This window comes from Pseudophryne corroboree, unplaced genomic scaffold (assembly GCF_028390025.1).
Source record: "Pseudophryne corroboree isolate aPseCor3 unplaced genomic scaffold, aPseCor3.hap2 scaffold_860, whole genome shotgun sequence".
NCBI classification, from domain to species: Eukaryota; Metazoa; Chordata; class Amphibia; order Anura; family Myobatrachidae; genus Pseudophryne; species Pseudophryne corroboree.
Window position 1 is genome coordinate 43,198 of NW_026970439.1, and position 71,589 is coordinate 114,786.

General features: G+C 46.3%; 13 non-coding genes across 13 annotated transcripts; 5 read left to right on the forward strand and 8 right to left on the reverse strand.

The window, feature by feature from the left end:
* Nucleotides 1-42,257: 42,257 nt before the first annotated feature.
* Nucleotides 42,258-42,421, forward strand: LOC135043419 (U1 spliceosomal RNA). The gene has a single exon (XR_010236291.1). It is a non-coding gene; the product is annotated as a U1 spliceosomal RNA (small nuclear RNA).
* Nucleotides 42,422-42,573: 152 nt separating this feature from the next.
* Nucleotides 42,574-42,735, forward strand: LOC135043425 (U1 spliceosomal RNA). Its single transcript, XR_010236296.1, has one exon. It is a non-coding gene; the product is annotated as a U1 spliceosomal RNA (small nuclear RNA).
* A 670-nt stretch (nucleotides 42,736-43,405) lies between these two features.
* On the forward strand, nucleotides 43,406-43,569 carry LOC135043413 (U1 spliceosomal RNA). Its single transcript, XR_010236285.1, has one exon. It is a non-coding gene; the product is annotated as a U1 spliceosomal RNA (small nuclear RNA).
* Nucleotides 43,570-43,721: 152 nt separating this feature from the next.
* On the forward strand, nucleotides 43,722-43,884 carry LOC135043433 (U1 spliceosomal RNA). Its single transcript, XR_010236302.1, has one exon. It is a non-coding gene; the product is annotated as a U1 spliceosomal RNA (small nuclear RNA).
* Nucleotides 43,885-44,555: 671 nt separating this feature from the next.
* LOC135043414 (U1 spliceosomal RNA) lies at nucleotides 44,556-44,719 on the forward strand. Its single transcript, XR_010236286.1, has one exon. It is a non-coding gene; the product is annotated as a U1 spliceosomal RNA (small nuclear RNA).
* A 357-nt stretch (nucleotides 44,720-45,076) lies between these two features.
* Nucleotides 45,077-45,239, reverse strand: LOC135043430 (U1 spliceosomal RNA). Its single transcript, XR_010236300.1, has one exon. It is a non-coding gene; the product is annotated as a U1 spliceosomal RNA (small nuclear RNA).
* A 152-nt stretch (nucleotides 45,240-45,391) lies between these two features.
* LOC135043415 (U1 spliceosomal RNA) lies at nucleotides 45,392-45,555 on the reverse strand. The gene has a single exon (XR_010236287.1). It is a non-coding gene; the product is annotated as a U1 spliceosomal RNA (small nuclear RNA).
* Nucleotides 45,556-46,226: 671 nt separating this feature from the next.
* On the reverse strand, nucleotides 46,227-46,389 carry LOC135043432 (U1 spliceosomal RNA). Its single transcript, XR_010236301.1, has one exon. It is a non-coding gene; the product is annotated as a U1 spliceosomal RNA (small nuclear RNA).
* Nucleotides 46,390-46,541: 152 nt separating this feature from the next.
* On the reverse strand, nucleotides 46,542-46,705 carry LOC135043416 (U1 spliceosomal RNA). The gene has a single exon (XR_010236288.1). It is a non-coding gene; the product is annotated as a U1 spliceosomal RNA (small nuclear RNA).
* A 670-nt stretch (nucleotides 46,706-47,375) lies between these two features.
* LOC135043424 (U1 spliceosomal RNA) lies at nucleotides 47,376-47,538 on the reverse strand. The gene has a single exon (XR_010236295.1). It is a non-coding gene; the product is annotated as a U1 spliceosomal RNA (small nuclear RNA).
* Nucleotides 47,539-47,690: 152 nt separating this feature from the next.
* Nucleotides 47,691-47,854, reverse strand: LOC135043420 (U1 spliceosomal RNA). The gene has a single exon (XR_010236292.1). It is a non-coding gene; the product is annotated as a U1 spliceosomal RNA (small nuclear RNA).
* A 675-nt stretch (nucleotides 47,855-48,529) lies between these two features.
* LOC135043421 (U1 spliceosomal RNA) lies at nucleotides 48,530-48,692 on the reverse strand. The gene has a single exon (XR_010236293.1). It is a non-coding gene; the product is annotated as a U1 spliceosomal RNA (small nuclear RNA).
* Nucleotides 48,693-48,844: 152 nt separating this feature from the next.
* Nucleotides 48,845-49,008, reverse strand: LOC135043410 (U1 spliceosomal RNA). The gene has a single exon (XR_010236283.1). It is a non-coding gene; the product is annotated as a U1 spliceosomal RNA (small nuclear RNA).
* Between the last annotated feature and the right edge of the window lie 22,581 nt (nucleotides 49,009-71,589).

Here is a 71,589-nt window from a genome sequence, read left to right on the forward strand (position 1 = left end):
GTGAGCTGCTGGCCATGCCCCAGCCCCTCTGTCTCCCGTGAATAGACATTGAGGCTTATTCAGACCAGATCGCTTCAATTTATTTTCACCCAGCGGGCAATCAGGTCTGCACATGCGTATGCGCCACAATGCGTAAGTGCGACGGTCTGGAGATCACAAGAAGATTGACAAGAAGAGGGTGTTTGTGTGGGTGGCAACTGAATGTTTCTAGGGAGTGTCCGGAAAAACCCTGGAGGGACCGGGCGTTTTGTGGGAGGATTTGTGACGTCACCTCAATGGCTGAGTAAGTGCTGAGCTGTGCAGCTCTTGTGCACATGTGATCACACACCTGCACAGCAAATTTTCCCTTCCGCTGTAGGCGGCAACTACCTGATTACAGGGATGCAAAAAACACACCCTAGCGATCAGGTCTGAATTACCCACAATGTGCATATTTGCAGAGCAACAAGCTACAGGGAGCCATCCACACCCCCCCCCCCCCCCGTTCCCCATGACTATGGGACACTGCGGCCCCCACAGGGGGGGGGGTTGTTTGGGTTAGCTGGACATTCCCAAAAAAAGTGACTGTCCTGCAAAAATTGGTATAGTTGGGGGGTATGTTCAAATACATTTATTGTTTTGCATGCAGGGTAAATACTGGCTTCTTTGACATTTAGCCACAAATGCTGCACAGCTGAATTACAGTATTACACTGCAATTAACAGTTATGCTAGGACATTCCCCCTCCCAAATCTACCTCTCTCTGCATGTTACATCTGTCCCACAGTGGCGTGCGGTGAGGTCAGTGGCTAGTGAGGCACTACAGCCATAATTTCCGCCGAATCCTGCCGATGACCCTTAGCCAATGCCCGCTACTGCCTCTGAGCCGATACCCGCTGCCACCGCCAATGGCTTACAAACTCTCCCACAATCAACTGACCCAGCCCTCCACCACTAATTTCTATCTCAGTCCGATGCCGCCAATGCCCGCTGCCTGCCTGCTCATTGTTCTTGTTATATATTATACATTTTTAAAGAAAAAAAAAAATGAGTGTTTGGGACTGGGAAGGGTGAGGGAGGAGGACATGAATGTAATTTTGTTGTCCAGGGCTTCCATTAACTTAAAGGAGAAGGGTCTGAATGGGTTAAAAAAAATGCGTGAGGTCCCCCCTCCTTAGTATAACCAGCCTCTGGCTCTTTGAGCCGGTCCTGGTTATTTAAATACTGGGGGAAAAATTGGACAGGGGTTCCCCGTATTTAGACAACCAGCACCGGGCTCTTAGAACGGTCCAGGTTCCAAAAATACGTGGGACAAAAGATGTAGGGGTCCCCCATATTTTTAAAACCAGCACCGGGCTCCACTAGCCAGAGAGATAATGCCACAGCCGGGGGACACTTTTATGTAGGTCCCTGCGGCCCTGGCATTACCCCTCCAACTAGTCACCCCTGGCCGGGGTTCCCTGGAGGAGTGGGGACCCCTTAAATCAAGAGGTTCCTCCCCTCGAGGCACCCAAGGGCCAGAGGTAAAGCCCGAGGCTGTCCCCAGCACCCCTGGGTGGTGGGTGCCGGGCTGATAGCCATGTGTGTAAAAAAAGAATATTGTTTTTTGTTGTTGTGGAACTACAAGGCCCAGCAAGCCTCCCCCGCTTGCTGGTACTTGGAGAACCTCAAGTACCAGCAGGCGGGGAAATAACGGGCTTGCTGGTACCTGTAGTTCTACAACAACAAAAAATACCCAAATAAAAACACAAACACACACAGCGTGACAGTAAAATTATTGAGACAGGCTGTAGCATGTGGGTGCATGTAACCCTATAAAAGTGATGGATTGGGTGACTATTACAATACCCACTGTTGCTGTCTGAAAAATTATGGATTTGTAGATTGCTCTGCCGAGACATGTTTTTTTTCTAAAATGCACCACAGGTATGGATGGATAGTATACTTGACGACACAGAGGTAGGTAGAGCAGTGGCCTACTGTACCGTACTGCTATATATTATATTATTTATTATTATTATTATTATCCTTTATTTATATGGCGCCACAAGGGTTCCGCAGTGCCCAATTACAGAGTACATAAACAAATAATCAAACAGGAAAACAGCAACTTACAGTTGACGACAATATAGGACAAGTACAGGGTAAATAAACATAGCTACATCAGCAGATGACACTGGAATAAGTATCAGGAGGCAGAAGACTGCTGGATTTGGTGCAGCTGAAGATTATTAAAGTAAGAAAAGAGTAAGCACATGAGGGAAGAGGGCCCTGCTCGTGAGAGCTTACATTCTAAAAGGGAGGGGTAGACAGACAGGGGTGAGACAGATGGGGTACATAGAGAGCGGGGAACAGAGGTTTAGGATGAGATTTGTCTGGGTTTGGTGAAGAAGTGGGTTTTGAGAGCCCGTTTGAAGTTTTGTAGAGAGGTGGAGAGTCTGAGGGGGAGAGGTAGGGAATTCCAGAGAAGTGGTGCAGCACGTGAAAAATCTTGGAGGTAGGAGTGGGAGGAAGTAATCCGTAGGCAGGAGTCGGTGTGCATTAGCAGAGCGAAGAGGACGGGTGGGAGTGTAAAGCGAGATAAGATCAGAGATGTAGATGGGAGAGGAGTGGGTGAGGGCTTTGTAAGCAAGTGTGAGAAGCTTGAAATGGATTCTGAAAGGGAAGGGGAGCCAGTGAAGGACTAGTAAGAGAGGAGAGGTGGACGTAGTGCGTTTGGTGAGGAAAATGAGCCGGGAAGCAGCATTGAGGATAGATTGGAGTGGAGAGAGGTATTTGTCAGGAATGCCAGTCAGGAAGAGATTACAGCAGTCCAGTCTGGAGATGACCAGTGAGTGGATAAGAGTCTTACTTAGTAGCATCCTGGGTCAGAAAGGGTCTGATCCTGGAAATATTTTTTAGATGAAAACGGCAGGTTTGTGAGAGGTGCTGAATGTGTGGTTTGAAGGAGAGGGAGGAGTCAAGGATTACTCCAAGACAGCACACTTGGGGGGTAGAGGAGATAGTAGTGCCATCAATAGATAATGAGATTGTAGGAGGTGAGGTTATGCGGGAGGGAGGGAAGATGATCAGCTCGGTCTTAGACATGTTAAGTTTAAGAAAGAGCTGGGACATCCAGGAAGAGATAGCAGAGAGACACTTGGAGATACGAGTGAGGAGAGTAGGGGAGAGGTCTGGAGAGGAAAGATAGATTTGAGTGTCATCAGCATAGAGATGATATTGGAAACCAAAAGAACTAATGAGCTTACTTAGTGAGGACGTATAGAGAGAGAAGAGAAGAGGACCAAGGACAGAACCTTGGGGTACCCCTACAGTTAGTGGAAGTGAGGGGGAGGTGGAGTCATGAGAGGAGACAGAGAATGAACGGTCAGAAAGGTAGGACGACAACCAAGAGAGGGCTGTGTTACGCAGACCAATGGAGTGAAGGATTTGCAGTAGGAGAGGATGGTCCACAGTGTCAAAAGCAGCAGAGAGATCAAGTAGAATAAGTAGAGAGTAGTGTCCCTTAGATTTAGCAGCATGGAGGTCATTGCATACTTTTGTAAGGGCAGTTTCAGTGGAGTGGAGAGGACGGAAGCCAGACTGGAATGGGTCAAGCAGTGAGTGTGAGGAAAGAAAGGAAGTAAGGCGGTTGTAGACAATACGCTCAAGGAGTTTGGAGGCAAAAGGGAGGAGAGAGATGGGTCGGTAGTTGGAGAGAGTGTTTGGATCAAGGGTAGGTTTTTTAAGAATAGGAGAGATGAGAGCGTGCTTGAAGGCAGAGGGGACAGTGCCTGATGAGAGGGAGAGATTGAGAAGGTGGGAAAGATGGGAAAAAGCAGAAGAAGAGAGGTGGCAAAGGAGGCAGGAGGGGATTGGGTCAAGTGGGGAGGTGGTGAGGGGACAGGAACGAATGAGGGCCATGACTTCCTCTCCAGATGCATGGGAGAAAGATGACAGAGTTGGTGCGAGGGATGGGGAGGGTTCGTAAGGGTTGCGAGAAGGCTGGTTACTGATAGTCTGGTGTGATGTGATGTCCTGACGTATGGAGTCAATTTTGGATGTGAAGTAAGTGGCAAAGTCAAGAGCAGAGAGTGAGGAAGGGAGACGAGGTGGAGGTGGGCAGAGGAGTGAGTTGAGAGTGGCAAAGAGGCGCCGGGGGTTGGAAGACTGGGAGGAGATGAGGTTCTTTAAGTATGACTGTTTAGCAAGAGAAAGGGCAGCACTGAAGGATGAGAGCATAAGTTTGAAATGGAGGAAGTCTGCCTTAGAGCGTGATTTCCTCCAGTGTCGCTCAGCCGTACGTGAGCATTTTTGCAGATATCTGGTGCATTTGGTGTGCCAGGGTTGAGGTGTTAATTTGTGAGGGTGAATAGTGGTTGGTGGAGCAACAGAGTCAAGAGCAGAAGTAAGGGAAGCATTGTATGTGGAAGTGGCTTGTTCAGGGCATGAGAGAGAGAGAATAGGAGAGAGAAGTGAGTCAAACAGGGAGGAAAGGAATGTGGTGTCAATAGCTTCAATGTTACGCTTAGTGATGGTAGCCTTAGGAGGTTGAGATGGGGAAGTCGAGAGAGATAGGTTGAAGGAGAGCAGGTGGTGGTCAGAGAGGGGAAATGGGGAGTTGGAAAAATCAGAAATATCACAGCGGTGAGTGAAGACCAGATCCAGTGAGCTCCCATTCACATGGGAGGGTGAGGAGGTCCACTGGGAGAGACCAAGTGAAGAGGTGAGGTTAAGGAGTTTAGAGGCAGGGGATTGTGTGGGGATGTCAATAGGGATGTTGAAATCGCCTAGGATAATGGTGGGAATGTCAGAAGAGAGGAAGTGAGGAAGCCAGGAAGCAAAGTTGTCGATTAATTTGGAAGCAGTGCCAGGGGGGCGGTAAATGACAGCTACTCTAAGATGGACTGGTTGGAAGAGGCATATGGCGTGGACCTCAAATGTAGAGAATATAAGGGATGGTTCTGGTGGTATGAGTTGGTAGGAGTAACTAGAAGGTAAAAGGACCCCAACACCACCCCCATGGCGACCCCCAGGTCGGGGTGTGTGTGTGAATGTAAGGCCCCCAGCAGAGAGAGCAGCAGCAGAAGTAGTGTCAGAGGGCGTAATCCAAGTTTCAGTAATGGCTAGTAGGTGTAGGGAGTTGGAAATGAAAAGGTCATGAGTGGGGACCAGTTTGTTATAAACAGATCTGGCATTCCAGAGGGCACAGGATAGGGGGTATGAGTTTGTGGGAGAGATGTGAATTAGATTTTCAGGGTTGCTGTAGCGATGAGGTGGGATTAACTTTGAGGGCAGGGATGATGAGAGAGTAGTGTTGGTACGGGTGCCTGAGCTAGGAGGGGAAACTGCAGGAGGTGGGCAGGGAGGGAGGTCAGTGTGATGTGGATGGGGGTGTGGGGAGGTGACAGGGAAGGGAGAGAGGGAGCAGGGCTGAGTTGTGGGGTAGCAGGACCATGGGGCAGAGGTGAATGAAAGTGGGGTAACAGGAAAGGTGGGGGAAGAAAACAGAGGGATGGAGGGGAGACAGAGGAGGGGAGAGAGGAGGAGGTGGAGGAGACTAGGGGGGAAGGCTAAAGATACATTATTAGGTAGACACTGAGTGATGTGGGGAGTATAAGAAAACCTTGACATAGTGTTAAGTAGGTAAATAGGTTGAGGGAAAGTGGAAGTAGGAGAGGAGACTGTAAGGCAATCCGAGCAGAAGAATTGCAGAAATGCAGGTGAGAAAAGCAGTGTAGGCTCAAGGGGTGTAGATTTAGTATGAAATGAGTCAAAAGCGTAGATAAAGTGGGTGCAGAAAAGTATTTGGAGTGTAAGAAATGAAAGGATTGTGAGAGGTTTAAGAAGCAATGGTAATTATGTTAGATGTTTTAAGTGTTTGCAGGTAAAATTGCATTGGTGCAGCTGTGCTTAAAAAACAAAATTACAATAATACAGATACAGGCATTTGTAGGTGAAATGGATGGTTTATGAAATGTCCAAGTAAGGTAGTTCTGTGCTATGTAATCAGATGCAACAATCAGGAGGTGAGTGATCTGAGGAGTAAGTGACTCACATTTGTTATTAGTTCTTCAGTTTTCTTTGTTTTGTTAGATTGGTGTGCTTCTGTTTTCCTTCTTTTTCACTTCGATTGAACGCTGATTGAACACTGCTGTTATGTGTCAATTTTATCACGCTTTGATAAAAATGCACGCTTAGATCAATAAATGCACAGCCAAATGGCTTTGCACAGCCTACACCATTGGACTTAAGTAGAAGACTATCACAAGTGAAACCAATAATTGAAATCTGTAACCACACCCCACCCCCTCAAATGCCAGGCAATAAATTATCGTAAAAACAACAACCAGGCATTCCACAAAGATTAAACTGGGTCTATATCATTCAAAACTTTAAAAAAGTACTTCAAAATCACATACTATGCAATAATGTTTCAATTTGCATAACCCAGCAGAATTAGCTTTGCATATATAGATATAGTGCAGCAGAATATATTGGTGGTTGTAGTCAATTGTAATTACCTGTAGGTGACAAGAAGAGAAGAAACGTCAATTCACAATCAATATCAGCTGAAGATAAATTAACGCTGATTGAACGCTGCTGTTATGTGTCAATTTTATCACGCTTTGATAAAAATGCACGCTTAGATCAATAAATGCACAGCCTACACCATTGGACTTAAGTAGAAGACTATTACAAGTGAAACCAATAATTGAAATCTGTAACCACACCCCACCCCCTCAAATGCCAGGCAATAAATTACCTTAAAAACAACAACCAGGCATTCCACAAAGATTAAACTGGGTCTATATCATTCAAAACTTTAAAAAAGTACTTCAAAATCACATACTATGCAATAATGTTTCAATTTGCATTACCCAGCAGAATTAGCTTTGCATATATAGATATAGTGCAGCAGAATATATTGGTGGTTGTAGTCAATTGTAATTACCTGTAGGTGACAAGAAGAGAAGAAACGTCAATTCACAATCGATATCAGCTGAAGATAAATTAATGCTGATTGAACACTGCTGTTATGTGTCAATTTTATCACGCTTTGATAAAAATGCATGCTTAGATCAATAAATGCACAGCCAAATGGCTTTGCACAGCCTATACCATTGGACTTAAGTAGAAGACTATTACAAGTGAAACCAATAATTGAAATCTGTAACCACACCCCACCCCCTCAAATGCCAGGCAATAAATTACCTTAAAAACAACAACCAGGCATTCCACAAAGATTAAACTGGGTCTATATCATTCAAAACTTTAAAAAAGTACTTCAAAATCACATACTATGCAATAATGTTTCAATTTGCATTACCCAGCAGAATTAGCTTTGCATATATAGACATAGTGCAGCAGAATATATTGGTGGTTGTAGTCAATTGTAATTACTCAGCAGAATTAGCTTTGCATATATAGATATAGTGCAGCAGAATATATTGGTGGTTGTAGTCAATTGTAATTACCCAGCAGAATTAGCTTTGCAAATATAGATATAGTGCAGCAGAATAAATTGGTGGTTGTAGTCAGTTGTAATTACCCAGCAGAATTAGCTTTGCATATATATAGTGCAGCAGAATATATTGGTGGTTGTAGTCAATTGTAATTACCCAGCAGCAGCTCTACTGCACTCAACATCACCAGTGCTCACAATATATATAATGCTATATACTATGCCATAGTGGTGCTTACTATATAACACCTCCTACTGCGTTCCCCCTGGCAATGAGCATGACACCCAGAGAGTGAAACCCCTGGCAATGAGCATGACACCCAGCACGTGAAACTCTTGGCATTGAGCAGTTTTTGTAAAAGTAATTAGAAGCTTTACTGTAGGGCATAGTGTATCACAGATATTGTGGTGAGTGACATAATATGTTCCAAAGGGCATTAATGTGTGGGGCTTAACATGGTGGAAATTACTGTACTTTTTCCCCTGTGGTGGCCGAGGTCTGTTGGTGCAGGGTCAAGAACTGGGGTGTAAGGTAGTCTTTGCCTGCAAGGCTACGCCCATTTTATGGAGACCATACCCATTTTTGCGAGGTCACGCCCCCCCATCCCGTCCGGAGCGCTCACGCAAATATAGTTTTTTATATATATATATATATGGGGGAGGGGCACAATTTTTAATGCCAATGGTGGCGGGGGGCACGCATTTGAAGCCAAATTGTTTAGAAACACCCCTGCAAGAAAATATCTGCAAATCCAATGTTACCATAAGTGTGGCATATACCTGCGCTTGCTCGCGGGGTGAGAACATCTCCCTAATTGAATTCAGCGATATGAATAGAGGTTGTGCAGCAGCCACAGAAAGGGTTAATCTCTGCAGCTTGTCACGAAATTACATTGTTGCAATTTTAGCTGGGAGCTGCAATAATTACTCTAATACATAACACAGCCAACACTTCTATATTCACACAATATACTGCATGGTGAATATAGAAGTGGTGCTTACTAAACAGCACCTCCTACTGCATTCCACATCACCGCTGGTCACACTCATATCAGGCCCATAATGCTGTATACTATGCCATAGTGGTGCTTACTATATAACACCAGGTGCTGTGCAGTGGTCAAAACACACTAACTGGTCCCATGCTGTTGTTGAACTAAAGGCCTATACACACACGATGAGATTCGGTCTTTGCTAATAGGTTTAAAAAGGTTACATAAAAGCTACTTTATGTATTTATTCATTAAAGTTTTTAAGTTGTATTTTACAACCATACAATGATATGATATATAATGTATCGTATAATCATTACATAATGTTGATGGCATTGAATTGTCTCTGCCTTGACTAGTGGCAGCAGCTTCAGCACTAGGTGGAAGTGGATCTTGATCTTTCCCTATTTTCTCTGACGTCCTAAGTGGATGCTGGGGACTCCGTCAGGACCATGGGGAATAGCGGCTCCGCAGGAGACAGGGCACAAAAGTAAAAGCTTTAGGATCAGGTGGTGTGCACTGGCTCCTCCCCCTATGACCCTCCTCCAAGCCTCAGTTAGATTTTTGTGCCCGGCCGAGAAGGGTGCAATCTAGGTGGCTCTCCTAAAGAGCTGCTTAGAGTAAAAGTTTTGTTAGGTTTTTTTTATTTTCAGTGAGTCCTGCTGGCAACAGGCTCACTGCATCGAGGGACTTAGGGGAGAGAAGTGAACTCACCTGCATGCAGGATGGATTGGCTTCTTAGGCTACTGGACACCATTAGCTCCAGAGGGAGTCGGAACACAGGTATCACCCTGGGGTTCGTCCCGGAGCCGCGCCGCCGACCCCCTTGCAGATGCCGAAAAGTGAAGAGGTCCAGAAACCGGCGGCAGAAGACTTTTCAGTCTTCATAAGGTAGCGCACAGCACTGCAGCTGTGCGCCATTGTTGTCAGCACACTTCATAGCAGCGGTCACTGAGGGTGCAGGGCGCTGGGGGGGGCGCCCTGGGCAGCAATGATAGTACCTTATTCTGGCTAAAAATACATCACATATAGCCCCTGGGGGCTATATGGATGTATTTAACCCCTGCCAGGTCTCAGAAAAACGGGAGAAGAAGCCCGCCGAAAAGGGGGCGGGGCCTATTCTCCTCAGCACACAGCGCCATTTTCCCTCACAGAAATGCTGGTGGGAAGGCTCCCAGGCTCTCCCCTGCACTGCACTACAGAAACAGGGTTAAAACAGAGAGGGGGGGCACTTATTTGGCGATATGACTATATATATTAAAATGCTATAAGGGAAAAACACTTATATAAAGGTTGTCCCTGTATAATTATAGCGTTTTTGGTGTGTGCTGGCAAACTCTCCCTCTGTCTCCCCAAAGGGCTAGTGGGGTCCTGTCCTCTATCAGAGCATTCCCTGTGTGTGTGCTGTGTGTCGGTACGTGTGTGTCGACATGTATGAGGACGATGTTGGTGAGGAGGCGGAGCAATTGCCTGTAATGGTGATGTCACTCTCTAGGGAGTCGACACCGGAATGGATGGCTTATTTAAGGAATTACGTGATAATGTCAACACGCTGCAAGGTCGGTTGACGACATGAGACGGCCGGCAAACCAATTAGTACCTGTCCAGGCGTCTCAAACACCGTCAGGGGCGTTAAAACGTCCTTTTACCTCAGTCGGTCGACACAGACACAGACACGGACACTGACTCCAGTGTCGACGGTGAAGAAACAAACGTATTTTCCTTTAGGGCCACACGTTACTTGTTAAGGGCAATGAAGGAGATGTTACATATTTCTGATACTACAAGTACCACAAAAAAGGGTATTATGTGGAGTGTGAAAAAACTACATGTGGTTTTTCCTGAATCAGATAAATTAAATGAAGTGTGTGATGATGCGTGGGTTTCCCCCGATAGAAAATTATTGGCGGTATACCCTTTCCCGCCAGAAGTTATGGCGCGTTGGGAAACACCCCTTAAGGTGGATAAGGCGCTCACACGCTTATCAAAACAAGTGGCGTTACCGTCTCCAGATACGGCCGCCCTCAAGGAGCCAACTGATAGGAGGCTGGAAAATATCCTAAAAAGTATATACACACATACTGGTGTTATACTGCGACCAGCGATCGCCTCAGCCTGGATGGGCAGCGCTGGGGTGGCTTGGTCGGATTCCCTGACTGGAAATATTGATACCCTTGACAGGGACAGTATTTTATTGACTATAGAGCATTTAAAGGATGCATTTCTATATATGCGAGATGCACAGAGGGATAATTGCACTCTGGCATCAAGAGTAAGTGCGATGTCCATATCTGCCAGAAGATGTTTATGGACACGACAGTGGTCAGGTGATGCAGATTCCAAACGGCACATGGAAGTATTGCCGTATAAAGGGGAGGAGTTATTTGGGGTCGGTCCATCGGACCTGGTGGCCACGGCAACAGCTGGAAAATCCACCTTTTTTACCCCAAGTCACATCTCAGCAGAAAAAGACATCGTCTTTTCAGCCTCAGTCCTTTCGTCCCCATAAGGGCAAGCGGGCAAAAGGCCAGTCATATCTGCCCAGGGATAGAGGTAAGGGAAGAAGACTGCAGCAGGCAGCCCATTCCCAGGAACAGAAGCCTTCCACCGCTTCTGCCAAGTCCTCAGCATGACGCTGGGGCCGTACAAACAGGTGCGGTGGGGGGTCGTCTCAAGAGTTTCAACACGCAGTGGGCTCACTCGCAAGTGGACCCCTGGATCCTACAAGTAGTATCCCAGGGGTACAGATTGGAAATTCGAGACGTCTCCCCCTCGCAGGTTCCTGAAGTTTGCTTTACCAACGTCTCCCTCCGACAGGGAGGCAGTATTGGAAACAATTCACAAGCTGTATTCCCAGCAGGTGATAATCAAAGTACCCCTCCTACAACAAGGAAAGGGGTATTATTCCACACTATATTGTGGTACTGAAGCCAGACGGCTCGGTGAGACCTATTCTAAATCTGAAATATTTGAACGCTTACATACAAAGGTTCAAATCAAGATGGAGTCACTCAGAGCAGTGATAGCGAACCAGGAAGAAGGGGACTATATGGTGTCCCTGGACATCAAGGATGCTTACCTCCATGTCCCAATTTGCCCTTCTCACCAAGGGTACCTCAGGTTCGTGGTACAAAACTGTCACTATCAGTTTCAGACGCTGCCGTTTGGATTGTCCACGGCACCCCGGGTCTTTACCAAGGTAATGGCCGAAATGATGATTCTTCTTCAAAGAAAAGGCGTCTTAATTATCCCTTACTTGGACGATCTCCTGATAAGGGCAAGGTCCAGAGAACAGTTGGAGGTCGGAGTAGCACTATCTCAAGTAGTTCTACGACAGCACGGGTGGATTCTAAATATTCCAAAATCGCAGCTGTCTCCGACGACACGTCTGCTGTTCCTAGGGATGATTCTGGACACAGTCCAGAAAAAGGTGTTTCTCCCGGAGGAGAAAGCCAGGGAGTTATCCGAGCTAGTCAGGAACCTCCTAAAACCAGGAAAAGTGTCAGTGCATCATTGCACAAGGGTCCTGGGAAAAATGGTGGCTTCTTACGAAGCGATTCCATTCGGCAGATTTCACGCAAGAACTTTTCAGTGGGATCTGCTGGAAAAATGGTCCGGATCGCATCTTCAGATGCATCAACGGATAACCCTGTCTCCAAGGACAAGGGTGTCTCTTCTGTGGTGGCTGCAGAGTGCTCATCTACTAAAGGGCCACAGATTCGGCATTCAGGACTGGGTCCTGGTGACCACGGATGCCAGCCTGAAAGGCTGGGGAGCAGTCACACAAGGAAAAAATTTCCAGGGAGTGTGATCAAGTCTGGAGACTTCTCTCCACATAAATATACTGGAGCTAAGAGCAATTTACAATGCTCTAAGCATAGCAAGACCTCTGCTTCAAGGTCAGCCGGTATTGATCCAGTGGGACAACATCACGGCAGTCGCCCACGTAAACAGACAGGGCGGCACAAGAAGCAGGAGGACAATGGCAGAAACTGCAAGGATTCTTCGCTGGGCGGAAAATCATGTGATAGCACTGTCAGCAGTGTTCATTCCGGGAGTGGACAACTGGGAAGCAGATTTCCTCAGCACGACCTCCACCCGGGAGAGTGGGGACTTCATCGGGAAGTCTTCCACATGATTGTGAACCGTTGGGAAAGGCCAAAGGTGGACATGATGGCGTCCCGCCTGAACAAAAAACTGGACAGGTATTGCGCCAGGTCAAGAGACCCTCAGGCAATAGCTGTGGACGTTCTGGTAACACCGTGGGTGTACCAGTCGGTGTATGTGTTCCCTCCTCTGCTTCTCATACCTAAGGTACTGAGAATTATAAGACGTAGAGGAGTAAGAACTATACTCGTGGCTCCGGATTGGCCAAGAAGGACTTGGTACCCGGAACTTCAAGAGATGCTCACAGAGGACTCATGGCCTCTGCCGCTAAGAAGGGACTTGCTTCAGCAAGTACCATGTCTGTTCCAAGACTTAACGCGGCTGCGTTTGACGGCATGGCGGTTGAACGCCGGATCCTAAGGGAAAAAGGCATTCCGGAAGAGGTCATTCCTACCCTGGTCAAAGCCAGGAAGGAGGTGACCGCACAACATTATCACCACATGTGGCGAAAATATGTTGCGTGGTGTGAGGCCAGGAAGGCCCCACGAAGAAATTTCAACTCGGTCGATTCCTGCATTTCCTGCAAACAGGAGTGTCTATGGGCCTCAAATTGGGGTCCATTAAGGTTCAAATTTCGGCCCTGTCGATTTTCTTCCAGAAAGAATTGGCTTCAGTTCCTGAAGTCCAGAAGTTTGTCAAGGGAGTACTGCATATACAACCCCCTTTTGTGCCTCCAGTGGCACTGTGGGATCTCAACGTAGTTCTGGGATTCCTCAAATCACATTGGTTTAAACCGCTCAAATCTGTGGATTTGAAATATCTCACATGGAAAGTGACCATGATGTTGGCCCTGGCCTCGGCCAGGCGAGTGTCAGAATTGGCGGCTTTGTCTCACAAAAGCCCATATCTGATTGTCCATTCGGACAGGGCAGAGCTGCGGACTCGTCCCCAGTTTCTCCCTAAGGTGGTGTCAGCGTTTCACCTGAACCAGCTTATTGTGGTACCTGCGGCTACTAGGGACTTGGAGGACTCCAAGTTGCTAGATGTTGTCAGGGCCCTGAAAATATAGGTTTCCAGGACGGCTGGAGTCAGGAAAACTGACTTGCTGTTATCCTGTATGCACCCAACAAACTGGGTGCTCTTGCTTCTAAGCAGACGATTGCTAGTTGGATGTGTAGTACAATTCAGCTTGCACATTCTGTGGCAGGCCTGCCACAGCCAAAATATGTAAATGCCCATTCCACAAGGAAGGTGGGCTCATCTTGGGCGGCTGCCCGAGGGGTCTCGGCTTTACAACTTTGCCGAGCTGCTACTTGGTCAGGGGCACACCCTGGCTGAGGAGGACCTGGAGTTCTCTCACTCGGTGCTGCAGAGTCATCCGCACTCTCCCGCCCGTTTGGGAGCTTTGGTATAATCCCCATGGTCCTGACGGAGTCCCCAGCATCCACTTAGGACGTCAGAGAAAATAAGAATTTACTTACCGATAATTCTATTTCTCGTAGTCCGTAGTGGATGCTGGGCGCCCATCCCAAGTGCGGATTGTCTGCAATACTTGTACATAGTTATTGTTACAAAAATCGGGTTATTATTGTTGTGAGCCATCTTTTCAGAGGCTCCGCTGTTATCATGCTGTTAACTGGGTTCAGATCACAGGTTGTACAGTGTGATTGGTGTGGCTGGTATGAGTCTTACCCGGGATTCAAAATCCTTCCTTATTGTGTACGCTCGTCCGGGCACAGTATCCTAACTGAGGCTTGGAGGAGGGTCATAGGGGGAGGAGCCAGTGCACACCACCTGATCCTAAAGCTTTTACTTTTGTGCCCTGTCTCCTGCGGAGCCGCTATTCCCCATGGTCCTGACGGAGTCCCCAGCATCCACTACGGACTACGAGAAATAGAATTATCGGTAAGTAAATTCTTATTTTACCCTCCACCTTTTTGTTCTCCATTTTTTAATGTGTGGAATTATATGCCAGTAATATATCTGGAATTAGACGGTGGTAATGTCTGGAATTAGATACCACTAGATAGATACCAGATATCACTGCATACCCTCCAACATTTTACACACAAAAATCGGTACAAATTAGAAAAAGGGGCGTGGTCACAGGTAAAGGGGCGTGGTCACGCCCCTTTTCCTATACTTTCAATGGAAGTTTGGAGAGCCAAAAATAGGTACAGACCATGAAAAAAAGGTACTGTACCTATTAAAAAGATACAGTTGGAGGGTATGTCACTGTGACTGGAATGATGACATATGCACAGTGACAGGACACTACCACAGCACCCTACAGCAGCCATATGCGGCACAAGACACTGGAGTATTAGTAATGTACTGTAGTATACTGAGCACCACAAGACAATGAGCAGTGATACGGAGCACTGATGAGATTACTAGAACTGACACAGAGCAGCCAGATGCAGCACTGGACTATTAGTAATGTTCTGTAGTATACTGAGCACCACAATGCAGCACAAAACAATGAGCAGTGATACTGAGCACTGATGAGGATACTAGAACTGACACTGAGCAGCAAGATGCAGCACTGGACTATTAGTAATGTACTCTAGTATACTGAGCACCACAATGCAGCACAAGACAATGAGCAGTGATACTGAGCACTGATGAGGATACTACTGAGAACTGACACTGAGCAGGAGAGACACACTACAATTTCATCTTGCGCCTCTTTTTTTATTTATCTTTGCATCATGTGCTGTTTGGGGCTATTTTTTTAAGTGCCATCCTGTCTGACACTGCAGTGCCACTCCTAGATGGGCCAGGTGTTTGTGCTGCCCACTTGGGTCGCTTAGCTTAGTCATCCAGGGACCTTGGTGCAAATTTTAGGACTAAAAATAATATTGGGAGGTGTGAGGTGTTCAGAATAGACTGGAAAGGAGTAGAAATTGGTTATTGAGCTTAATACTATAGGATCAAAATTACCCCCAAATTCTATGATTTTAGCTGTTTGAGGTTTTAAAAAAAAATCACCCGAATCCAAAACCCGAAAGTGTGGTTTTGCCAAAACGCGTCCGTATCCAAAACACAACTGCGGATCCGAAACCAAAACCAAAACCAAAACATGAAACACGAAAAATGCCCGCTGCACATCTCTAGTTAGGGGAGAAGCATGTAGCCTTGTAGACTATGCACAGCTATATCTAGAAAAATATACGATCTAATCTTTAACCAACCAATGCAAGAAAGTATTTAATGTGAAAATACGAAACACTAGACTAATTGGAGGTGCGCCCTAAAGCAAATTACAATGTTAGGATTAGGGGGTTCGGAAAGACCTCTAGTGTATACACTACTATATACATTTTAAGATAGGAAGGTACAAATTACATATTCACATTGCATCTATGGGCTGGATTCAAATGTCCCTTTCCTCCCTCAATCGTGCCCGTCAGCAGCTATTCTAATGTTGCTGCCAACGGGTGCGACATGTTTATTTCAGCTCGCTACCCCCAGGGGAAACAAGCTGAAATGTGTGCAAAGAGACCCATTTGGGCAACCAAACGGTGTCTTTTCACGATCGCGCCCATTACTTTATTCAGGTTTAGGTGCTTTGTGCACCTAAACCAGAGTGTAATGGGCGCAATAATTGAGGGCATTTGAATTTCCCTTATATGTGTGTGTGTGATATACACATAGACACACATACTGTATTTCTTTATATAATGGACACCTCAGTTTCTATTCATTCATGTCCTGCCCCCTACTCTGTCAGACCCCTTCCCCTCTACTTTTCTGACCCCAAACGCCACTCATTCTTGTTGAGTGCTGGTGGGCCCATTCAGAATTTTGCTATGGGGCCCACAAAGGTCTTGTTACGCCACTGGGCAGGGTTATAGAGGAGGCGGTGCAAGGCATCCTGGGAACAGTCAAAGCTTTAGCCTGTTGGTGCCTTGGATCAACATCCAACTCTACACCCCGATGTTAGTGTAGTGCCTTTTGGGGTTAAGGTTTTACAGAAAGTTACAGGTTTTTTTAATTTAGTAAAATATGCCCCATTTTAAAGATAGGGCATTTAAATTTGTTGCACCTGTGCAGTACATAGCAGCCTGCAGGGCATGTACAGTGGCTTCATTTGGGTGCACATACATTGCCGGCTCCTGGTCGCAAACTGAAATGATTGTGTGTAAGTGGAATAGCGGTGTTTATGTCATACAGGGGGGTGGGGGAGGTTTGTGGTTGGCGGGGGGCACGCTGTGCGATTATTATCCTGCATCTATACATACATGCGCTAACACCTGGACATACACTGATGTACCCACACCTAATATCCATACATACACGCCCTGACACCTGGACATACACCAACATTCCCACACCTGCATCTATACATACACATGCTGACACCTGGACATACACCAACATACAAGCACCTGCATCTATATATACACGCGCTGACAAATGGACATACACCGACGTACCCACACTTGCATCTATACATATATGCACTGACATCTGGACATACAAGCACCTGCATCTATACATACACGCGCTGACACCTGAACCTACACTGACGTTCCCACACCTGCATCTATACATACACATTCTGACACCTGGACATACACAGACGTACCCACACCTGCATCTATACATACACGCGTTGACACCTGGACGTACACTGACGTACACACACCTACATCTATATATGCATGGATGCAAATGTGGGTACGTCTGTATACGTCCAGTTGTTAGCATGTGTATGTATAGATGTTAGGTGTGGGTACATCAGTGTATGTCCAGGTGTCAGCACATGTATGTATAGATTCACATGTGGGTACGTTGGTGTACGTTTAGGGGTCAGCGTGTTTATGTATAGATGTTGGTGTGTGTATGTCAGTGTACGTACAGATATAGGTGTGTGTATGTATGTATGTATGTATGTATATGTATAGAGGAAGGTGTGATACATACATATAACACATACATGATAGATACATACATATATCACACACACGATAGATAGATAGATAGAACACATACCTACAAGATAGATACATACATACATACATGATAGATACATATATACACACACATACGATAGATAGATAGATAGATAGATAGATAGATAGATAGATAGATAGATAGATACATATATATATATCAAAAAATAGGGGAGAGTTTATTGCGCCACTTGTGTACAACACCAAATAATCTAGAGTCCACGTAAGAATTAACGACACTCCCTAGGAATTAGCACAGGGCGTCAGCTGTCCCCCAGAAAACACAGGGATGGTAGTTCCCTGAAACAACGAGTAATGCACACAGGGGGGTGGGGGATATAGCGACCGTCGGTGTCTTAAAAATAGTTCAGAAATTGTGGAGTTAAAATCGTATCTAAAATGAGGAACCAGATCTAGAAATTATTTAAAAAAGGGGGGTGATGTTTATTTAAACACTAAAACAGACAAATTAATTACATACAATCTCTAAAATTTAAGCAGCAACAATTCTTAAAAAATGGGATAAAAACAATAAACACAATGCTATAAATACCAGTTAAAAGATATAAAACAATTTTAACTTAACTTGGTATGAGGTCACTGCCAGGTAGCGACCGGCCCAAAACAAGGGCCTTCCTCAGGAGGTACTGTATAAAGATCACCAATTCCACCAACCGTGAACAATGAATCCAGACATCCAGCAGCAACACTGGTTCTGCCTGACTGGCCCTAAATACCCCAATCACTTGAAAATAGCGCCAAAACCGAATATGATGTCATCAGAGAGCGACACAAGGTTTCTCCACTGTGTAATTACCCAACCCTATGAGGGAAAAAGATGCAACAAACTAAACTCACCCCCAACACAAGACACAGGTGAATAGGCTCATGTCCGCTTGGTCTGGAGCATCAAAGGATGCCACCATAGCACATCGTGCACCGCCGGGACTCTGGAGCGGCCACTTCCGGTCTGTGAAACGCACATGTCGCACGGCCGGAAGTGTGCCTATGGAACGCAAACAGGAAGTAAAGTTCCGTTTTATCGGACACCACTGAGCCACATCAGAATTTGATTCCAAATCAATCCACTGGGTATAATTAAAGTTATAGCGTCTATAAGTGATACAGTGCATATGACATGCACCCGTAGGGTACTAGAGCCAGGCAGTGCAGAATAGAGGATTCCTATTATAAAATCACATAACACATCAACAACAGACAGACAACATGCATATTTGTCCAGATCCTCAAGGTACAGTTTCTCCACTGTGTAATTTCCCTCATAGGGTTGGGTAATTACACAGTGGAGAAACCTTGTGTCGCTCTCTGATGACATCATATTCGGTTTTGGCGCTATTTTCAAGTGATTGGGGTATTTAGGGCCAGTCAGGCAGAACCAGTGTTGCTGCTGGATGTCTGGATTCATTGTTCACGGTTGGTGGAATTGGTGATCTTTATACAGTACCTCCTGAGGAAGGCCCTTGTTTTGGGCCGAAAGCGCTTGAGGAATTGCTGATCATGTAAAGTATTATCTTCAATAAATGAACATTTGGTAAAATATAAAGAAGTCTGGTGAGTGCCCCCTCTGAATTGCTTTCTCTATATTTGGATGCCTCGGTATCCGGGTTGACACCCCAGCGTATGCATAATTGGAAGATGTGAGTGCAATCATACATTGGATATATCTAAGGAAATGGCTTTTTAGAATAAGGACCGTCTCCTGATTAGTCACCCATCCGTTATTACACCTGAAACTACATCCTGGATAATTAGAGTCTTTGGACATCCAACACAGCAACTGCTGGTTTTTTGCAGTTGGTATTCCTTTTTGAATACCTTTATTTTTAACCAATTTTCTTGTTTTTGAGGTTTTTTTGCATCGGGCATGATAGGGCTAGTACCGTCCCATTGATTTTTATGTACTCTTTGTGATAGCAGCTTTTGTTTCATGATACATTGAATAGTGTCTATATTGTTTCTGTGGAGCTGAATGACTGCTATATGAAATGTCCCAGTCTGGCACGGTGGGTTTTGATGAGGGATTGTTATTTGCGGCAGAAAATCAGTTGGTATCACTAACTGACGATGATGCTGAGAAAGTATATTTCCATCACTTTGAGTTTACTAGCCTTCCAGCAGAAAAACCAATTGATCTCTTTCACAAGGTACTACGTTTAAAACGTAGAGAGGTGGAATTAACACTCCACGGCCAATTCTTATCCGAATACCACCGAACTAAACGCATACCACGTGGATTTCGAGTGAGCAACACCCCCACCATCGGTAGAACTAATGCAGCCTTCTGCAGTAAATGGTGTGGTGTTTTAAATAAATGCTCACTCGACTTAATCCTCTTGGTCATTGAAGAAGTGGGGATAGAATTGGTTAAAATCAGGGAGGAAATTGAGACCTTTGAGAAAAAATATCTACAAACCTTGAAGGCAGATAAAACGGAAACCTGGTGTGACAAATTGCAATCACAATTAGATACGTTCAAGGACCAGTTGGTGACTTTTAAAAGGAAAAAGTTACAAATTGTCACTCAGGATTACACTACCCATCAAGTCTATAGGTGGTTAACAGGTGGTACAGGGGTGACTAGACGCTTTAGACAGAATAGGCCCTATCACAATAGATTCCAACAGAATAGTGATTCCTCGACATCACAGTCAGCTTCAGATTCTGAAGCTAGAGGGACTCGCCCACCGAGTGGTTTTTTAGGCAGAGGTACGCGTCCACCTCCCTCAAGAGATCCAGCAGACCAAGAAGACCCCACCCAAGAAGAGGCAGCTTTAAAAAGAAGAGCGAGGAGAAAGAAGGATTGAACAGCATTTTCAATCTATCTGATCACGTTCTGACGAAAGGGGAGATTTCACTCCTGTCATTAGGTCTTTCTTTTGTACCCACCTCCAGACACGACGATTTCAACTTAGCGGTTGATCATTATAAATTTGGGCGTAAGCTGCGCTTACGCGAGTTCTTTGGGGACAAAATTATGAAAGAGGGTGTGGATTTAACTGACCCCAAAATACTTAAAAAACCCAGTCTGTTTGATCCCCCCTCATCCAGCCCAAGTATACGGACCTTTTTAAGGATGACCGAAAATGACTTTAGAAATGATACCTCTAGGGGATTCCCAAATTTGACACCTGACCAACGTACAGCTTTAAGATCTCTGAGAAATAATGATAAGATTATTATTCGGCCCGCTGACAAAGGCGGTGCCGTGGTGATTCAGAATCTTGATAGCTATGATGCTGAGGTCAGGCGGCAACTCGCGAATCCTGAAGTTTATTCTAAATGTACGCATAATCCCATGCCTCTGGTGAAAAGAAAGGTTGATACATTAATTGACAGATCGGTCAGCATGGGTTGGCTGACGGAACAGATGGCGACCTACTTAAAGGTAGATTTTCCTATCTGCCCGATGCTTTACACGCTTCCCAAGGTCCATAAGTCTTTGGTCAACCCCCCTGGCAGACCTATCATCTCTGCTAGGGGGTCGCTTCTACAACCTTTAGCCATATTCTTGGATGGTTTCCTTCAAGAATTAATACCATTTATACCAAGCTATCTTAAAGATACTGGTGACTTTCTGGACAGAATTGTGGACCTTGGGGACATTAAAGAGAATGTGTTACTTGCAACACTAGACGTATCGTCACTGTATACGATCATTCCCCATAGGCTAGGCCTAGAGGCAGTAAGGAATTTACTTGTATCTACTGACTTTGGTACCATTCCTATTGATTGTATTCTGGCATTCTTAGAGATGATATTAACTAACAATCATTTTATGTATCAAGGAGAGTACTATATGCAATGCTCAGGGACCGCCATGGGTTCAAACGTGGCGCCTGTTTATGCAGGTATATTTATGCATGAGTATGAAACGGTAAACATCATGCCGAAATATAGCACTAAGATTGTGTATTATAAGCGTTTCATAGATGATGTGTTTTTGCTATGGGACGGTACTGAACTTGAGTTTAATGAGATGTTAGAATATCTGAATAACCTGGATTCCACCGTGCGTCTTACGGGACATTCAGACATGAAGTCTGTCAATTTTTTGGACTTGACTATTTTTCGGGCCGGAACTAAATTGGGGACTACACTATTCAGAAAAGAGACGGACCGTAACACGATTCTGCACGCCACAAGTAACCATCCGCCAGCTTTAAGATCAAGCCTTCCAATCTCACAATTTATGCGAGTCTTGAGAAACAATACGAATCCAATGACTGCTGAAGAGCAGATTGAAGAGATGAAGGCTCGTTTTATTCAGAGGGGGTACAGCAATGACACCATCAGCAAATGTTTGGAAAGAGCACGATCACGCGTTGGTGAAGCTAAACCGACCAAAGAACAGCGGATGATATATGTCACACAATTTGACGCTAAGTCGCCAGCCATTAGATCATCACTAAGGAAGCACTGGCCTATCTTAAATTCAGATCCGAAATTTAAGAAAGTTTTGGAACATCCACCTATGCTAGCATTTAGACGTGGCCGAAACCTGAAACAGCTGTTGATGCACCCTACAAGACAGACTGGTGACTCGGCAAAGAATTGGTTACACAAAACAAGAAAAGGCTGCGTCAAATGTTTGGGTTGTGTGACATGTCGCTCAATGCTGGTCGGAGATAAGTTCCCACATCCGATGAGTGGAAAACCAATTACCATCCGTTACCGGTTACACTGTCGGATGGACCATGTTGTCTATATGTTACTATGCCCATGTGGACTGCCATATGTGGGAATGACCACCTGTTCATTCAGGGAGCGAATGGCTAACCACCGCAGCTCAATTCATCAAGCGCTACAAACAGGCAGTACCGACAAACCGGTGGCCTTACACTTCCTGAAGGAAGGACACCAAGTGGCATCTTTAAAGTGCAGAATCATAGATTGGGTCCCCATCCCCACTAGAGGGGGAGATCGCTCACTCCTCCTTAGAAAACTTGAAGCAAGATGGATACACAGACTTGGTTCCGTAACACCGAATGGTCTGAATGAGTCCAACCCGCTTAATATATTTTTACGTTAGATTCTATTCTTAGGCCTTTTTTGCCCGATGCATGCTTTTTTATTGCTTTTTCTTTTGTAAAAAAATTTTTTATATATATTTTTTGGTGTTATTATACACAGTGTCAGTATTATAATGAATATTCCCACAACAGGGACACTGTATTGTGCTTATATAGATATATAAAAAACACTAAAAAATCTGTTTGGTTTTAATCATGCATGTTTGATTTGATCCCCTTGGTACAGTTTGAAATCTAGAAGGGTGCATTATATTACGGATTAGTAGCCCAGGAACGGGTGTATAAATTAATTAATAATAGCGGTGTCCGTGTTTTTACTGTACCTTGAGGATCTGGACAAATATGCATGTTGTCTGTCTGTTGTTGATGTGTTATGTGATTTTATAATAGGAATCCTCTATTCTGCACTGCCTGGCTCTAGTACCCTACGGGTGCATGTCATATGCACTGTATCACTTATAGACGCTATAACTTTAATTATACCCAGTGGATTGATTTGGAATCAAATTCTGATGTGGCTCAGTGGTGTCCGATAAAACGGAACTTTACTTCCTGTTTGCGTTCCATAGGCACACTTCCGGCCGTGCGACATGTGCGTTTCACAGACCGGAAGTGGCCGCTCCAGAGTCCCGGCGGTGCACGATGTGCTATGGTGGCATCCTTTGATGCTCCAGACCAAGCGGACATGAGCCTATTCACCTGTGTCTTGTGTTGGGGGTGAGTTTAGTTTGTTGCATCTTTTTCCCTCATAGGGTTGGGTAATTACACAGTGGAGAAACCTTGTGTCGCTCTCTGATGACATCATATTCGGTTTTGGCGCTATTTTCAAGTGATTGGGGTATTTAGGGCCAGTCAGGCAGAACCAGTGTTGCTGCTGGATGTCTGGATTCATTGTTCACGGTTGGTGGAATTGGTGATCTTTATACAGTACCTCCTGAGGAAGGCCCTTGTTTTGGGCCGAAAGCGCTTGAGGAATTGCTGATCATGTAAAGTATTATCTTCAATAAATGAACATTTGGTAAAATATAAAGAAGTCTGGTGAGTGCCCCCTCTGAATTGCTTTCTCTATATTTGGATGCCTCGGTATCCGGGTTGACACCCCAGCGTATGCATAATTGGAAGATGTGAGTGCAATCATACATTGGATATATATATATATATATAGCAAATAAACAGGAAGCGGCACTCAGAGACGTGGTAAGTAGTGCAAAAATAAAGCAACCAAGCTTTAATATATCATCACATCATCAACGTTTCGGGGTTGTCCCCCTTCATCAGGATAACAACAAGTGATCACAAAACAAACTTTATACCTTACCCCCACCAATGGAAAATATTCAGTATTCCCGCCAGCGTCCGCGCAGACCTCCGCCACTCCCCCCTGCATACCCGGCTGTTTGCCGGAAGAGGAAGTGACGCGGACCACCGAACAGACTGCTGGGTGTGTTACCATGGAGACGCGGCACTGCTCGTATACCAGGAAGCCGCCAGCGTTGTCACGGAAACCCGTGCATCGTAAGCTGATTAAACTAAAGAATCCAAGTGCACATAGCAGCAAACCATGTTAGCCGCATCCCGTCTACCTGCAGTGTCAAATCATCCATCTTATAACCATAAATACATACATAAAAAAACAAACACAACAAAAAATTGTGACATTATTACAAACAAATAAAACCAATCTGCATCTCATAGAATCCGCTGCTACATTGTTATCAATTTTAGGTCAAATGACAAGAATAACATTCTCACATACTAAATTGTATATATCATGTGACACACAACTGGTACCTCAACAAGTACATAAAGGTCTAATGATAAACTCTATATACATTGTCTACACATGTATACACGGGTATAAATTTAAACTTGAATCATTTCTAAACAATTATATGTTACCCCTGTAAATGTTTTATACCGTGTCATCTTATGTCAAAACATGTATACCACACCAGCCTAATATGGACACATTCAAAGAAAACAATTGAGACCCATAGTCTCATTCAGGCCTTTAGGGGCCATGGTGTCCAGGCGGTAAATCCACCGGGCCTCCAGCTGTAGTAATCTTTTATGTCTATCACCACGTCGCAGTGATAGAGGTACATGATCGATAATTTTATAACGTATGGTGGCCACACCATGTCCCAATCGGGCAAAATGGCGTGCCACCGGTTGTTCACTATTCCCTATAGAAAGTGCGGCTCTAATGGCCGCCCTATGTTGTGCCATCCTCTCTTTGAATTGGCACACCGTTTTGCCTACATACTGGAGCCCGCACGGGCAGAACAGCACATAAATCACAAATTTAGAGGTACAACTAAGGGGCCATCCGATTTTAAATCTCTTACCCGTCTGGGCATGCACAACAGTGTCCCCTGTCTGGAGGTATCCACATGTCGTGCATCCCAGACAACGATAGCATCCGTTTTTTCTAGTTAGAAAATTTGATGTCTTGTTTTGACCTAACCCCGTGATGTCGGTCCGGACAATAATGTCCTTGATGTTCTTACTTCTAGAATGGCCTGCAAGTAAGCGAGTGCCATGCAGGCTTTTCAAGCCTGGATCAGATGTCACCAACGGCCACCATGATTTAACATATTTCTTTTTTGCCGTGCTTTGTGTATTAAATTCCGTGATCCACGGGATGGAGTTCTGTAAAGACTCTTTCTTACGCTTTGTGCTGGACTCTGACAAGAGGGTTTGGCGTGTGTGGCCTATTGCCCTGTTTTTGGCTTTTTCCAGCTCAAGGATAGGATAGCCCTTGTCTAGAAATTTTTTTGTCATAATTTCCAACTGCCTCACGGTATCCTCTGGGTCACTAGTGGTCCTACATACCCTCAAATATTGAGAATATGGCAGACCCCTAACAGTAGACCTTGGGTGGAAGCTGTTATACCTAAGCAGGCTGTTTCGGTCCGTAGGCTTCGTATACAATGTTGTTTGTATCCGTTGCTGGACAATCAAAATTTTTATATCTAGATAATGAATCTCTGTGGTGCTGGTGTTATATGTGAGTTTAATTGGACTAGAAGACTTATTGTGATTATCAATGTGTGTGAGTAAACATTGCAAGTCCCCGTCCCAGAACACCAGGAGATCGTCAATATACCTGTAGTACACAAACATGCCCTCCGCTATACTAGCATTCTCAAAAAATAATTCTCTTTCCACTTCCCACATAAATGAGTTGGCTAGTGACGGTGCCACTGCCGAACCCATAGCACAGCCGGTTTTCTGGCGGTAAAACCGGCCATCAAATAAAAAATAATTGTGCGTGAGGGTGAACATGAGAAGGCTCAAAAAGAATTCTATATCAGGACCCCTGTACAGTGAATTATTGACCAATAGATGTCTCACAGCCTCAACACCTGCCCGGTGAGGAATGCAGGTATAGAGGCTGGAGACGTCAAGTGTCACCATAGTGACAGTCGCAGGTACAATCTGTAACTCCTCCAAATGTCTGAGCAACATTGTAGAATCTTTGAGGTAGGAGAAGGTACTCTGGATGCATGGTTGTATGAACAAATCTAAGTATATGGATACTGGCTCACACAAAGACCCCCTGGCAGACACAATGGGCCTGCCAGGAGGTCTTAGTGGGTCCTTGTGGATTTTCGGTATCGTGTAAAATATTGGTACTTTTGGGAACCCAGTTTTTAATTTACCACATATACCACTTGAAACAACCCCATCAGTGACCGCCTTATCCAAAATACAATCCAATTCGCTCTTATATTGATCTGTTGGATCATGGTCAAGTAAACAATAGGTATCACTATCATTAAGCAACCGTATACATTCAGTACGATATTCATCTATACCCAACACAACAATTGAACCCCCCTTGTCAGCACCGCGTATTATTATGTCTTGCCTTTCTCCCAATGATTTAAGAGCTAAACGTTCTTGTTTAGTTAAATTGGGATGAATCTGACTAGGGCTAGGACATTGCATAGATTCCACCATGCGGCAGAACGTTTTGATGGAGGGGTTGGTTGTGATGGGTTCAAACTGCGATCTCGGTCCAAGTTTATGTAACTCTCGAGGTAGTACTTCGGATGGAGAAATATCCAATTTTTTATCATGGTATTCCCTAAGCTTGAGGGTGCGTTGTAGTTTAAAGTTCTCAATCTTGTCATAGAACATATCTGGCTGGTTTGTGGGCACGAAAGACAGCCCCTTACTCAAGACCCCAATTTCAGAAGGTGTTAGAATGCATGAGGAAAGATTAAAGATTAAGTCTTTTTCCCTTTTGGCGGCTTCTGTGCGTGCTTGCCGCCTTTGTTGCCCGCCCCTCCTTGTGCGTGACCTTTTCGGGTAGTATATCTTGCCCGGGTGTTCACGCCTAAAGGGGATTGTGATTTTCTTGATGTTGAGGCAGTAGAAGAACGTTCATCTGTCTCACTAGCCGAACTGGCGGTGTTCCTAGAGAAATTCCTACGTTTATAATATGATGTTTTCGCTGGGCCCCTCTGTTCATTGTTTGAAGAACCCAGCCAAGAGTATACCCGGTGTAACTCATAGTCCTGTTGGACTTTCAACAATTTCTGTTTTTTAAATTTAATTAATTCATTTTGGTAAGACTGTATTTGGGTCTCCAATTTCTCCACCCAATTAACGGTTTTATCTTTCTCTAATTTCTTTTTATTAGCAGTCTCAAACACCAGTAATTTTTCTTTGGTAGCAGCGCATTCCCTTGTGGATTCCTCGATTACCAATAAAATCAGGTCCATTGAACATTTATTTAAAATTGAAATCCACTTTTTGCAGAAAGGGATGCTGTTGCGACCAATGGTGGGCATGTTATGAATTCTAAAACCGCGGGGAATTAATTTAGAGCGGAAATAGTCAGATAAAGTGCGTCCGTGAAAGGTAAAGTCCAGATCACGCTTTCTAAGCTTATACCATTCCTGGAACAATTCCTCATGGGAATCAATAGTGACCACATTGAAAGCCGTTTCTTTGTGTAAGATGAGGAAGGCCCTTGTTTTGGGCCGAAAGCGCTTGAGGAATTGCTGATCATGTAAAGTATTATCTTCAATAAATGAACATTTGGTAAAATATAAAGAAGTCTGGTGAGTGCCCCCTCTGAATTGCTTTCTCTATATTTGGATGCCTCGGTATCCGGGTTGACACCCCAGCGTATGCATAATTGGAAGATGTGAGTGCAATCATACATTGGATATATATATATATATATATGTATCTATCACAAACATATATGATTCATACATATATCACACACACATACATGATACATACATGAGAAAGACCTGGGATGGTGATGAGGCCCGGGCCCCCTGCTGATGTTGCGTTGAGGAAGGCAGTGTTCCAGGGCGGATGCCAGTCGGGGAGAGCGCCGCGCAGCCCGGGAAAAATACTGCTGAGGAGCTACATCTGGAAGAGCCCCAGGGAGGGAGAGTGTCACATGCCCCATCCTGCGCGGCACACTCTGCAGGCCTGCACATGGGAAGGGAGGTCTCTGGCCACACATACTCACCCTGCTGCTGAAGCCCCGCTGCTGTCCCCATCAGCGCTCTCCAGCGGGGAGCGGGGCCAGGATGAACCTCAACCTGTGAGAACTATCTTCATGATCAAGAGATCTCATATGCAAGATAAGTATATGTTGGGAAAGGGCTGGGGAGGGCGGCTGCTCGGGCACACCCTCGTCAAGTTAAGGAGATTTAACTGAGGAAGCACAAGGGAACTCTCGTCTGGGGACAACAACTGCAGGGAGACCACATCTTTTCAGATGAACATGGGAGGGCGGAAGGCTGCCTAATACTGAAGCACCCTCAGACATTAAACCATATGCAACAACTATTGCAAGCATTCCTGGGGGAAGGTCTGCAGCAGACGGATTTGCATTCGGTGATGTCATCCAAGCAGTGGGCCAAAGTTGGCTGGAACCCTCATCTGTATATGAAAAGAGAAAAGGGGCATGCGGGGCATGGCGGTCTTTGCGGCGCTTGGATAACCCCAAGTTTGCATTAAACACCCCCACCCTCCTTCGGTGTGGGGCTCATGTTGGCCATGCCCAAGCCCCTGAAGCATTCAAGCTGATTTCTTGCAGCAGCTGGGCACTGTAACAGCTTCAGAGCTGCTCTACAAGACAAGTAAAAGGGTGTGGGCCCTGCAGCACCACCGGTAGTTTGCATACACACATATATAGGACAGCATCTCTTATATGCCTCAGGGTCAATAAAATAGTATCCTTGTCTAGGCTATCCATCCCCTCAGATAAGGCATTTGTCCATGCCGCTACAGCACTACACACCCTGGTCGACGCAATTGCCGGTCTGAGTAAGGTACCTGAATGTGTATAAATGGACTTCAGGGTAATCTCCTGTTTGCGGTCAGCACACTCTTTGAGGGTAGCCGTATCCTGGGACGGGAGGGCTACCTTCTTGGATAAGCGTGTTAATGCTTTGTCCACCCTAGGGGAGGATTCCCATCGTAACCTATCCGTTGATGGGAAAGGATACGCCATAAGAATCCTTTTGGAAATCTGCAGTCTTTTATCTGGAGATTTCCAAGCTTTTTCACATAACTCGTTCAGCTCGTGTGAGGGGGGAAAGGTTACCTCAGGCTTCTTTCCCTTGTACATATGTACCCTCTTGTCAGCGACAGGGGGTTACTCTGTGATGTGCAAAACCTTTTTTATTGCCATAATCATAAATCGAATGGATTTTGCCAATTTTGGCTGTAACTTTGCATCATCGTAATCGACACTGGAGTCAGAATCCGTGTCGGTATCTGTGTCAACAAACTGGGATAGTGGGCGCTTATGAGACCCTGACAGTCCCTGCAACATAGGATCAGGCATGGGTTGAGACCCTGACTGTCCCAAAGCTTCTGCCTTGTCTAATCTTTTGTGCAATGAGTTTACACTAGCATTTAAAACATTCCACATATCCATCCAATCAGCTGTCGGCGGAGACACCACATTCATTTGCTCCCGCTCCTCTCTAATATAGCCTTCTTCCTCAGACATGTCGACACACGTGTACCGACACACCACACACACAGGGAATGCTTTTTCTGAAGACAGTTTCCCCACAAGGCCCTTTGGAGAGACAGAGAGGGAGTATGCCAGCACACACCCCAGCGCTATATAACCCAGGAATAAAACAGTAACTTAATGTTTGCCCAGTAGTACTGCTGTATGTAATTTGCGAATTATGTGCCTCCCCCCCTCTTTTCAACCCTCTTGTCTAACGTGGTATAAGCAGGGTAGAGTCCGGGGAGCTTCCTCTCAGCGGTGCTGTGGAGAAAAAATGGCGCTGGTGAGTGCTGAGGGAGAAGCCCCGCCCCCTCGGAGGCGGGCTTCTGTCCCGCTTAAACTGTAAAATTGGTGGGGGCTCATACATATATACAGTGCCCAGCTGTATATATGTTATATTTTTGCGAAAGAGGTTTATATTGCTGCCCAGGGCGCCCCCCCTGCGCCCTGCACCCTTACAGTGACCGGAGTATGTGAGGTGTATGGGAGCAAAGGCACACAGCTGCAGTGCTGTGCGTTACCTCAGTGAAGATCATGAAGTCTTCTGCCGCTTCTGAAGTCTTCTTTTCTTCTCATACTCACCCGGCTTCTATCTTCCGGCTCTGCGAGGGGGACGGAGGCGCGGCTCTGGGACAGACGGCGAGGGTGAGATCCTGCGTACCAATCCCTCTGGAGCTAATGGTGTCCAGTAGCCTAAGAAGCAGGACCTTGCAACTCAGAGAGTAGGGCTGCTTCTCTCCCCTCAGTCCCTCGATGAGGGAGTCTGTTGCCAGCAGTGCTCCCTGAAAATTAAAAACCTAACAAAATACTTTCTGTCAGAAAGCTCAGGAGAGCTCATGAAAAGCACCCAGTCTCCACTGGGCACAGTATCAAACTGAGGTCTGGAGGAGGGGCATAGAGGGAGGAGCCAGTGCACACCCAGAACTAAAGTCTTTCTTAAAGTGCCCATGTCTCCTGCGGAGCCCGTCTATCCCCATGGTCCTTACGGAGTCCCCAGCATCCTCTAGGACTTTAGAGAAAATAGGATTTTAATACCTACTGGTAAATCCTTTTCTCTTAGTCCGTAGAGGATGCTGGGCACCCGTCCCAGTGCGTACTGTGTCTGCAGTTATTAAATGGCCCTTAACTCCAGAACATTTATGTGGAGACAACTTTCCTGACTTGACCATCTTCCTTGGATGTTTTCCCCCTGTGTGACCGCTCCCCAGCCTCGGAGGGTTGCATCCGTGGTCCCTAGGATCCCGTCCTGGATCTCAAACCATCGCCCCTCTAGGTGGTGAGAACTGTGCAGCCACCAATGGAGTGAGATTCTGGTCTTGGAAGACAGGATTATCCTCCGGTGCATGTGTAGGTGGGATCCGGACCACTTGTCCAACAGGTCCCACTGGAACACTCTGGCATGGAGCCTGCCAAACTGAATGGCCTCGTAGGCCGCAACCATCTTCCCCAGCAACCGAATGCATTGATGGATTAACACTCTTGCTGGTTTCAGAATTTGTTTGACCAGACTCTGGATCTCCAGAGCCATTCCACTAGAAGAAAACCTCTTCTGTGTCCAGTATCACTCCCAAAAACAACAACCGCGTCATTAGGACCAACTGCGATTTTGGCAAGTTTAGGAGCCAACCATGTTGTTAAAGAACTGTCAGGGAGAGTAGATGTTTTGCACCAACTGGTACCTGGATCTCACCTTTATCAGGAGATCATCCAAGTACGGGATAATTGTGACTCCTTGCTTGCGAAGGAGAACCATCATTTCCGCCATCACCCTGGTGAAAATCCTCGGAGCCGTGGACAGACCAAACGGCAACGTCTGAAATTGGTAATGACAATCCTGAATTGCAAACCTCAGGTAGCTTGATGCAGTGGCTAAATGGGAACATGTAAGTAGGCATCCTTTATGTCTACCAAAACCAGGAAATCTCCTTTATCCCCCGGACTGGAGATCACTACCCTGAGAGATTCCATCTTGAAATTGAATTTCTTTAGGTAGAAATTAAGGGATTTCAGATTTAAGATTGGTCTGACTGAGCCGTCCGGCTTCGGGACCACGAAGAGGCTTGAATAAAAACCTTCTCCCTGCTGACTAAGGCTGATTTGAACAATCGGTGAGGGGGAACTTCTTGAAACCCCAGTTTGTACCCTTGGGACACTATTTGTAAAACCCATGAGTCCAGGTCCGAATGAATCCAGAACTGACTGAAGAGTTTTAGACGTGCCCCCCAGTGGTGGAACTAGCGAGCAGTGGGCCCATGTGCGACAAAATGGCTTGGGCCCCCCCCCCCCATCCCTTCCCATCCAAGTCCACCCCCTCACCCCTGGAGAGGATCTGGTGAGGGGGGCCTGCTCAGGGAAGTGGATACCTAGCAACAGTGCCGTAACTAGACATTTTAGCAGTGTGTGCAAGAAACTGCATTGGAGCCCCACCCCTGCATGCAAAACAGGGGCAGTGCGCGCTGTAGGCGCGCGCAAAAAAACATAGTGGCGTGGCTTCGTGGTTAAGGGGTGTGGCCACAAAATAATACCAATTCATAAAACGGTGCACAGTAGTCTCCATTATTCAAATTACGCCGCACAGTAGCACCACTACACCAGGTAGAGACCCTTTTACACCTCACGGCGGACAGATTCCTCTTTTTACACATTACAGCAGACAGCGTCCTCTTTTTACACATTACAGCAGACAGCGTCCCCTTTTTACACATTACGGCAGACAGCATCCCCCTTTTTTACACAACGGCAGACAGCGTGCCCTTGTTACACATAGCGGCAGACAGCGTACATTTTTTTCACATAACGGCAGACAGCCTGCCCTTGTTAAACATAGCGGCAGACAGCGTACACTTTTTACACATAACGGCAGACAGCCTGCCCTTGTTAAACATAGCGGCAGACAGCGTACACTTTTTTCACATAACAGCAGTCAGCCTGCCCTTGTTACACATAATGGCAGACATCGTACACTTTTTACACATTACAGCAGACAGCTTGCCCTTGTTACACATTACAGCAGACAGCTTGCCCTTGTTACACATTATGGCAGACAGCGTGCCCTTGTTACACATTACGGCAGACAGCATCCCCCTTGTTACACATTACGGCAGGCAGATTCCCCCTTGTTACACATTGCGGCAAGCAGATTCCCCCTTTTTACACATTGCGGCAAGCAGCTTCCCCCTTTTTACACATTGCGGCAGGCAGATTCCCCCTTTTTACACATTGCGGCAGGCAGTCCCCCTTTTTACACATAGCTGCAGGCAGATTCCCCCTTTTTACACATAGCGGCAGGCAGATTCCCCCTTTTTACACATTGCGGCAGGCAGTCCCCCTTTTTTCACATAGCTGCAGGCAGATTCCCCCTTTTAACACATAGCTGCAGGCAGATTCCCCCCTTTTACACATAGCTGCAGGCAGATTCCCCCTTTTTACACATAGCGGCAGGCAGATTCCCCCTTTTTACACATAGCGGCAGGCAGATTCCCCCTTTTTACACATAGCGGCAGGCAGATTCCCCCTTTTTACACATAGCGGCAGGCAGTCCCAACAAAGAAAGAAAGAGTCGAAAGAAAGAAAGAAAGAAAGAAAGAAAGAAAGAAAGAAAGAAGAATTATACTTACCCTCTCCGCTGGCTCAGGCTTCTCGTGCAGCTTGACGATTCCCGGGCAGTAGAGAAGGAGGAGGAGGGAGGTGGAGGAGGGAGCCGCAGCAGCGCTGTCTTATTGGTGGAGGCGCTGCTGCTGCTGCCCCTCTGCTTCACTATAGGCTGTTCTCGGAAGACAGCCTATAGTGAAGCAGAGGGGCAGCAGCAGCAGCGCCTCCACCAGTAACAAAGCGCTGCTGCGGCTCCTTCCTTCACCTCCCTCCTCCTCCTCCTCCCCCCCGTGCCGCTGCTCCTCTCATCTCCAAGCGACCCTCCTCCCTCTTCGTGTGTTACAGAGGCGGCAGCGTGTCTGGTGCTGCGGCTGCTGCCCGTAGTGCCCTGGCCTGATCTGTTCGTTACGACGGGCGGGCGGCGGGAGTCGCAGGACGCATACCTGACGGGAGCGCTGGTGTGCGGCTGCGGCATGATACAATGAGTCATTGTGACTCATTGTAATGCCGGCGGGTGTGGGCCCTTGAGTGCGGCGGGGCCCCAGTGCAATGCACTGCCTGCCCTGCCAGTAGTTTCGCCCCTGGTGCCCCCCACTGGTGTGGGCTCCTGCAAGAGAGCCCCAGCGTCATGCAGTGGATTTGGCAGAAGCAGAGGACTCTGCTCCTGCAATCTTGAAGAGGCTTCTTGGAGTCAGCATCAGCATTCCCTTGGTGAATCCACAATGCCCTCCTATCCGAGACTGCCATGAAATTGGCCCGTGAGCACTTGTGCCCGGTGTAGGATTTTTAAATATGTGTAGTTTACTGTATGCAAGGGTTTAAAACCTTTTAGGAACTGAGATCTAAGGTGTATTACATGTAGTTTAAAAAAAACAAAAAAGGTTTATTTTATGGCAGTAGTTTCCAAACTGGGGTTCTTGCACTGGTAGCATAGTTTGGTGGTCCAGGACCAATTAAAATTATTTATACTTTATTAAATTGGCAAAACCATTCCCTCACAACATAACTGAACCTGAGGATGACATGCTATAAACACAATTTACTTGATTTTATATTTTTTTCTGAATTTCTCAATAAAAAAAACTTTGGCCTAGGGGTGCCGTGAAACAAATTTTGATACTATTTATTTATATAGTGCTCTTTCTCCAACAGGACTTGAGATATGGCTTCTGGAACTGAACACAGGATTCTAAATGTGGCTGTACCAAGGACCTATACAGTGGCATTACAGGTTGAGTATCCCTTATCCAAAATGCTTGGGACCAGAGGAATTTTGGATATCGGATTTTTCTGTATTTTGGAATAATTGCATACCATAACGAGATATTATGGTGATGGGACCTAAATCTAAGCACAGAATGCATTTATGTTTCATATATACCATATACACACAGCCTGAAGGTCATTTTAGCCAATATTTTTTATAACTTTGTGCATTAAACAAAGTGTGTGTACATTCACAGAATTCATTTATGTGTCATATACACCTTATACACACAGTCTGAAGTTCATTTAATACAATATTTTTAATAACTTTGAGTATTAAACAAAGTTTGTGTACACTGAGCCATCAAAAAACAAAGGTTTCACTATCTCAGTCTCACTCAAAAAAGTCCGTATTTCGGAATATTCCGTATTTCGGAATATTTGGATATGGGATACTCAACCTGTATTACTTTTTTCTGCTACTGGTTCTTTACCTATGCAAACAAGCATCTGACTTGCCTTTCCTATTGCTTTGTTACATTGCTCACCTGAAATAGTAATACTTAGATAGCTTTCCTCTTGCCATTATAATGCCCTTAATATTATAGTTAGCCTTTGTATTTTTGAGACGTGTATGATTTTGCATTTTTTGGCATTAAATGTTGCCATGTTCTTGACCATTCCTCTAGTCCAGGGGCGGAACTGCCAGAGACAACGGAGTCAGTTGCCGCCGGGCTCCAGCCCTAAAGGGGCTTCCTCCATTGCCCTCCGGCTGTTACGTGCCCTTCCTACTAAATAGACAAAGGCGCTACCAGCAGGGTCTCGCAGTTTGTACATTCCATGCCGTAACACCCTTCTTTCCACCTTTTTCAAGACCCAGCCCAGCAGCCTCGCCGCTGCCACCACCGCTAGCTGCAGCACTGCCAGCGGTGGGGTGCCCCTGCTTCTTCTCACACCACAGATAGCTGGGCAGCACTGCAACTGCCTGCCTGATTGCTCCGCCCCCTTCCGGCTCCCAAGCACCTCTGCTGCCCAGTGATCCAGGAGCCTGCTGCTAGGAAGAAGTGGCCGAGCTTCAGCAAGCGAGTCTGGACACTGGCGGAGGAAGCCATGATAACCAGATAATGGGGAGTGGAGAGCCAGTTCCAAGGTAATACTTTATACAGCTGGTTGAGATCCTGGTCGGTGGATATGGATTCCAAGAAAACCCTGGAGGTGCTTCCTTTCAAGGGAGACACTCTCTTTGGAGAAGACCTCAATAAGATTGTAGCTGATCTGGCTACTGCTAAAACAGCTTGCCTACCTAGTATGACTCCTACCACGCAGAAGGCTAAAAGTACTTTCCCTTGGCCCTTTCATCCTCAAGGTAAAGCGTACCCAAGGTCAGGCATACCCAAAGCAAGCTCATGCTTCCAGACCTGCCAAGCCCAGACTGAAGCAAGCCTGGGCTGCCCATCAGCCTGCTTCCAAAACGGACAAGCCTGCCGCATGACGGTGCAGGCCTCCCTCTGGGGGATCCCAGGGTGGGGGGCCCGACTTCTAGGTTTGGCATAATTCTAAGCTAGAGAATTCTGTTTGGAGCTCACCTTGTACTTTGTGAAGAAATAATCAGCATTGTGGCTGAGCAGATACATGTAGTGTGTGGCTGCAAACTGCATGGATCTCCTGCGTTGTAATGCTGATACTTTTTTTTTCAAAGTACCAATAGCTTCATATAATGTTCACAATTTTTATGCAGGATCAAATAGCTCAATAGGTAGGGTGTTTGATTAGAATTCAACAGGTTATAGGTTTGAATCCTGGGTATGGTAGTTTGAGATGTGTTATTTAATAAAGTATGTTGTTCTGACTGCCGGCATCCTATCACCTGGGATATCATACTAAATAAATGGAGTTGATCAATTTTTTTTTATTTTTTTTTTAAACCAGGGACAATTTCCAGATACTTTTCTTTATAACTGAGATTGCCCCCTGGAACTTCACATCAGTTGACAACTATGCATGAGTGAGCAGTGCTTGCTCTGGATCTGCCCACCCATTTATGTGCCGTCATAAAAGAAAGCACAACTGACAGTTATCCTGGGCGTACACTACACAATTATCTGTCAGGCTATCTATCCAGTCTGGATGGATGGAATGAAAATCTGGTAATGTATAGGAGCAAATGTCAATTAACCATTTGCTCCCAAACACTAGAAAAGTGGTCAAAAATGGTCATTACACAAATTGGTTAAACCCAAAATTTAACCAATTTGTTTAGGGGACCATTTTTGTCCATTTTCTAGTGTTTGAGAGTAAATCGTTGATGGTCATTTGCTCACATAGATAACCGGATTTCTATTCCAACCAGCCAGTGTTGGAGATATGGTCTGCCAGATTACATAATGCATACCAGAGCCATAACTAGACTTTTTGGTGCCCTGTGACAGATAATTATATGCCCCCCCCCCTCCCCATTTTTGCAATATGGACAAAAGGCGCATGCCTTGTGGGGAAGGGGCATAACAAGATTGGTCTCAGAGAAAGCACATGAGATATGAAGATATATCTAGTATACTTGACACTCAATGGTTTGTGGTATTGCCGGGGTGCCCTCCTTAAATGCATATACAGTCACACATGGCGTGTTTGTGCAAATGGCATATCAGCAGTCAGCACTAACTGGTGACATGCCATTTGTACAAGTAAGCCATGTGTGACTAATATATAAACATACTTTATTAAATAACACCTCAAACTATCATACCCAGGATTCAAACCTATAACCTGTTGAATTGTAATCAAATACCCTACCCATTGAGCTACTTGATCCTGCATCTATTCTAACCTCCAAAAACAGATTCAGTTGCATTTTCCAGCGTGTTTTGTTTGCGCCTTTGCAAATGTCTTACATCGACAAACTTATTCAGTACTATTTTGCAAATAGGGTTACATTGTCGCAACATTGTGTTCCCTAATTGCTTGATTTTTTTAAATGCAACAATTGATAAAGACACCTGATAATTGCTCTGTGGAGTCTTATTTTGTGTCTACTTCTAATCTACATTTAATTCCCTACCTCTAATCAAGGCATTTTTAAATGCTGGGGGCTGCCAGGACGTGAGGCCTACCTAGACTTTAGATCTGAATTTGAATGTACTTGTGAACTAACTTAATTTCCTACTTCTAAATTCATTCCTAAATTCACTACTTACATGAATCCTGTAGTTGGGCATTTTGGGACTTCGATTGTGGGCATTGTTTTGTGTCCAGACCAGCAGCAGGTGGTGTGCATTTGCTGGAAAGGCATCGAAGACCTCCGATATGCTGCATCTCCTGATGTGTGTCTCCCTCAAGTGTCTGTCAGCAAATGCCTGCTAGACACCCCATTCCAAGCTGATTGTGACATCACGGTACATGCATCATAGAACAGGCATGCTAGAACATGGGTCTTCAACCTGCGACCCTCCAGCTGCTGTGGAACTACACATCCCAGCATGCCCTGCCTCAGTTTTAGCATACCTTAATAGCAAAACTGTGGCAGGGCATGCTGGGATGTGTAGTTTCACAGCAGCTGGAGGGCCACAGGATGAAGACCCATGTGCTACAGCCAAGCCGCAGGTACATTGAATGCTAGCAAGCTGAATATTTAAATCCTTTTTGTTCCGCAGCATTCCAATGTGGAAGATTCCATGGAACCAGAGATCCTTCCATTGAGAAGGACATGCTGCCTGGATGACTACACTGTGCAAATTAAATCACGGAGCCAGTTGGTTTGTGGGTGGCTCTGGTGACTGGGTGGTTGGGTGGGTGGTGTGTCGGAGGTGGAGCACATGCAAATGATTGTGTATCATCCAGCTAGTGAGAGAGAAAACTCATGCAGGAGTGTGCCTGCTTGTCAGTGGGTTATGCACCTTGCCAGACGTCAAATCTACATAGAGCAGCTGGAGGGGACAAGAGCAGGTTTGCAAAATATAGATAGAAGAGCATATATGCTGGCACATTCTCCATGATTGTGTCAGCTTATGTTTTGGTGCACTGCACTTTCCTCCACTAAGTTTTAGCCATTTTTGTTAAGCTCAAGTGTAGTTGCTTCTCGGCCTTTTGGCTGTGATCTTGTATCGTGGTTGAAGGGTCTGCTGGAGGGAGGGATTGTTTTCTTCATTGGCGAAAAACCAAAGATATTCCAGGATGGAAGGCTTGGGAACACTATCCGTTTTTCAGTTGTGGAAGAGCACAGAGGTCGGATTAGACTACATTCTATAGTAAAGGATACCTTTCTATTTATTGCCCCTCCCCTTATATGTGTCTGTGTTACAATAAAGCTTCGGTCTTGTGATTCCCTCACCCTCTTACACTCCACACACATAGCCTTATTAACTGTTGTATTATTGTATAGTTTAAATGTATAGTGCAGTTCATGATTTATAGTGTAGGCTGGCCTGTGCTGTAGTTCTTGAACTGTACTATACCGACAGCATTTGTATTGTGTTTTATCTGTGCTGCAACACAGTACTTATGTGTGTAATGTTTATGTATGTTTTTTTGCTTCTTTATGTCAATAAAGACTGCTTTTTCAATACAATATCTGAAAACAATCAATGTTTATCTTTGATGGCAATAGAAGTGGTATGATATTTGCTGCTTTTGAAAGGCAATATCTGATATGTCCCCTATCTGGGAACCATATATTAAATGGCTTTTCAGAAAAGGGAGATGGTAGAAGAGCTTTCAGTACTTGTAGGACCGATGCACATTTCCTATTCTAGCCTCCAAAAACAGATTCAGTTGCATTTTCCAGCGTGTTTTGGATGCGCCTTTGCAAATGTCTTACATCGACAAACTTATTTAGTACTATTTTGCAAATAGGGTTACATTGTTGCAACATTGTGTTCCCTAATTGCTTGATTTTTTAAATGCAACAATTGATAAAGACACCTGATAACTGCTCTGTGGAGTCTTATTTTGTGTCTACTTTTTATCTACATTGAATTCTCTACCTCTAATCAAGGCATTTTTAAGTGCTGGGGGCTGCCAGGACGTGAGGCCTACCTAGACTTTAGATCTGAATTTGAATGTACTTGTGAACTAACTTAATTTCCTACTTCTAAATTCATTCCTAAATTCACTACTTACATGAATCCTGTAGTTGGGCATTTTGGGACTTCGATTGTGGGCATTGTTTTGTCTCCAGACCAGCAGCAGGTGGTGTGCATTTGCTGGAAAGGCATCGAAGACCTCCGATATGCTTCATCTCCTGATGTGTGTCTCCCTCAAGTGGCTGTCAGCAAATGCCTGCTAGACACCCCATTCCAAGCTGATTGTGACATCACGGTACATGCATCATAGAACAGGCATGCTAGAACATGGGTCTTCAACCTGCGACCCTCCAGCTGCTGTGGAACTACACATCCCAGCATGCCCTGCCTCAGTTTTAGCATACCTTAATAGCAAAACTGTGGCAGGGCATGCTGGGATGTGTAGTTTCACAGCAGCTGGAGGGCCACAGGATGAAGACCCATGTGCTAAAGCCAAGCCGCAGGTACATTGAATGCTAGCAAGCTGAATATTTAAATCCTTTTTATTCCGCAGCATTCCAATGTGGAAGATTCCATGGAACCAGAGATCCTTCCATTGAGAAGGACATGCTGCCTGGATGACTACACTGTGCAAATTAAATCACGGAGCCAGTTGGCTTGTGGGTGGCTCTGGTCACTGGGTGGTTGGGTGGGTGGTGTGTCGGAGGTGGAGCACATGCAAATGATTGTGTATCATCCAGCTAGTGAGAGAGAAAACTCATGCAGGAGTGTGCCTGCTTGTCAGTGGGTTATGCACCTTTCCAGACGTCAAATCTACATGGAGCAGCTGGAGAGGACAAGAGCAGGTTTGCAAAATATAGACAGAAGAGCTCTCCAGCCTAGTTTGCTGTCTGTTTCCACTTCTCTTTTCTTGAGCCGCTCCCTTCTATGCCCTTGCGCACTATCCTGACTTCTCCCATCTGCTTACTTTGTGCCTTCCAACGCACAATGCGAATTACAGGTAGTGCTGCAGGGCCCACACCCTTTTACTTGCCATACAGAGCAGCTCTGGAGCTGTTACAGTGCCCAGCTTCTGCAAGAAATCAGCTTGAATGCTTCAGGGGCTGGGGCATAGCCAACATGAGCCCCACACCGAAGGAGGGTGGAGGTGTTTAATGCAAACTATAGGTCATCCAAGCGCCGCAAAAGGCCGCCATGCCCTGCACGCCCCTTTTCTCTTTTCATATGCAGACGAGGGTTGAAGCCAACTTTGACCCACTGCTTGGATGACATCACCATATGCAAATCCATCTGCTGCAGGCCTTCCCGCAGGAATGCTTGCACTAGTTGTTGCATTTGGTTTGTTGTTTGGGGGTGCTTCAGTGTTAGGCAGCCTTCTGCCCTCCCATGTTCATCTGAAAATATGTGTTCTCCCTGCAGTTGTTGTCCCCAGATGAGAGTTCCCTTGTGCTGCCTAATGATTTTGAATTGAAGTGGTTCATGTAGGTGCTATTTTAATCTGATTTTATATATGCATTTTAGTATATTTTTTTTTTTGCTTTACCATATTTATCTTTTTATTCTAGAACCACTATTTGTCTGATCAGTTATTTAATATTGGAACCAGTAGATATAAGGTGGATTTTATATGTTAATTAAACACTTTTAATTGACTGTAAAGAAGTCTACGCCAGCTTATCTCTGATTACGGACATTGGAATAGAAGTATACTGAAGAGAGATGAGCGTTGTGCGGCAAGTTGTCATGACAACGGACTCCAAGACGACGTAACCGGAAGTGACGTATCGCTAGACCTAGCGACTACGAGAAAAAGATCTAGGACTCCGGAGGCGGAAGTGACGGAGTGGGAGTTCAGGTTGCTATGGTAACCCGGCGGTTTCCGAACATGACGCCAGGTGGAATCAATTTGGAATCTGGCTGTGATTTGCTATTTAAATCTGGATGTGTGGTGCAGTGAGTATTCAGCCTCGAAAAAGACTCCAGGAATAGGAGTTGAAACGCGTCGGCGTATTCCATCTGTGACTGGCATTTACGGTGGTCTGCACTTCTAAGAACCAGAGGACTTTCCAGCTCCAGCCCGGGCGGTTTTGAGATTTAAAAGAACTTGTTTGAGAACTTTTTGGGGTTCTCAAACCCTCTGGTAATTGCTCTGCATATCTCTTTGTGGCTGTCACATTTTGGAGAATCATTCTGCACATTTTTACCCTACCTGTTTATTGTGTTATGTCCATGTTCCCCGATATGTGTCATTAAAAAACTTTATTGCACATGTGGTTCCCCTCTCCCCTCTGTTTTACATGCTACTACATTGAGAGGAGGAGGAGTGAGGAGTAAGAACCTGGACTTTCACGGTGACCTTAAGGGTTGTATGTTTTGTTTTTTTATTGCATGCAAGCACTTTATGCATTCATTTATGCACTGTTACTAGGTGCCTGTTGGTACCCGCAGCCTAATTTGTTTATTGTTCATTCATTTCTGGTGCTCTGGAGAGGCACTTATCCTGGTTGCGGGGGTTATTGTGCAGCCTTGTTTTAGACTGCGCGACACGTGGATAAAACTAGACAGATTCTTTGTTATACATTCCCTGCATACCCCTTTTCTCTTTTCATATGCAGATGAGGGTTCCAGCCAACTTTGGCCCACTGCTTGGATGACATCACTGTATGCAAATACATCTTCTGCAGACCTTCCCCCAGGAATGCTTGTACTAGTTGTTGCATTTGGTTTGTTGTTTGGGGGTGCTTCAGTATTAGGCAGCCTTCTGCCCTCCCATGTTCATCTGAAAATATGTGTTCTCCCTGCAGTTGTTGTCCCCAGATGAGAGTTCCCTTGTGCTGCCTCAGTTGAATCTCCTTTACTTGACAGAGATGTGCCTGAGCAGCGGCCCTCCCCAGCCCTATCCCAAATCATACTTATTTTGCATAGGAGATATCATGGTAATGAAGACTGTTATCCCAGGGTGAGGTTCATTCATTGCATTCTGGGTATGCTGACCCCTGTGATTTCCCCAAATGTGGGAAACTTGACTGCATTATTTGTGGTAGTGGGGGACTGTGTTTGTGCTTTCCTCTGGTCAGCTCTGGTAAAAGTCAGATTTCTTTGTCTCAGATCTTCCTCTAGCCTTGTTCTTCTTTCGAGAGTTCCCTTGTGCTGACTCAGTTGGATCTCCTTCACTTGACAGGGAAGTGCCCGAGCAGCGACCCTACCCAGCTCTAGCCCAACTCCTACTTACCTGCCAGGTGAGATACTATGATCATGAAGGTGTTCTCCCAGGGCAAGGCTCACCCATTGCACTCTGGGTGTGCTGCTCTTGCGATTTCCCCAAATGTGGGAAACTTGACTGCATAATTTGTGTTTCCCCTGGTCGGCTCTCGTATAATTCAGATCTCTTTGTCTCAGGTCTCTCTCCAGCCTAGTTTGCTGTCTGTTTCCACTTCTCTTTTCTTGAGCCGCTCCCTTCTATGCCCTTGCGCACTATTATGACCTCTCCTGTCTGCTTACTTTGTGCCTTCCAACGTCAATGCAAACTACAGGTAGTGCTGCAGGGCCCACACCCTTTTACATGCTTTACAGAGCAGCTCTGGAGCTGTTACAGTGCCCAGCTGCTGCAAGAAATCAGCTTGAATGCTTCAGGGGCTGGGGCATAGCCAACATGAGCCCCACACCGAAGGAGGGTGGAGGTGTTTAATGTGAATTAGGGGTCATCCAAGCGCCGCAAAAGGCCGCCATGCCCTGCACATCCCTTTTTTCTTTTCATATGCAGACGAGGGTTGAAGCCAACTTTGACCCACTGCTTGGATGACATCACCATATGCAAATCCATCTGCTGCAGGCCTTCCCCCAGGAATGCTTGCACTAGTTGTTGCATTTGGTTTGTTGTTTGGGGGTGCTTCAGTATTAGGCAGCCTTCTGCCCTCCCATGTTCATCTGAAAATATGTGTTCTCCCTGCAGTTGTTGTCCCCAGATGAGAGTTCCCTTGTGCTGCCTCAGTTGAATCTCCTTTACTTGACAGAGATGTGCCTGAGCAGCGGCCCTCCCCAGCTCTATCCCAAATCATACTTATTTTGCATAGGAGATACCATGGTCATGAAGATTGTTCTCCCAGGTTGAGGTTCATTCATTGCATTCTGGGTATGCTGACCCCTGTGATTTCCCCAAATGTGGGAAACTTGACTGCATTATTTGTGGTAGTGGGGGACTGTGTTTGTGCTTTCCTCTGGTCAGCTCTGGTAAAAGTCAGATTTCTTTGTCTCAGATCTTCCTCTAGCCTTGTTCTTCTTTCGAGAGTTCCCTTGTGCTGCCTCAGTTGGATCTCCTTCACTTGACAGGGGGGTGCCCGAGCAGCGACCCTCCCCAGCTCTAGCCCAACTCCTACTTACCTGCCAGGTGAGATACTATGATCATGTAGGTGCTTCTCCCAGGGCAAGGCTCACCCATCGCACTCTGGGTGTGCTGCCCCTGTGATTTCTCCAAATGTGGGAAACTTGACTGCATAATTTGTGTTTCCCCTGGTCGGCTCTCGTATAATTCAGATGTCTTTGTCTCAGGTCTCTCTCCAGCCTAGTTTGCTGTCTGTTTCCACTTCTCTTTTCTTGAGCCGCTCCCTTCTATGCCCTTGCGCACTATCCTGACTTCTCCCGTCTGCTTACTTTGTGCCTTCCAACGCACAATGCGAACTACAGGTAGTGCTGCAGGGCCCACACCCTTTTACTTGCCTTACAGAGCAGCTCTGGAGCTGTTACAGTGCCCAGCTGCTGCAAGAAATCAGCTTGAATGCTTCAGGGGCTGGGGCATAGCCAACATGAGCCCTACACCGAAGGAGGGTGGAGGTGTTTAATGCGAACTAGGGGTCATCCAAGCGCCGCAAAAGGCCGCCATGCCCTGCACGCCCCTCTTCTCTATTCATATGCAGATGAGGGTTGAAGCCAACTTTGACCCACTGCTTGGATGACATCACCATATGCAAATCCATCTGCTGCAGGCCTTCCCCCAGGAATGCTTGCACTAGTTGTTGCATTTGGTTTGTTGTTTGGGGGTGCTTCAGTATTAGGCAGCCTTCTGCCCTCCCATGTTCAACTGAAAATATGTGTTCTCCCTGCAGTTGTTGTCCCCAGATGAGAGTTCCCTTGTGCTGCCTCAGTTGAATCTCCTTTACTTGACAGAGATGTGCCTGAGCAGCGGCCCTCCCCAGCTCTATCCCAAATCATACTTATTTTGCATAGGAGATACCATGGTCATGAAGATTGTTTTCCCAGGGTGAGGTTCATTCATTGCATTCTGGGTATGCTGACCCCTGTGATTTCCCCAAATGTGGGAAACTGGACTGCATTATTTGTGGTAGTGAGGGACTGTGTTTGTGCTTTCCTCTGGTCAGCTCTGGTAAAAGTCAGATTTCTTTGTCTCAGATCTTCCTCTAGCCTTGTTCTTCTTTCGAGTTGCTCCCTCGGTGTGGGGCTCATGATGGCTATGCCCCAGCCCCTGAAGCATTCAAGCTGATTTCTTGCAGCAGCTGGGCACTGTAACAGCTCCAAAGCTGCTCTGTAAGGCAAGTAAAAGGGTGTGGGCCCTGCAGCACTACCTGTAGTTTGCATTGTGCGTTGGAAGGCACAAAGTAAGCAGACAGGAGAAGTCAGGATAGTGCGCAAGGGCATAGAAGGGAGCAACTCAAGAAAAGAGAAGTGGAAACAGACTGCAAATTAGGCTGGAGAGAGACCTGAGACAAAGAGATCTGAATTATACGAGAGCCGACCAGGTGAAACACAAATTATGCAGTCAAGTGTCCAACATTTGGGGAAACCGCAGGAGTAGCACACCCAGAGTGCAATGGGTGAGCCTTGCCCTGGGAGAAGCACCTTCATGATCATAGTATCTCACCTGGCAGGTAAGTAGGAGTTGGGCTAGAGCTGGGGAGGGTCGCTGCTCGGGCACCCCCCTGTCAAGTGAAGGAGATCCAACTGAGGCAGCACAAGAGAACTCTCGAAAGAAGAACAAGGCTAGAGGAAGATCTGAGACAAAGAAATCTGACTTTTACCAGAGCTGACCAGAGGAAAGCACAAACACAGTCCCTCACTACCACAAATAATGCAGTCCAGTTTCCCACATTTGGGGAAATCACAGGGGTCAGCATACCCAGAATGCAATGAATGAACCTCACCCTGGGAAAACAATCTTCATGACCATGGTATCTCCTATGCAAAATAAGTATAATTTGGGATAGAGCTGGGGAGGGCCGCTGCTCAGGCACATCTCTGTCAAGTAAAGGAGATTCAACTGAGGCAGCACAAGGGAACTCTCATCTGGGGACAACAACTGCAGGGAGAACACATATTTTCAGATGAACATGGGAGGGCAGAAGGCTGCCTAATACTGAAGCACCCCCAAACAACAAACCAAATGCAACAACTAGTGCAAGCATTCCTGGGGGAAGGCCTGCAGCAGATGGATTTGCATATGGTGATGTCATCCAAGCAGTGGGTCAAAGTTGGCTTCAACCCTCATCTGCATATGAATAGAGAAGAGGGGCGTGCAGGGCATGGCGGCCTTTTGCGGCGCTTGGATGACCCCTAGTTCGCATTAAACACCTCCACCCTCCTTCGGTGTGGGGCTCATGTTGGCTATGCCCCAGCCCCTGAAGCATTCAAGCTGATTTCTTGCAGCAGCTGGGCACTGTAACAGCTCCAGAGCTGCTCTGTAAGGCAAGTAAAAGGGTGTGGGCCCTGCAGCACTACCTGTAGTTCGCATTGTGCGTTGGAAGGCACAAAGTAAGCAGACGGGAGAAGTCAGGATAGTGCGCAAGGGCATAGAAGGGAGCGGCTCAAGAAAAGAGAAGTGGAAACAGACAGCAAACTAGGCTGGAGAGAGACCTGAGACAAAGACATCTGAATTATACGAGAGCCGACCAGGGGAAACACAAATTATGCAGTCAAGTTTCCCACATTTTGGGAAATCACAGGGGCAGCACACCCAGAGTGCGATGGGTGAGCCTTGCCCTGGGAGAAGCACCTACATGATCATAGTATCTCACCTGGCAGGTAAGTAGGAGTTGGGCTAGAGCTGGGGAGGGTCGCTGCTCGGGCACCCCCCTGTCAAGTGAAGGAGATCCAACTGAGGCAGCACAAGGGAACTCTCGAAAGAAGAACAAGGCTAGAGGAAGATCTGAGACAAAGAAATCTGACTTTTACCAGAGCTGACCAGAGGAAAGCACAAACACAGTCCCCCACTACCACAAATAATGCAGTCAAGTTTCCCACATTTGGGGAAATCACAGGGGTCAGCATACCCAGAATGCAATGAATGAACCTCAATCTGGGAGAACAATCTTCATGACCATGGTATCTCCTATGCAAAATAAGTATGATTTGGGATAGAGCTGGGGAGGGCCGCTGCTCAGGCACATCTCTGTCAAGTAAAGGAGATTCAACTGAGGCAGCACAAGGGAACTCTCATCTGCGGACAACAACTGCAGGGAGAACACATATTTTCAGATGAACATGGGAGGGCAGAAGGCTGCCTAATACTGAAGCACCCCCAAACAACAAACCAAATGCAACAACTAGTGCAAGCATTCCTGGGGGAAGGCCTGCAGCAGATGGATTTGCATATGGTGATGTCATCCAAGCAGTGGGTCAAAGTTGGCTTCAACCCTCGTCTGCATATGAAAAGAAAAAAGGGATGTGCAGGGCATGGCGGCCTTTTGCGGCGCTTGGATGACCCCTAATTCACATTAAACACCTCCACCCTCCTTCGGTGTGGTGCTCATGTTGGCTATGCCCCAGCCCCTGAAGCATTCAAGCTGATTTCTTGCAGCAGCTGGGCACTGTAACAGCTCCAGAGCTGCTCTGTAAAGCATGTAAAAGGGTGTGGGCCCTGCAGCACTACCTGTAGTTTGCATTGACGTTGGAAGGCACAAAGTAAGCAGACAGGAGAGGTCATAATAGTGCGCAAGGGCATAGAAGGGAGCGGCTCAAGAAAAGAGAAGTGGAAACAGACAGCAAACTAGGCTGGAGAGAGACCTGAGACAAAGAGATCTGAATTATACGAGAGCCGACCAGGGGAAACACAAATTATGCAGTCAAGTTTCCCACATTTGGGGAAATCGCAAGAGCAGCACACCCAGAGTGCAATGGGTGAGCCTTGCCCTGGGAGAAGCACCTTCATGATCATAGTATCTCACCTGGCAGGTAAGTAGGAGTTGGGCTAGAGCTGGGTAGGGTCGCTGCTCGGGCACTTCCCTGTCAAGTGAAGGAGATCCAACTGAGTCAGCACAAGGGAACTCTCGAAAGAAGAACAAGGCTAGAGGAAGATCTGAGACAAATAAATCTGACTTTTACCAGAGCTGACCAGAGGAAAGCACAAACACAGTCCCCCACTACCACAAATAATGAAGTCGAGTTTCCCACATTTGGGGAAATCACAGGGGTCAGCATACCCAGAATGCAATGAATGAACCTCACCCTGGGATAACAGTCTTCATTACCATGATATCTCCTATGCAAAATAAGTATGATTTGGGATAGGGCTGGGGAGGGCCGCTGCTCAGGCACATCTCTGTCAAGTAAAGGAGATTCAACTGAGGCAGCACAAGGGAACTCTCATCTGGGGACAACAACTGCAGGGAGAACACATATTTTCAGATGAACATGGGAGGGCAGAAGGCTGCCTAATACTGAAGCACCCCCAAACAACAAACCAAATGCAACAACTAGTACAAGCATTCCTGGGGGAAGGTCTGCAGAAGACGGATTTGCATACAGTGATGTCATCCAAGCAGTGGGCCAAAGTTGGCTGGAACCCTCATCTGCATATGAAAAGAGAAAAGGGGTATGCAGGGAATGGCGGCTTTTTGCGGCGCTTAGATGACCCTTAGTTCGCATTAAACACCCCCACCCTCCTTCGGTGTGGGGCTCATGTTGGCAATGCCCCAGCCCCTGAAGCATTCAAGCTGATTTCTTGCAGCAGCTTGGCACTGTAACAGCTCCAGAGCTGCTCTGTAATGCAAGTAAAAGTTTGTGGGCCCTGCAGCACTACCTGTAGTTTGCATTGTGCATTGGAAGGCACAAAGTAAGCAGACAGGAGGAGAAGTCAGGATAGTGCACAAGGGTATAGAAGGGAGGGGCTCAAAAAAAAAAGAAGTGGAAACAGACTGCAAACTAGGCTGGAGAGAGACCTGAGACAAAGAGATCTGAATTATATGAAAACCAACCAGTGGAAACACAAATTATGCAGTCAAGTTTCCCACATTTGGGGAAATCACAGGGGCAGCACACCCAGAGTGCAATGGGTGAGCCTTGCCCTGGGAGAAGCACCTTCATGATCATAGTATCTCACCTGGCAGGTAAGTAGGAGTTGGGCTAGAGCTGGGGAGGGTCGCTGCTTGGGCACCCCCCTGTCAAGTAAAGGAGATCCAACTGAGGCAGCACAAGGGAACTCTCGAAAGAAGAACAAGGCTAGAGGAAGATCTGAGACAAAGAAATCTGACTTTTACCAGAGCTGACCAGAGGAAAGCACAAACACAGTCCCCCACTACCACAAATAATGCAGTCAAGTTTCCCACATTTGGGGAAATCACAGGGGTCAGCATACCCAGAATGCAATGAATGAACCTCACCCTGGGAGAACAATCTTCATGACCATGGTATCTCCTATGCAAAATAAGTATGATTTGGGATAGGGCTGGGGAGGGCCGATGCTCAGGCACATCTCTGTCAAGTAAAGAAGATTCAACTGAGGCAGCACAAGGGAACTCTCATCTGGGGACAACAACTGCAGGGAGAACACATATTTTCAGATGAACATGGGAGGGCAGAAGGCTGCCTAATACTGAAGCACCCCCAAACAACAAACCAAATGCAACAACTAGTGCAAGCATTCCTGGGGGAAGGCCTGCAGTAGATGGATTTGCATATGGTGATGTCATCCAAGCAGTGGGTCAAAGTTGGCTTCAACCCTCGTCTGCATATTAAAAGAGAAAAGGGGCATGCAGGGCATGGCGGCCTTTTGCGGCGCTTGGATGACCTATAGTTCGCATTAAACACCTCCACCCTCCTTCGGTGCGGGGCTCATGTTGGCTATGCCCCAGCCCCTGAAGCATTCAAGCTGATTTCTTGCAGAAGCTGGGCACTGTAACAGCTCCAGAGCTGCTCTGTATGGCAAGTAAAAGGGTGTGGGCCCTGCAGCACTACCTGTAGTTCGCATTGTGCGTTGGAAGGCACAAAGTAAGCAGATGGGAGAAGTCAGGATAGTGCGCAAGGGCATAGAAGGGAGCTGCTCAAGAAAAGAGAAGTGGAAACAGACATCAAACTAGGCTGGAGAGCTCTTCTGTCTATATTTTGCAAACCTGCTCTTGTCCTCTCCAGCTGCTCCATGTAGATTTGACGTCTGGAAAGGTGCATAACCCACTGACAAGCAGGCACACTCCTGCATGAGTTTTCTCTCTCACTAGCTGGATGATACACAATCATTTGCATGTGCTCCACCTCCGACACACCACCCACCCAACCACCCAGTGACCAGAGCCACCCACAAGCCAACTGGCTCCGTGATTTAATTTGCACAGTGTAGTCATCCAGGCAGCATGTCCTTCTCAATGGAAGGATCTCTGGTTCCATGGAATCTTCCACATTGGAATGCTGCGGAATAAAAGGATTTAAATATTCAGCTTGCTAGCATTCAATGTACCTGCGGCTTGGCTTTAGCACATGGGTCTTCATCCTGTGGCCCTCCAGCTGCTGTGAAACTACACATCCCAGCATGCCCTGCCACAGTTTTGCTATTAAGGTATGCTAAAACTGAGGCAGGGCATGCTGGGATGTGTAGTTCCACAGCAGCTGGAGGGTCGCAGGTTGAAGACCCATGTTCTAGCATGCCTGTTCTATGATGCATGTACCGTGATGTCACAATCAGCTTGGAATGGGGTGTCTAGCAGGCATTTGCTGACAGACACTTGAGGGAGACACACATCAGGAGATGCAGCATATCGGAGGTCTTCGATGCCTTTCCAGCAAATGCACACCACCTGCTGCTGGTCTGGACACAAAACAATGCCCACAATCGAAGTCCCAAAATGCCCAACTACAGGATTCATGTAAGTAGTGAATTTAGGAATTAATTTAGAAGTAGGAAATTAAGTTAGTTCACAAGTACATTCAAATTCAGATCTAAAGTCTAGGTAGGCCTCACGTCCTGGCAGCCCCCAGCACTTAAAAATGCCTTGATTAGAGGTAGAGAATTAAATGTAGATAAAAAGTAGACACAAAATAAGACTCCACAGAGCAGTTATCAGGTGTCTTTATCAATTGTTGCATTTAAAAAATCAAGCAATTAGGGAACACAATGTTGCAACAATGTAACCCTATTTGCAAAATAGTACTGAATAAGTTTGTCGATGTAAGACATTTGCAAAGGCGCATCCAAAACACGCTGGAAAATGCAACTGAATCTGTTTTTGGAGGCTAGAATAGGAAATGTGCATCGGTCCTACAAGTACTGAAAGCTCTTCTACCATCTCCCTTTTCTGAAAAGCCATTTAATATATGGTTCCCAGATAGGGGACATATCAGATATTGCCTTTCAAAAGCAGCAAATATCATACCACTTCTATTGCCATCAAAGATAAACATTGATTGTTTTCAGATATTGGATTGAAAAAGCAGTCTTTATTGACATAAAGAAGCAAAAAAACATACATAAACATTACACACATAAGTACTGTGTTGCAGCACAGATAAAACACAATACAAATGCTGTCGGTATAGTACAGTTCAAGAACTACAGCACAGGCCAGCCTACACTATAAATCATGAACTGCACTATACATTTAAACAATACAATAATACAACAGTTAATAAGGCTATGTGTGTGGAGTGTAAGAGGGTGAGGGAATCACAAGACCGAAGCTTTATTGTAACACAGACACACATAAGGGGAGGGGCAATAAATAGAAAGGTATCCTTTACTATAGAATGTAGTCCAATCCGACCTCTGTGCTCTTCCACAACTGAAAAACGGATAGTGTTCCCAAGCCTTCCATCCTGGAATATCTTTGGTCTTTCGCCAATGAAGAAAACAATCCCTCCCTCCAGCAGACCCTTCAACCACGATACAAGATCACAGCCAAAATGCCGAGAAGCGACTACACTTGAGCTTAACAAAAATGGCTAAAACTTAGTGGAGGAAAGTGCAGTGGACCAAAACATAAGCTGACACAATCATGGAGAATGTGCCAGCATATATGCTCTTCTATCTATATTTTGCAAACCTGCTCTTGTCCCCTCCAGCTGCTCTATGTAGATTTGACGTCTGGCAAGGTGCATAACCCACTGACAAGCAGGCACACTCCTGCATGAGTTTTCTCTCTCACTAGCTGGATGATACACAATCATTTGCATGTGCTCCACCTCCGACACACCACCCACCCAACCACCCAGTCACCAGAGCCACCCACAAACCAACCGGCTCCGTGATTTAATTTGCACAGTGTAGTCATTCAGGCAGCATGTCCTTCTCAATGGAAGGATCTCTGGTTCCATGGAATCTTCCACATTGGAATGCTGCGGAACAAAAAGGATTTAAATATTCAGCTTGCTAGCATTCAATGTACCTGCGGCTTGGCTCTAGCACATGGGTCTTCATCCTGTGGCCCTCCAGCTGCTGTGAAACTACACATCCCAGCATGCCCTGCCACAGTTTTGCTATTAAGGTATGCTAAAACTGAGGCAGGGCATGCTGGGATGTGTAGTTCCACAGCAGCTGGAGGGTCGCAGGTTGAAGACCCATGTTCTAGCATGCCTGTTCTATGATGCATGTACCGTGATGTCACAATCAGCTTGGAATGGGGTGTCTAGCAGGCATTTGCTGACAGACACTTGAGGGAGACACACATCAGGAGATGCAGCATATCGGAGGTCTTCGATGCCTTTCCAGCAAATGCACACCACCTGCTGCTGGTCTGGACACAAAACAATGCCCACAATCGAAGTCCCAAAATGCCCAACTACAGGATTCAGGTAAGTAGTGGATTTAGGAATGAATTTAGAAGTAGGAAATTAAGTTAGTTCACAAGTACATTCAAATTCAGATCTAAAGTCTAGGTAGGCCTCACGTCCTGGCAGCCCCCAGCATTTAAAAATGCCTTGATTAGAGGTAGAGAATTAAATGTAGATAAGAAGTAGACACAAAATAAGACTCCACAGAGCAGTTATCAGGTGTCTTTATCAATTGTTGCATTTAAAAAATCAAGCAATTAGGGAACACAATGTTGCAACAATGTAACCCTATTTGCAAAATAGTACTAAATAAGTTTGTCGATGTAAGACATTTGCAAAGGCGCATCCAAAACACGCTGGAAAATGCAACTGAATCTGTTTTTGGAGGCTAGAATAGGAAATGAGCATCGGTCCTACAAGTACTGAAAGCTCTTCTCCCATCTCCCTTTTCTGAAAAGCCATTTAATATATGGTTCCCAGATAGGGGACATATCAGATATTGCCTTTAAAAAGCAGCAAATATCATACCACTTCTATTGCCATCAAAGATAAACATTGATTGTTTTCAGATATTGGATTGAAAAAGCAGTCTTTATTGACATAAAGAAGCAAAAAAACATACATAAACATTACACACATAAGTACCGTGTTGCAGCACAGCCAAAACACAATACAAATGCTGTCGGTATAGTACAGTTCAAGAACTACAGCACAGGCCAGCCTACACTATAAATCATGAACTGCACTATACATTTAAATACAATAATACAACAGTTAATAAGGCTATGGGTGTGGAGTGTAAGAGGGTGAAGGAATCACAAGCCCGAAGCTTTATTGAAAGACAGACACATATAAATGGAGGATTAATAAATACAAAGATATCCTTTACTATAGAATGTAGTCCAATCCGGTCTTTCAACTCTTCCACAACTGAAAAACGGATAGTGTTCCCAAGCCTTCCATCCTGGAATATCTTCAGTCTCTCGCCAATGAAGAAAACAATCCCTCCAGCAGACTCTTCAACCACGATACAAGATCACAGCCAAAAGGGCGAGAAGCAACTACACTTGCGTTTAACCAAAATGGCTAAAACTTAGTGAAGGAAAGTGCAGTGCACCAAAACATAAGCTGACACAATCATGGAGAATGCGCCAGCATATATGCTCTTCTATCTATATTTTGCAAACCTGCTCTTGTCCCCTCCAGCTGCTCCATGTAGATTTGACGCCTGGCAAGGTGCATAACCCACTGACAAGCAGGCACACTCCTGCATGAGTTTTCACTCTCACTAGCTGGATGATACACATTCATTTGCATGTGCTCCACCTCCGACACACCGCCCACCCAACCACCCAGTCACCAGAGCCACCCACAAGCCAACTGGCTCCGTGATTTAATTTGCACAGTGCAGTCATCAAGGCAGCATGTCCTTCTCAATGGAATAATCTCTGGTTCCATGGAATCTTCCGCATTGGAATGCTGCGGAACAAAAATGATTTAAACATTCAGCTTGCTAGCATTCAATGTACCTGCGGCTTGGCTCTAGCACATGGGTCTTCATCCTGTGGCTCTCCAGCTGCTGTGAAACTACACATCCCAGCATGCCCTGCCACAGTTTTGCTATTAAGGTATGCTAAAACTGAGGCAGGGCATGCTGGTATATGTAGTTCCACAGCAGCTGGAGGGTCGCAGGTTGAAGACCCATATTCTAGCATGCCTGTTCTATGATGCATGTTCCGTGATGTCACAATCAGCTTGGAATGGGGTGTCTTGCATGCATTTGCTGACAGCCACTTGAGGGAGACACACATCAGGAGATGCAGCATATCGGAGGTCTTCGATGCCTTTCCAGCAAATGCACACCACCAGCTGCTGGTCTGGACACAAAACAATGCCCACAATTGAAGGCTCAAAATGCCCAACTACAGGATTAATGTAAGTAGTGAATTTAGGAATGAATTTAGAAGTAGGAAATTAAGTTAGTTCACAAGTACATTCAAATTCAGATCTAAAGTCTAGGTAGGCCTCACGTCCTGGCAGCCCCCAGCATTTAAAAATGCCTTGATTAGAGGTAGGGAATTAAATGTAGATAAGAAGTAGACACAAAATAAGACTCCACAGAGCAATTATCAGGTGTCTTTATCAATTGTTGCATTTAAAAAAATCAAGCAATTAGGGAACACAATGTTGCGACAATGTAACCCTATTTGCAAAATAGTACTAAATAAGTTTGTCGATGTAAGATATTTGCAAAGGCGCAAACAAAACACGCTGGAAAATGCAACTGAATCTATTTTTGGAGGTTAGAATAGATGCAGGATCAAGTAGCTCAATGGGTAGGGTATTTGATTAGAATTCAACAGGTTATAGGTTTGAATCCAGGGTATGATAGTTTGAGGTGTTATTTAATAAAGTATGTTTATATATTAGTCACACATGGCTTACTTCAGTGGTTTCCAAACTTTTTTGAATCACGGCGCCCTAGAATATCAGAATTTTTTTCACGGCACCACTAGGCCAAAAATTTCTTATTGAGAAATTTAGAAAGAAATATTACATTAAGTTGATCACGTTTATATGTCATCCTAAAGGTCAGTTGTGTGGTGAGGGACAAGATTTGATTCTGTTTGGCCACATATGTTATGACTGGCAGCCACCAGCACTGGTTTTGCCTATTATATTGACCATGAATAATTTGAATTGGTCCTGGACCACCAACCCAGGGCACCCCTGCAAGTGTCCCGAGGCACCCCAGGGAGCCACGGCACACAGTTTGGGAACCTCTGGCTTACTTGTACAAATGGCATGTCACCAGTTAGTGCTGACTGCTGATATGCCATTTGCACAAACACGCCATGTGTGACTGTATATGCATTTAAGGAGGGCACCCCGGCAATACCACAAACCATTGAGTGTCAAGTATACTAGATATATCTTCATATCTCATGTGCTTTCTCTGAGACCAATCTTGTTATGCCCCTTCCCCACAAGGCATGCGCCTTTTGTCCATATTGCAAAAATGGGGAGGGGGGGGGGCATATAATTATCTGTCACAGGGCACCAAAAAGTCTAGTTATGGCTCTGGTATGCATTATGTAATCTGGCAGACCATATCTCCAACACTGGCTGGTTGGAATAGAGATCCGGTTATCTATGTGAGCACATGACCATCAACGATTTACTCTCAAACACTAGAAAATGGACAAAAATGGTCCCCTAAACAAATTGGTTAAATTTTGGGTTTAACCAATTTGTGTAATGACCATTTTTGACCACTTTTCTAGTGTTTGGGAGCAAATGGTTAATTGACATTTGCTCCTATACATTACCAGATTTTCATTCCATCCATCCAGACTGGATAGATAGCCTGACAGATAATTGTGTAGTGTACGCCCAGGATAACTGTCAGTTGTGCTTTCTTTTATGACGGCACATAAATGGGTGGGCAGATCCAGAGCAAGCACTGCCCACTCATGCATAGTTGTCAACTGATGTGAAGTTCCAGGGGGCAATCTCAGTTATAAAGAAAAGTATCTGGAAATTGTCCCTAGTTTAAAAAAAAAATAAAAAAAAATTGATCAACTCCATTTATTTAGTATGATATCCCAGGTGATAGGATGCCGGCAGTCAGAACAACATACTTTATTAAATAACACATCTCAAACTACCATACCCAGGATTCAAACCTATAACCTGTTGAATTCTAATCAAACACCCTACCTATTGAGCTATTTGATCCTGCATAAAAATTGTGAACATTATATGAAGCTATTGGTACTTTGAAAAAAAAAGTATCAGCATTACAACGCAGCAGATCCATGCAGTTTGCAGCCACACACTACATGTATCTGCTCAGCCACAATGCTGATTATTTCTTCACAAAGTACAAGGTAAGCTCCAAACAGAATTCTCTAGCTTAGAATTATGCCAAACCTAGAAGTCGGGCCCCCCACCCTGGGATCCCCCAGAGGGAGGCCTGCACCGTCATGCGGCAGGCTTGTCCGTTTTGGAAGCAGGCTGATAGGCAGCCCAGGCTTGCTTCAGTCTGGGCTTGGCAGGTCTGGAAGCATGAGCTTGCTTTGGGTATGCCTGACCTTGGGTACGCTTTACCTTGAGGATGAAAGGGCCAAGGGAAAGTACTTTTAGCCTTCTGCGTGGTAGGAGTCATACTAGGTAGGCAAGCTGTTTTAGCAGTAGCCAGATCAGCTACAATCTTATTGAGGTCTTCTCCAAAGAGAGTGTCTCCCTTGAAAGGAAGCACCTCCAGGGTTTTCTTGGAATCCATATCCACCGACCAGGATCTCAACCAGCTGTATAAAGTATTACCTTGGAACTGGCTCTCCACTCCCCATTATCTGGTTATCATGGCTTCCTCCGCCAGTGTCCAGACTCGCTTGCTGAAGCTCGGCCACTTCTTCCTAGCAGCAGGCTCCTGGATCACTGGGCAGCAGAGGTGCTTGGGAGCCGGAAGGGGGCGGAGCAATCAGGCAGGCAGTTGCAGTGCTGCCCAGCTATCTGTGGTGTGAGAAGAAGCAGGGGCACCCCACCGCTGGCAGTGCTGCAGCTAGCGGTGGTGGCAGCGGCGAGGCTGCTGGGCTGGGTCTTGAAAAAGGTGGAAAGAAGGGTGTTACGGCATGGAATGTACAAACTGCGAGACCCTGCTGGTAGCGCCTTTGTCTATTTAGTAGGAAGGGCACGTAACAGCCGGAGGGCAATGGAGGAAGCCCCTTTAGGGCTGGAGCCCGGCGGCAACTGACTCCGTTGTCTCTGGCAGTTCCGCCCCTGGACTAGAGGAATGGTCAAGAACATGGCAACATTTAATGCCAAAAAATGCAAAATCATACACGTCTCAAAAATACAAAGGCTAACTATAATATTAAGGGCATTATAATGGCAAGAGGAAAGCTATCTAAGTATTACTATTTCAGGTGAGCAATGTAACAAAGCAATAGGAAAGGCAAGTCAGATGCTTGTTTGCATAGGTAAAGAACCAGTAGCAGAAAAAAGTAATACAGGTTGAGTATCCCATATCCAAATATTCCGAAATACGGAATATTCCGAAATACGGACTTTTTTGAGTGAGACTGAGATAGTGAAACCTTTGTTTTTTGATGGCTCAGTGTACACAAACTTTGTTTAATACTCAAAGTTATTAAAAATATTGTATTAAATGAACTTCAGACTGTGTGTATAAGGTGTATATGACACATAAATGAATTCTGTGAATGTACACACACTTTGTTTAATGCACAAAGTTATAAAAAATATTGGCTAAAATGACCTTCAGGCTGTGTGTATATGGTATATATGAAACATAAATGCATTCTGTGCTTAGATTTAGGTCCCATCACCATAATATCTCGTTATGGTATGCAATTATTCCAAAATACAGAAAAATCCGATATCCAAAATTCCTCTGGTCCCAAGCATTTTGGATAAGGGATACTCAACCTGTAATGCCACTGTATAGGTCCTTGGTACAGCCACATTTAGAATCCTGTGTTCAGTTCCAGAAGCCATATCTCAAGTCCTGTTGGAGAAAGAGCACTATATAAATAAATAGTATCAAAATTTGTTTCACGGCACCCCTAGGCCAAAGTTTTTTTTATTGAGAAATTCAGAAAAAAATATAAAATTAAGTAAATTGTGTCTATAGCATGTCATCCTCAGGTTCAGTTATGTTGTGAGGGAATGGTTTTGCCAATTTAATAAAGTATAAATAATTTTAATTGGTCCTGGACCACCAAACTATGCTACCAGTGCAAGAACCCCAGTTTGGAAACTACTGCCATAAAATAAACCTTTTTTGTTTTTTTTAAACTACATGTAATACACCTTAGATCTCAGTTCGTTTTAAACCCTTGCATACAGTAAACTACACATATTTAAAAATCCTACACCGGGCACAAGTGCTCACGGGCCAATTTCATGGCAGTCTCGGATAGTAGGGCATTGTGGATTCACCAAGGGAATGCTGATGCTGACTCCAAGAAGCCTCTTCAAGATCGCAGGAGCAGAGTCCTCTGCTTCTGCCAAATCCACTGCATGACGCTGGGGCTCTCTTGCAGGAGCCCACACCAGTGGGGGGCACCAGGGGCGGAACTACTGGCAGGGCAGGCAGTGCATTGCACTGGGGCCCCGCCGCACTCAAGGGCCCACAGCCGCCGGCATTACAATGAGTCACAATGACTCATTGTATCATGCCGCAGCCGCACACCAGCGCTCCCGTCAGGTCTGCGTCCTGCGACTCCCGCCGCCCGCCCGTCGTAACGAACAGATCAGGCCAGGGCACTACGGGCAGCAGCCGCAGCACCAGACACGCTGCCGCCTCTGTAACACACGAAGAGGGAGGAGGGTCGCTTGGAGATGAGAGGAGCAGCGGCACGGGCGGGAGGAGGAGGAGGAGGGAGGTGAAGGAAGGAGCCGCAGCAGCGCTTTGTTACTGGTGGAGGCGCTGCTGCTGCTGCCCCTCTGCTTCACTATAGGCTGTCTTCCGAGAACAGCCTATAGTGAAGCAGAGGGGCAGCAGCAGCAGCGCCTCCACCAATAAGACAGCGCTGCTGCGGCTCCCTCCTCCACCTCCCTCCTCCTCCTTCTCTACTGCCCGGGAATCGTCAAGCTGCACGAGGAGCCTGAGCCAGCGGAGAGGGTAAGTATAATTCTTCTTTCTTTCTTTCTTTCTTTCTTTCTTTCTTTCTTTCTTTCTTTCTTTCTTTCTTTCTTTCTTTCTTTCTTTCTTTCTTCTTTCTTTCTTTCTTTCTTTCTTTCGTCTCTTTCTTTCTTTGTTGGGACTGCCTGCCGCTATGTGTAAAAAGGGGGAATCTGCCTGCCGCTATGTGTAAAAAGGGGGAATCTGCCTGCCGCTATGTGTAAAAAGGGGGAATCTGCCTGCCGCTATGTGTAAAAAGGGGGAATCTGCCTGCAGCTATGTGTAAAAGGGGGGAATCTGCCTGCAGCTATGTGTTAAAAGGGGGAATCTGCCTGCAGCTATGTGTAAAAAGGGGGACTGCCTGCCGCAATGTGTAAAAAGGGGGAATCTGCCTGCCGCTATGTGTAAAAAGGGGGAATCTGCCTGCAGCTATGTGTAAAAAGGGGGACTGCCTGCCGCAATGTGTAAAAAGGGGGAATCTGCCTGCCGCAATGTGTAAAAAGGGGGAAGCTGCTTGCCGCAATGTGTAAAAAGGGGGAATCTGCTTGCCGCAATGTGTAACAAGGGGGAATCTGCCTGCCGTAATGTGTAACAAGGGGGATGCTGTCTGCCGTAATGTGTAACAAGGGCACGCTGTCTGCCATAATGTGTAACAAGGGCAAGCTGTCTGCTGTAATGTGTAACAAGGGCAAGCTGTCTGCTGTAATGTGTAAAAAGTGTACGATGTCTGCCATTATGTGTAACAAGGGCAGGCTGACTGCTGTTATGTGAAAAAAGTGTACGCTGTCTGCCGCTATGTTTAACAAGGGCAGGCTGTCTGCCGTTATGTGTAAAAAGTGTACGCTGTCTGCCGCTATGTTTAACAAGGGCAGGCTGTCTGCCGTTATGTGAAAAAAATGTACGCTGTCTGCCGCTATGTGTAACAAGGGCACGCTGTCTGCCGTTGTGTAAAAAAGGGGGATGCTGTCTGCCGTAATGTGTAAAAAGGGGACGCTGTCTGCTGTAATGTGTAAAAAGAGGACGCTGTCTGCTGTAATGTGTAAAAAGAGGAATCTGTCCGCCGTAAGGTGTAAAAGGGTCTCTACCTGGTGTAGTGGTGCTACTGTGCGGCGTAATTTGAATAATGGAGACTACTGTGCACCGTTTTATGAATTGGTATTATTTTGTGGCCACACCCCTTAACCACGAAGCCACGCCACTATGTTTTTTTGCGCGCGCCTACGGCGCGCACTGCCCCTGTTTTGCATGCAGGGGTGGGGCTCCAATGCCGTTTCTTGCACACACTGCTAAAATGTCTAGTTACGGCACTGTTGCTAGGTATCCACTTCCCTGAGCAGGCCCCCCTAACCAGATCCTCTCCAGGGGTGAGGGGGTGGACTTGGATGGGAAGGGAGGGGGGGGGGGCCCAAGCCATTTTGTCGCACATGGGCCCACTGCTCGCTAGTTCCACCACTGGGGGGCACGTCTAAAACTCTTCAGTCAGTTCTGGATTCATTCGGACCTGGACTCGTGGGTTTTACAAATAGTGTCCCAAGGGTACAAACTGGGGTTTCAAGAAGTTCCCCCTCACCGATTGTTCAAATCAGCCTTAGTCAGCAGGGAGAAGGTTTTTATTCAAGCCTCTTCGTGGTCCCGAAGCCGGACGGCTCAGTCAGACCAATCTTAAATCTGAAATCCCTTAATTTCTACCTAAAGAAATTCAATTTCAAGATGGAATCTCTCAGGGTAGTGATCTCCAGTCCGGGGGATAAAGGAGATTTCCTGGTTTTGGTAGACATAAAGGATGCCTACTTACATGTTCCTGACACAGAAGAGGTTTTCTTCTAGTGGAATGGCTCTGGAGATCCAGAGTCTGGTCAAACAAATTCTGAAACCAGCAAGAGTGTTAATCCATCAATGCATTCGGTTGCTGGGGAAGATGGTTGCGGCCTACGAGGCCATTCAGTTTGGCAGGCTCCATGCCAGAGTGTTCCAGTGGGACCTGTTGGACAAGTGGTCCGGATCCCACCTACACATGCACCGGAGGATAATACTGTCTTCCAAGACCAGAATCTCACTCCATTGGTGGCTGCACAGTTCTCACCACCTAGAGGGGCGATGGTTTGGGATCCAGGACGGGATCCTAGGGACCACGGATGCAACCCTCCGAGGCTGGGGAGCGGTCACACAGGGGGAAAACATCCAAGGAAGATGGTCAAGTCAGGAAAGTTGTCTCCACATAAATGTTCTGGAGTTAAGGGCCATTTAATAACTGCAGACACAGTACGCACTGGGACGGGTGCCCAGCATCCTCTACGGACTAAGAGAAAAGGATTTACCAGTAGGTATTAAAATCCTATTTTCTCTAAAGTCCTAGAGGATGCTGGGGACTCCGTAAGGACCATGGGGATAGACGGGCTCCGCAGGAGACATGGGCACTTTAAGAAAGACTTTAGTTCTTGGTGTGCACTGGCTCCTCCCTCTATGCCCCTCCTCCAGACCTCAGTTTGATACTGTGCCCAGTGGAGACTGGGTGCTTTTCAGGAGCTCTCCTGAGCTATCTGACAGAAAGTATTTTGTTAGGTTTTTAATTTTCAGGGAGCACTGCTGGCAACAGACTCCCTCATCGAGGGACTGAGGGGAGAGAAGCAGCCCTACTCTCTGAGTTGCAAGGTCCTGCTTCTTAGGCTACTGGACACCATTAGCTCCAGAGGGATTGGTACGCAGGATCTCACCCTCGCCGTCCGTCCCAGAGCCGCGCCTCCGTCCCCCTCGCAGAGCCGGAAGATAGAAGCCGGGTGAGTATGAGAAGAAAAGAAGACTTCAGAGGCGGCAGAAGACTTCATGATCTTCACTGAGGTAACGCACAGCACTGCAGCTGTGTGCCTTTGCTCCCATACACCTCACATACTCCGGTCACTGTAAGGGTGCAGGGCGCAGGGGAGGCGCCCTGGGCAGCAATATAAACCTCTTTCGCAAAAATATAACATATATACAGCTGGGCACTGTATATATGTATGAGCCCCCACCAATTTTACAGTTTAAGCGGGACAGAAGCCCGCCTCCGAGGGGGCGGGGCTTCTCCCTCAGCACTCACCAGCGCCATTTTTTCTCCACAGCACCGCTGAGAGGAAGCTCCCCGGACTCTACCCTGCTTATACCACGTTAGACAAGAGGGTTGAAAAGAGGGGGGGGGGGCACATAATTCGCAAATTACATACAGCAGCACTACTGGGCAAACATTAAGTTACTGTTTTATTCCTGGGTTATATAGCGCAGGGGTGTGTGCTGGCATACTCTCTCTCTGTCTCTCCAAGGGGCCTTGTGGGGAAACTGTCTTCAGAAAAAGCATTCCCTGTGTGTGTGGTGTGTCGGTACACGTGTGTCGACATGTCTGAGGAAGAAGGCTATATTAGAGAGGAGCGGGAGCAAATGAATGTGGTGTCTCCGCCGACAGCTGATTGGATGGATATGTGGAATGTTTTAAATGCTAGTGTAAACTCATTGCACAAAAGATTAGACAAGGCTGAAGCTTTGGGACAGTCAGGGTCTCAACCCATGCCTGATCCTATGTTGCAGGGACTGTCAGGGTCTCATAAGCGCCCACTATCCCAGTTTGTTGACACAGATACCGACACGGATTCTGACTCCAGTGTCGATTACGATGATGCAAAGTTACAGCCAAAATTGGCAAAATCCATTCGATTTATGATTATGGCAATAAAAAATGTTTTGCACATCACAGAGTAACCCCCTGTCGCTGACAAGAGGGTACATATGTACAAGGGAAAGAAGCCTGAGGTAACGTTTCCCCCCTCACACGAGCTGAACGAGTTATGTGAAAAAGCTTGGAAATCTCCAGATAAAAGACTGCAGATTTCCAAAAGGATTCTTATGGCGTATCCTTTCCCATCAACGGATAGGTTACGATGGGAATCCTCCCCTAGGGTGGACAAAGCATTAACACGCTTATCCAAGAAGGTAGCCCTCCCGTCCCAGGATACGGCTACCCTCAAAGAGTGTGCTGACCGCAAACAGGAGATTACCCTGAAGTCCATTTATACACATTCAGGTACCTTACTCAGACCGGCAATTGCGTCGACCTGGGTGTGTAGTGCTGTAGCGGCATGGACAAATGCCTTATCTGAGGGGATGGATAGCCTAGACAAGGATACTATTTTATTGACCCTGGGGCATATAAGAGATGCTGTCCTATATATGTGTGTATGCAAACTACCGGTGGTGCTGCAGGGCCCACACCCTTTTACTTGTCTTGTAGATCAGCTCTGAAGCTGTTACAGTGCCCAGCTGCTGCAAGAAATCAGCTAGAATACTTCAGGGGCTTGGGCATGGCCAACATGAGCCCCACACCGAAGGAGGGTGGGGGTGTTTAATGCAAACTTGGGGTTATCCAAGCGCCGCAAAAGACCGCCATGCCCCACATGCCCCTTTTCTCTTTTCATATACAGATGAGGGTTCCAGCCAACTTTGGCCCACTGCTTGGATGACATCACCGAATGCAAATCCGTCTGCTGCAGACCTTCCCCCAGGAATGCTTGCAATAGTTGTTGCATATGGTTTAATGTCTGAGGGTGCTTCAGTATTAGGCAGCCTTCCGCCCTCCCATGTTCATCTGAAAAGATGTGGTCTCCCTGCAGTTGTTGTCCCCAGACGAGAGTTCCCTTGTGTTCCTCAGTTAAATCTCCTTAACTTGACGAGGGTGTGCCCGAGCAGCCGCCCTCCCCAGCCCTTTCCCAACACATACTTATCTTGCATATGAGATCTCTTGATCATGAAGATAGTTCTCACAGGTTGAGGTTCATCCTGGCCCCGCTCCCCGCTGGAGAGCGCTGATGGGGACAGCAGCGGGGCTTCAGCAGCAGGGTGAGTATGTGTGGCCAGAGACCTCCCTTCCCATGTGCAGGCCTGCAGAGTGTGCCGCGCAGGATGGGGCATGTGACACTCTCCCTCCCTGGGGCTCTTCCAGATGTAGCTCCTCAGCAGTATTTTTCCCGGGCTGCGCGGCGCTCTCCCCGACTGGCATCCGCCCTGGAACACTGCCTTCCTCAACGCAACATCAGCAGGGGGCCCGGGCCTCATCACCATCCCAGGTCTTTCTCATGTATGTATCATGTATGTGTGTGTGATATATGTATGAATCATATATGTTTGTGATATATATATATATATATATATATATATGTATCTATCTATCTATTTATCTATCTATCGTATGTGTGTGTATATATGTATCTATCATGTATGTATGTATGTATGTATCTATCTTGTATGTATGTGTTCTATCTATCTATCTATCTATCTATCTATCTATCTATCGTGTGTGTGATATATGTATGTATCTATCATGTATGTGTTATATGTATGTATCACACCTTCCTCTATACATATACATACATACATACATACATACATACACACACCTATATCTGTACGTACACTGATATACACACACCAACATCTATACATAAACACGCTGACCCCTAAACGTACACCAACGTACCCACATGTGAATCTATACATACATGTGCTGACACCTGGACATACACTGATGTACCCACACCTAACATCTATACATACACATGCTAACAACTGGACGTATACAGACGTACCCACATTTGCATCCATGCATATATAGATGTAGGTGTGTGTACGTCAGTGTACGTCCAAGTGTCAACGCGTGTATGTATAGATGCAGGTGTGGGTACGTCTGTGTATGTCCAGGTGTCTGAATGTGTATGTATAGATGCAGGTGTGGGAACGTCAGTGTAGGTTCAGGTGTCAGCGCGTGTATGTATAGATGCAGGTGCTTGTATGTCCAGATGTCAGTGCATGTATGTATAGATGCAAGTGTGGGTACGTCGGTGTATGTCCATTTGTCAGCGCGTGTATATATAGATGCAGGTGCTTGTATGTTGGTGTATGTCCAGGTGTCAGCATGTGTATGTATAGATGCAGGTGTGGGAATGTTGGTGTATGTCCAGGTGTCAGGGCGTGTATGTATGGATATTAGGTGTGGGTACATCAGTGTATGTCCAGGTGTTAGCGCATGTATGTATAGATGCAAAATAATAATCGCACAGCGTGCCCCCCGCCAACCACAAACCTCCCCCACCCCCCTGTATGACATAAACACCGCTAATTCCACTTACACACAATAATTTCAGTTTGCGACCAGGAGCCGGCAATGTATGTGCACCCAAATGAAGCCACTGTACATGCCCTGCTGGCTGCTATGTACTGCACAGGTGCAACAAATTTAAATGCCCTATCTTTAAAATGGGGCATATTTTACTAAATTAAAAAAACCTGTAACTTTCTGTAAAACCTTAACCCCAAAAGGCACTACACTAACATCAGGGTGTAGAGTTGGATGTTGATCCAAGGCACCAACAGGCTAAAGCTTTGACTGTTCCCAGGATGCCTTGCACCGCCTCCTCTATAACCCTGCCCAGTGGCGTAACTAGACCTTTGTGGGCCCCATAGCAAAATTCTGAATGGGCCCACCAGCACTCAACAAGAATGAGTGGCGTTTGGGGTCAGAAAAGTAGAGGGGAAGGGGTCTGACAGAGTAGGGGGCAGGACATGAATGAATAGAAACTGAGGTGTCCATTATATAAAGAAATACAGTATGTGTGTCTGTGTGTATATCACACACACACATATAAGGGAAATTCAAATGCATTCAATTATTGCGCCCATTACACTCTGGTTTAGGTGCACAAAGCACCTAAACCTGAATAAAGTAATGGGCGCGATCGTGAATTGAAAAGACACCGTTTGGTTGCCCAAATGGGTCTCTTTGCACACATTTCAGCTTGTTTCCCCTGGGGGTAGCGAGCTGAAATAAACATGTCGCACCCGTTGGCAGCAACATTAGAATAGCTGCTGACGGGCACGATTGAGGGAGGAAAGGGACATTTGAATCCAGCCCATAGATGCAATGTGAATATGTAATTTGTACCTTCCTATCTTAAAATGTATATAGTAGTGTATACACTAGAGGTCTTTCCGAACCCCCTAATCCTAACATTGTAATTTGCTTTAGGGCGCACCTCCAATTAGTCTAGTGTTTCGTATTTTCACATTAAATACTTTCTTGCATTGGTTGGTTAAAGATTAGATCGTATATTTTTCTAGATATAGCTGTGCATAGTCTACAAGGCTACATGCTTCTCCCCTAACTAGAGATGTGCAGCGGGCATTTTTCGTGTTTCATGTTTTGGTTTTGGTTTCGGATCCGCAGTTGTGTTTTGGATACGGACGCGTTTTGGCAAAACCACACTTTCGGGTTTTGGATTCGGGTGATTTTTTTTTAAAACCTCAAACAGCTAAAATCATAGAATTTGGGGGTAATTTTGATCCTATAGTATTAAGCTCAATAACCAATTTCTACTCCTTTCCAGTCTATTCTGAACACCTCACACCTCCCAATATTATTTTTAGTCCTAAAATTTGCACCAAGGTCCCTGGATGACTAAGCTAAGCGACCCAAGTGGGCAGCACAAACACCTGGCCCATCTAGGAGTGGCACTGCAGTGTCAGACAGGATGGCACTTAAAAAAATAGCCCCAAACAGCACATGATGCAAAGATAAATAAAAAAAGAGGCGCAAGATGAAATTGTAGTGTGTCTCTCCTGCTCAGTGTCAGTTCTCAGTAGTATCCTCATCAGTGCTCAGTATCACTGCTCATTGACTTGTGCTGCATTGTGGTGCTCAGTATACTAGAGTACATTACTAATAGTCCAGTGCTGCATCTTGCTGCTCAGTGTCAGTTCTAGTATCCTCATCAGTGCTCAGTATCACTGCTCATTGTTTTGTGCTGCATTGTGGTGCTCAGTATACTACAGAACATTACTAATAGTCCAGTGCTGCATCTGGCTGCTCTGTGTCAGTTCTAGTAATCTCATCAGTGCTCCGTATCACTGCTCATTGTCTTGTGGTGCTCAGTATACTACAGTACATTACTAATACTCCAGTGTCTTGTGCCGCATATGGCTGCTGTAGGGTGCTGTGGTAGTGTCCTGTCACTGTGCATATGTCATCATTCCAGTCACAGTGACATACCCTCCAACTGTACCTTTTTAATAGGTATTTTCTCTGACGTCCTAGTGGATGCTGGGACTCCGTAAGGACCATGGGGAATAGCGGCTCCGCAGGAGACAGGGCACAAGAATAAAAGCTTTAGGATCAGGTGGTGTGCACTGGCTCCTCCCCCTATGACCCTCCTCCAAGCCCCAGTTAGATTTTTGTGCCCGAACGAGAAGGGTGCAGGCTAGGTGGCTCTCCTGAGCTGCTTAGAATAAAAGTATATTTTAGGTTTTTTATTTTCAGTGAGTCCTGCTGGCAACAGGCTCACTGCATCGTGGGACTAAGGGGAGAAGAAACGGACTCACCTGCGTGCAGAGTGGATCGGGTTTCTTAGGCTACTGGACATTAGCTCCAGAGGGACGATCACAGGTTCAGCCTGGATGGGTCCCGGAGCCGCGCCGCCGGCCCCCTTACAGAGCCAGAAGAGCGAAGAGGTCCGGTGAAATCGGCGGCAGAAGACGATCCTGTCTTCAGACTAAGGTAGCGCACAGCACCGCAGCTGTGCGCCATTGCTCTCAGCACACTTCACACTCCGGTCACTGAGGGTGCAGGGCGCTGGGGGGGAGCGCCCTGAGACGCAATATAACATGATATACCTTAGATTGGCTAAAGAATACATCACATATAGCTCTGGGGCTATATGGATGTATTTTAACCCCTGCCATTTTTTACAGAAAAAGCGGGAGATAAGGACGTCGTGAAGGGGCGGAGCCTATCTCCTCAGCACACAAGCGCCATTTTCCCTCACAGCTCTGCTGGAAGGACGGCTCCCTGACTCTCCCCTGCAGACTTGCTACTGAATCAGGGTAAAAAAGAGAAGGGGGGGCACTATTGGCAGCTAAAAACTATATAAACAGCAGCTATAAGGGATTAACACTTATATAAGGTTATCCCTGTATATATATATAGCGCTTGGTGTGTGCTGGCAGACTCTCCCTCTGTCTCTCCAAAGGGCTTGTGGGGTCCTGTCCTCTATCAGAGCATTCCCGGTGTGTGTGCTTTGTGTCGGTACGTGTGTGTCGACATGTATGAGGAGGAAAATGATGTGGAGGCGGAGCAATTGCCTTGGTTAGTGATGTCACCCCCTAGGGAGTCGACACCTGACTGGATGATCGTATTTAAAGAATTAAGTGATAATGTCAGCACTTTGCAAAGAACGGTTGATGACATGAGACAGCCGGCAAATCAATTAGTGCCTGTCCAGGCGTCTCAGACACCGTCAGGGGCCCTAAAACGCCCGTTACCTCAGTGGGTCGACACAGATCCAGACACAGATACTGAGTCTAGTGTCGTCGGTGAGGAGACAAACGTAATGTCCAGTAGGGCCACACGTTACATGATCACGGCAATGAAGGAAGCATTGAACATTTCTGACACTACAAGTACCACAAAGAAGGGTATTATGTGGGGTGTGAAAAAACTACCAATAGTTTTCCCTGAGTCAGATGAGTTAAATGAGGTGTGTGATAAAGCGTGGGTTTCCCCCGACAAAAAACTGCTAATTTCTAAAAAATTATTGGCACTATATCCTTTCCCGTTAGAGGTTAGGACACGTTGGGAAACACCCCCTAGGGTAGATAAGGCGCTCACACGTTTATCTAAACAAGTAGCGTTACCATCTCCTGATACGGCCACCCTCAAAGAACCAGCAGATAGAAGGCTGGAAAATATTCTTAAAAGTATATACACACATACTGGTGTTATACTGCGACCAGCAATCGCTTCAGCCTGGATGTGCAGTGCTGGCGTCGCGTGGTCGGATTCCCTGACTGAAAATATTGATACCCTGGATAGGGACAATATACTGTTAACTATAGAGCATTTGAAGGATGCATTACTATATATGCGTGATGCACAGAGGGATATTTGCACCCTGGCATCAAGAGTAAGTGCTATGTCCATTTCTGCCAGAAGAGCGTTATGGACGCGACAGTGGTCAGGCGATGCGGATTCCAAACGACATATGGAAGTATTGCCGTATAAAGGGGAGGAGTTATTTGGGGCTGGTCTATCGGACCTGGTGGCCACGGCAACGGCTGGAAAATCCACCTTTTTACCCCAGGTCACTTCACATCAGCAGAAAAAGACACCGTCTTTTCAAACTCAGTCCTTTCGTTCCCATAAGTACAAGCGAGCTAAAGGCCTTTCCTTCCTGCCCCGGGGCAGAGGAAGGGGAAAAAGACTGCACCATGCAGCCGCTTCCCAGGAGCAGAAGCCATCCCCTGCTTCTGCCAAGTCTTCAGCATGACGCTGGGGCTTTACAAGCAGACTCAGACATGGTGGGGGCCCGTCTCAAGAATTTCAACGCGCAGTGGGCTCACTCGCAAGTGGACCCCTGGATTCTACAGGTGGTATCGCAGGGGTACAAACTGGAATTCGAGGCGTTTCCCCCTCGCCGGTTCCTGAAGTCTGCTCTACCAAAGTCTCCCTCCGACAGGGAGGCAGTTTTGGAAGCCATTCACAAGCTGTATTCCCAGCAGGTGATAATCAAGGTACCCCTCCTACAACAGGGAAAGGGGTATTATTCCACGCTGTTTGTGGTACCGAAGCCGGACGGCTCGGTGAGACCAATTTTAAATCTAAAATCCCTGAACACTTACATAAAGAGGTTCAAATTCAAGATGGAATCACTCAGAGCGGTGATAGCAAACCTGGAAGAAGGGGACTATATGGTGTCTCTGGACATCAAGGATGCTTATCTCCACGTCCCAATCTACCCGTCTCACCAAGGGTACCTCAGGTTTGTAGTACAAAACTGTCATTATCAGTTTCAGACGCTGCCGTTTGGGTTGTCCACGGCACCTCGGGTCTTTACCAAGGTAATGGCCGAAATGATGATTCTTCTTCGAAGAAAAGGAATCTTAATTATCCCTTACTTGGACGATCTCCTGATAAGGGCAAGGTCCAGGGAACAGTTAGAAGTCGGAGTAGCACTATCTCAGGTAGTGTTACGTCTGCACGGGTGGATCCTAAATATTCCAAAATCGCAGCTGATTCCAACGACACGTCTACTGTTCCTAGGAATGATTCTGGACACAGTCCAGAAAAAGGTGTTTCTCCCGGAGGAGAAGGCCAGGGAGTTATCCGAGCTAGTCAGGAACCTCCTAAAACCAGACCAGGTGTCAGTGCATCAGTGCACGAGGGTCCTGGGAAAAATGGTGGCTTCTTACGAAGCGATTCCATTCGGAAGATTCCATGCAAGAACGTTTCAGTGGGATCTACTGGACAAATGGTCCGGATCGCATCTTCAGATGCATCAGCGGATAACCCTGTCGACAAGGACAAGGGTGTCTCTTCTGTGGTGGCTGTAGAGTGCTCATCTACTAGAGGGCCGCAGATTTGGCATTCAGGATTGGGTCCTGGTGACCACGGACGCCAGCCTGAGAGGCTGGGGGGCAGTCACACAGGGAAAAAATTTCCAGGGCTTGTGGTCAAGCATGGAAACATTTCTTCATATAAACATTCTGGAACTAAGGGCCATTTACAATGCCCTAAGTCAAGCGAAACCCCTTCTTCAGGGTCAGGCGGTATTGATCCAATCGGACAACATCACGTCAGTCGCCCACGTAAACAGACAGGGCGGCACGATAAGCAGGAGGGCAATGGCAGAAGCTGCAAGGATTCTTCGCTGGGCGGAAAATCATGTGGTAGCTCTGTCAGCAGTGTTCATTCCGGGAGTGGACAACTGGGAAGCAGACTTCCTCAGCAGACACGACCTTCACCCGGGAGAGTGGGGACTTCACCCAGAAGTCTTCCACCTGATTGTAAACCGTTGGGAAAAACCAAAGGTGGACATGATGGCGTCACGTCTAAACAAAAAACTAGACAGATATTGCGCCAGGTCAAGGGACCCTCAGGCAATAGCGGTGGACGCTCTGGTGACACCGTGGGTGTACCAGTCAGTGTATGTGTTCCCTCCTCTGCCTCTCATACCAAAAGTACTGAGAATCATAAGAAGGAGAGGAGTAAGAACGATACTCGTGGTTCCGGATTGGCCAAGAAGGACTTGGTACCCGGAACTTCAAGAGATGCTCACGGAAGACCCGTGGCCTCTACCTCTAAGAAAGGACCTGCTCCAACAGGGGCCTTGTCTGTTCCAAGACTTACCGCGGCTGCGTTTGACGGCATGGCGGTTGAACGCCGGATCCTGAAGGAAAAAGGCATTCCAGATGAAGTCATCCCTACCCTGGTCAAAGCCAGGAAGGATGTAACCGCAAAACATTATCACCGCATTTGGCGAAAATATGTTGCGTGGTGTGAGGCCAAGAAGGCCCCTACAGAGGAATTTCAACTGGGTCGTTTCCTCCATTTCCTGCAAACAGGACTGTCTATGGGCCTAAAATTAGGGTCCATTAAGGTTCAAATTTCGGCCCTGTCGATTTTCTTCCAGAAAGAACTGGCTTCAGTACCTGAAGTTCAGACATTTGTAAAAGGGGTACTGCATATACAACCTCCTTTTGTGCCTCCAGTGGCACCTTGGGAACTCAATGTTGTTTTGGGGTTCCTTAAGTCACATTG